Genomic DNA, 72,089 nt, shown 5'->3' with positions numbered 1-72,089 from the left:
TTCAAAAGACGAAACCATATATCCCTTTCGTCAGGGGAAATTTTCCTTGTATACTCGTGCATGTAATTTTGCGAATTAAAGGGGTCCGTTCTCGAGGTTTCTGATTAGGGTTCTTCAATTTTTCCGGGTTCACATCTGCCAAGTTAACCCGTTCGGTCTTAGCCGCATAAATCATTTTGAAATCTCTTGTAGGATTCAGGATCAGAGGCCGGATTTGGATGTTTTCCGATACTTTTATGAGTTTATCACCGCCGGTGATTGGTACACCTTTTGTCACACCCCCAAAATCCACCTGCGGAGTATCACCGCTTGGGAGCGTGACTGACCAGGATCAAGCCATCAATCATATTGAACATAGCATAATATAAATAAAGTAATTCGTAAAACCCCGTTCAATACAATTGACGTTTCAAAACAATCATAGTATCAGTAGCGGAAGCATAAGTAAATAACCCAAGTAAACCATAAGTTCAATTATTCGAAATGTTTAAACATAGCGTTCTTAACCCACTGCCCACAACGTCCCGCTCCTCCAGTGCAAGCTCCATAAGTACCTAAGGTCCTGCAAGGCATGCAGCAGATAATCAACAAACTAGTTGAGCGAGTTCACAGTTTATAGTTTAGTTCGAGTAATAGTGCGTTTGTTCAATTAAGTTTCGTATCGTATCAGTTCCATCGCGGCCTCACCGGCATGTGTGCGAAGATTATGTTCGTTAGTTCGCGACCATAGTCTTTACCGACCAGGGTGTGTGCGAAGGCAATTTATCAGTTCGTTCGCGACCATAGTCTTTACCGACCAGGGTGGGTGCGAAGGCAGTTGAGTAGTTCGTAAGCATCAACAGTTTAGTCGTTCGTTACAGTATCAAAGTATGCACGAGTAATCATCCAACCCATTCCCACCCTGGGAACCCATGCCTTGGCTGTGTGAACTCACCTTGGTTTGCTCGGTATGCTAAGTTATGCACTCACAAGTAATTAATCACGTCCTAGTGTATGCACGTATAACAAATCAGTTCATGTTCAAAATGATACGCATGCAATTAATTGTTCACATTGCAGTCAGTTTGCATATCAGCACGGCACGTAGTATTGCACGTTCATCACTAAGCATGGCATGTCAATTAAATCAACGTATGTTCCACTGATCAAACATTATTCAAAACCCTAGTATCCTTCGACTCATACTATCATCTTTCGAAAACAAGTGTCACAATGATCCTTCGGACCGAATGTCATGTTTCGGACCATGACATCTTTCGGTCCTAACTATCCTTCGGTCCAACTATCTGTCGGTCAACCAGTATCCTTCGGTCAACTATGGTTCGATCAGATTATGGTTCGGTCAAACTACCATGGTTCGGGCCATTGATATCTTTCGGTCATGGCAGTTACGTTTTATCCATTAACACAATTTCACTAATCAGTTATTGTCAACAGGATCAAACAAGCATAATCACAAGGTTTCACTCAAGAACCCTAATTTGATTAACAAGCATAACACTTTATCCTATACGATTCCGTTTTCAAGAACAGTGAACAATAACAATCCGTAGTGTATACATCACAACCAATCCACAAGCCTTATCATTAACCCTAATCACAACAGATCCAATTTGCATACAAATCCGATGAACATCCAAATCCTACCAATATGCACAACCGATTAACATACAACCCTAGTATCTTTCAAAACATCCATACTAACCGATCATAAAAACACATATTGCAAAACGATTAGGCAATTATAACATTCATATCCCATTAACATACATAATCGATTAGCATACAAGTCCGATCAACAACATATTGTAAGGCGATCGATAAATCATGAAAGCATATACATTAAACACTAACCGATATTGAAAACAGGGAATTGATCAGCAAGAAGTCTCCGTAAGTTTGTGGTTGCCGTCACAAGTAAAGATGCTCTAGGGTTTTTAGAAAAATAACTACTGATTTCATGCATTCCCATATATACGTATCACAGTAATGGGCCAAGCCCATTGGAAAGACTGGGCCGAAACATATCGAAGGATATGTTTCGTGCTCGAAGGATATGTTTCGGGGTCGAAGGTTATCCTTCGTGGTCCTTCGAATCCTTCGAACTACATGTCATCCTTCGAGGGCTAGGTTAAAGTTAATATTATAATAATAACAATTCTAATATTATTTTCTATCACCACAAATAGTAACATATAGGCAAACAACTCGTATAATTCAAGTCCACAATCCAACAACTAAACAGTCAAAGTCAAAGTCAACGCGCAATAAATGCGAAAGTGAAAGTCAAACACTCGAGTTGTCACATTATCCCCAACTTGAAAGAAATTTCGTCCCGAAATTTAGTACGCACTTACTGAGGAAGCTAGGTATCGTTCACTGGTTTTCCTGGGGTGTCACATCATCCCCCCGTTGGTTTGGAATTTCGTCCCGAAATTCAGTAGTAGTAGCTTCAGCCTCAGAAGTGGATGCATTGGTTTCGAATAACTGGGGGTACTTTTCTTTCATCTGGTCTTCGCGTTCCCATGTATACTCCGGGCCACGCTGGGAGTTCCAACGAACTCGAACAAGAGGGATTCTCTTGTGTTTGAGGACCTTAACATCCCGGTCCGTGATTTCAACTGGTTCCTCGACGAACTGCAACCGCTCGTCGATAGTGAGTTCCTTAAAAGGAACTATAAGGGTCTCATCTGATAGGCATTTCTTCAGATTGGACACGTGAAATACATTGTGAACTGCACCGAGTTCAGGAGGTAGGTTTAATCTGTAGGCTACTTTGCCAATCTTTTCTAAGATTTCGAACGGTCCGACGTACCGCGGATTGAGTTTGCCCCGTTTACCAAAACGTACCACACCCTTCCAGGGTGAAACTTTCAATAAAACCCGGTCCCCGACCTCAAATTCCAATGGCTTTCTACGCTTGTCCGCGTAGGCTTTCTGACGGTCGCGTGCTGCCGCCATGCGTTGTCGTATCTGTGCTATCTTTTCTGTGGCGTCCACAACAATATCTGGACCCGTAATCTGACTATCCCCCACCTCTGCCCAACAGAGAGGTGACCGGCATTTACGTCCGTACAATGCCTCGAATGGAGCGGCTTGAATGCTGGTATGGTAACTGTTATTATACGAGAACTCCACCAAAGGGAGGTGCTTTTCCCAGCCGTTGCCGAAATCGATGACACACGCTCGAAGCATGTCTTCTAGAGTTTGAATAGTTCGCTCAGACTGCCCATCCGTCTGAGGATGATATGCTGTGCTCATGTCTAATCGTGAGCCGAAAGATTTGTGCATCGCTTGCCAAAGTTCTGACGTGAATCGTGCATCGCGATCCGAAATAATAGAGATGGGCACTCCGTGCCTCGAAACAACTTCTTTCATGTAGATGTCTGCTAGGGTAGAAAACTTATCCTTTTCTTTGATAGCCAAGAAGTGAGCAGACTTTGTGAGCCGATCAACGACCACCCAGATAGTGTCATTCCCACGCTGGGATCTAGGTAGGCCAGTAACAAAATCCATGGAAATTTGCTCCCATTTCCATTGTGGTATTTCTGGTTGCTGAAGTAGGCCTGATGGTTTCTGGTACTCGATTTTAACCCTTGCACAAGTTAAACACTTGCCGACGTAAGTTGCGATAAGAGCTTTCATGTTTGGCCACCAATAAGTTGTTCTGATATCGTGGTACATCTTATCCGACCCTGGATGTACCGAGTAGCGAGACTTGTGCGCTTCATCCATCACAAGTTCGCGTAAACCGCCATAAAGTGGGACCCAAATACGCCCCGTTACATAGTAGGCGCCGTCTTCCTTTTGTTCCATTTGTTGCCTTGAACCGCGCAAGGCTTCAGCCTTGACGTTTTCGGGTTTTAGTGCTTCTATCTGAGCAGCTCGTATCTGTGCAGGAAGACTGGACTGAATGGTAAGCTGTAGCGCTCGCACGCGCTTAGGTAAAGTGTCTTTCCGACTGAGGGCATCAGCCACAACATTGGCCTTCCCTGGATGATACTTGATGGCGCATTCGTAGTCGTTCAGTAGTTCAACCCATCTTCGTTGACGCATATTCAAATCTTTTTGCTTAAGGATATGCTCGAGACTCCTGTGATCGGTGTAAATCGTGCACCTGGTACCGTACAGGTAGTGTCGCCATATCTTAAGCGCGAAAACAACAGCTCCCAGCTCTAAATCGTGCGTCGTGTAGTTCCGTTCATGAACCTTGAGTTGCCGAGAAGCGTAGGCTATCACTTTATCACGTTGCATCAATACACAACCAAGCCCCTGTATCGATGCGTCACAATAGACCACGAAGTCATCCGTGCCCTCTGGCAATGAAAGAATAGGTGCGCTGCAAAGCCTATCCTTTAAGTACTGGAAAGCGGTCTCTTGCGTATTACCCCATCTGTAAACGACACCTTTCTGTGTTAGCATAGTAAGTGGTTGCGCGATCTTGGAGAAGTCTTTAATAAATCGCCTGTAGTAACCCGCCAAACCCAAGAATTGGCGTATTTCCGTCGGTGTACGTGGTGCTGGCCAGTTTCTGATCGAATCAACCTTGGATGGATCGACATGAATCCCATCCTTGTTCACCACATGGCCTAAGAAGTGGACTTCACGAAGCCAGAAGTCGCATTTTGAAAACTTTGCGTACAGTTGCTCTTTTCGAAGAAGTTCCAAGATAATACGTAGATGCTGCTCATGCTCCTCCTGACTCTTGGAGTAAATCAAAATGTCGTCGATGAAAACGATGACGAACTTGTCGAGATACGGTTTGCACACCCTGTTCATGAGATCCATGAAGACTGCCGGTGCGTTTGTAAGCCCGAATGGCATGACCAGAAACTCGTAGTGACCGTAGCGAGTTCTGAAAGCAGTTTTGGAGACGTCCTCATCCCGGACTCTCAGCTGATGATACCCTGACCTCAAATCGATCTTGGAATAGTAACACGACCCTTGCAACTGGTCGAATAAGTCATCTATGCGTGGAAGAGGATAACGGTTCTTCACCGTCACCTTGTTGAGTTCACGGTAGTCGATACACATCCTGAACGTACCGTCTTTCTTCTTCACAAATAACACTGGAGCTCCCCAAGGCGAAGAGCTTGGACGAATAAAGCCCTTTTCCAAGAGCTCTTGTAGCTGCTTCGACAGTTCTTCCAGTTCGGTTGGAGCTAAACGATACGGTGCGCGGGCTATTGGTGCTGCTCCAGGAGCTAACTCAATCTGAAACTCGACTTGACGATGAGGAGGTAAACCAGGTAAATCTTCAGGAAACACTTGAGGAAAATCACGCACAACTGGTATATCCTCCAGCTTCTTTTCCTTAGCTGATGCGTCAGTGACAAGTGCCAGAATGGCAGTATGTCCCTTTCGTAAACATTTCTGCGCCTTTAAGTAAGAGATGATGCCAACCACAGCACCACTCTTGTCACCTTGTACTTCGAGAGGTTCCTGACTGGAGCGAGGAATACGAATAACTTTTTCTTTGCATAAGATCTCCGCATGATGTTGGGATAACCAATCCATACCGATGACGACGTCGAAACTACCCAAAACTATGGGTATGAGATCAATCGAGAAAGTCTGACCCGCTAGAACAATACTACAACCCTTGACTACCTGTGCGGCTTCTACACTTTTACCATTTGCTAGTTCTACGACGTGTTTGGTGTCTAGAGGTGTTGGTGTACGTTTTAATAATTTACTCATTTTCAATGACATATAACTTGTATCAGCACCCGAATCAAATAAGACAGTAACGTAAATATCGTCGAGAAGAAACTTACCCATAACCACATTGGGATCATTCACTGCATCTCCTCGACCCAACACAAAAGCACGACCACGAGCTTCATTGCCGTTGTTGTTGTTGTTTCCCCCATTGTTGTTGTTACCATTACCCTGATTGTTGTTATTCCCGTTGCCCTGGTTGTTGTTATTGCGATTCTGGTTCAACTGGGGACAATCGCGTTTGTAGTGACCTTCAGCCCCACACTGGAAACACCCCCGGTTTCCACGCTGTGGCTGCTGCTGCTGATTCTGTGGAGCTGGCGGTGGAAGTTGCTGGTTCTGATTCACTGGTCGCGCGCTTCTACAATCTTTGGCCTCATGGCCCATCTTGTGGCACCTTTGACATTGACTCCTGCGACATCTTCCACTGTGGTGTTTGTTGCACCTGTTACACCACGGGTGATTTCCCTTATAACCACTATGTCCCTGACTGCCCGATGACTGCTGACTCGGACTCTGGTAATCGTTGGTGCGACGTTGCTGAGTTTGGGATTGAACAGACGCTGATCCCCTGCTGGAATCCCCGTCCCACTTTCTTTTATTCTCGCTGGGTGTGGCAGAAGTAGCAGCTGTTGGAGTGACTGAAGTAACAGCTGTAGCAGTAGCGCCGACACGCTTTGGCAGTTTGCCCTGGTCTACTGCCTGATCTGTGATGCGATGAGCGAGGCGCTGAATTTCTTGGATGTTGTTGAGGTTAGCCGACGTAACGTGGCTCTGTATTTCTGGTGCCAAACCTTTGAGATACAACTCAATTCGCTTGTATGGAGGATCTACCATAGTTGGGCACAGCACAGCCAACTCATTCGATCTTTTGGTGTAAGCTTCGATTTCCGAACCAACCATTTTCAAGTTATACAACTCGTCCTCCAACTTGTGAATGTCTTCTCTAGTGCAGTATTCCCTCTTGATCAGTTCTTTGAATTCATTCCAGGGTGTGGCGTTAGCAGCTGCCAACCCTAAAATCTGCACTTGTGCGTTCCACCAAGTGAGCGCAATCCCTTCAAGTGTGCCAGTGGCGAACTTCACCCTGCGAGCCTCAGGGCATTCACACATTTCGAAAACCGACTCGAGCTTTTCAAACCAGTGGAGGAGTCCAACTGCTCCCTCCGTGCCACTGAACGAGCTAGGACGACAATCCATGAAATTCTTGAATGTGCACCCAGGTTGTTGCTGAGCGGGTTGACCTATTGTGTACGAATAGGGCAAAGTTAAGTACGAGAATTAATGTAGGATCTAAAGATCCTAGTGTTTATACTGCAGGGTACACTACCTGCTTGGGCGGCTGCAACTGCCGCAGCAACGAGAGCCTCTAGCTGGGCTTGAGTCATGGTAATTCGTGCGGCCATTGATCTTCACATCAAAGGCAACATAAGTGAGAAAGGTTCGCGAGTAGTGCGATGACAGAAGAGTGTAAGCACATAAGTATTCTCATGCAATGTCAAGTTGTGAGCAAGGTAATGTAAGCATACTACGAGCAAAGTTCTATGCAAATTCTAGCATGTAGGCAATAAACATAAACCTTATTACCTAGGAAGTTGAGTCTTGCACGTGGAGCGAAGCGTCGTTGTGGATCGTTGAGAGCACTGTTCTGGTTATAGTCTGGTTTTAATAAAACGTTTTCCCATATTAAAACCAAGTTCTCTATAACCAATGGCTCTGATACCAATCTGTCACACCCCCAAAATCCACCTGCGGAGTATCACCGCTTGGGAGCGTGACTGACCAGGATCAAGCCATCAATCATATTGAACATAGCATAATATAAATAAAGTAATTCGTAAAACCCCGTTCAATACAATTGACGTTTCAAAACAATCATAGTATCAGTAGCGGAAGCATAAGTAAATAACCCAAGTAAACCATAAGTTCAATTATTCGAAATGTTTAAACATAGCGTTCTTAACCCACTGCCCACAACGTCCCGCTCCTCCAGTGCAAGCTCCATAAGTACCTAAGGTCCTGCAAGGCATGCAGCAGATAATCAACAAACTAGTTGAGCGAGTTCACAGTTTATAGTTTAGTTCGAGTAATAGTGCGTTTGTTCAATTAAGTTTCGTATCGTATCAGTTCCATCGCGGCCTCACCGGCATGTGTGCGAAGATTATGTTCGTTAGTTCGCGACCATAGTCTTTACCGACCAGGGTGTGTGCGAAGGCAATTTATCAGTTCGTTCGCGACCATAGTCTTTACCGACCAGGGTGGGTGCGAAGGCAGTTGAGTAGTTCGTAAGCATCAACAGTTTAGTCGTTCGTTACAGTATCAAAGTATGCACGAGTAATCATCCAACCCATTCCCACCCTGGGAACCCATGCCTTGGCTGTGTGAACTCACCTTGGTTTGCTCGGTATGCTAAGTTATGCACTCACAAGTAATTAATCACGTCCTAGTGTATGCACGTATAACAAATCAGTTCATGTTCAAAATGATACGCATGCAATTAATTGTTCACATTGCAGTCAGTTTGCATATCAGCACGGCACGTAGTATTGCACGTTCATCACTAAGCATGGCATGTCAATTAAATCAACGTATGTTCCACTGATCAAACATTATTCAAAACCCTAGTATCCTTCGACTCATACTATCATCTTTCGAAAACAAGTGTCACAATGATCCTTCGGACCGAATGTCATGTTTCGGACCATGACATCTTTCGGTCCTAACTATCCTTCGGTCCAACTATCTGTCGGTCAACCAGTATCCTTCGGTCAACTATGGTTCGATCAGATTATGGTTCGGTCAAACTACCATGGTTCGGGCCATTGATATCTTTCGGTCATGGCAGTTACGTTTTATCCATTAACACAATTTCACTAATCAGTTATTGTCAACAGGATCAAACAAGCATAATCACAAGGTTTCACTCAAGAACCCTAATTTGATTAACAAGCATAACACTTTATCCTATACGATTCCGTTTTCAAGAACAGTGAACAATAACAATCCGTAGTGTATACATCACAACCAATCCACAAGCCTTATCATTAACCCTAATCACAACAGATCCAATTTGCATACAAATCCGATGAACATCCAAATCCTACCAATATGCACAACCGATTAACATACAACCCTAGTATCTTTCAAAACATCCATACTAACCGATCATAAAAACACATATTGCAAAACGATTAGGCAATTATAACATTCATATCCCATTAACATACATAATCGATTAGCATACAAGTCCGATCAACAACATATTGTAAGGCGATCGATAAATCATGAAAGCATATACATTAAACACTAACCGATATTGAAAACAGGGAATTGATCAGCAAGAAGTCTCCGTAAGTTTGTGGTTGCCGTCACAAGTAAAGATGCTCTAGGGTTTTTAGAAAAATAACTACTGATTTCATGCATTCCCATATATACGTATCACAGTAATGGGCCAAGCCCATTGGAAAGACTGGGCCGAAACATATCGAAGGATATGTTTCGTGCTCGAAGGATATGTTTCGGGGTCGAAGGTTATCCTTCGTGGTCCTTCGAATCCTTCGAACTACATGTCATCCTTCGAGGGCTAGGTTAAAGTTAATATTATAATAATAACAATTCTAATATTATTTTCTATCACCACAAATAGTAACATATAGGCAAACAACTCGTATAATTCAAGTCCACAATCCAACAACTAAACAGTCAAAGTCAAAGTCAACGCGCAATAAATGCGAAAGTGAAAGTCAAACACTCGAGTTGTCACACCTTTGCTCACTGGAAGGGTATTCCTTCTCCTTCCGGAGACGGACGGTCCGGCTTAAAAAATTGGAAAGATAATTTTTTCTGGCTGGACGACTGTTGTCTTCCGGTGGAGATGGTGTGGCGATTTAAAGATCAAACGATGTCTTTCGACCTGGGGGAAGACTTTGTTTTAATAAAGAATTGGCCCGTGCCCTAATCAAGCATAAGTCCCCTATCCGTCCCCTTCCCGAACATCTTCTTTTATGGGGATTGGTTTGTTTTTCCTGGAGCCAAGGGGATAGGGTGTAACACCCCAACCCAGATAGGGCTGACGTGTCACTTTCATAGATATCAAAAACCAAACACAATCCATTTAACGAAGAAAAGTTGAATTCGAAAGATAAACAAAGTCTTAAAACAAACCAAGAATCCTAAGGTCTTAGTTAATTTAAATACTGAAATAAAGAAAAGTCTTTTATTCTTGAATTGCATTAACTCTCATCATCACTGGTTCCCCAAGTTCCCCTGATTACTTGACAACAAAAAGACAACACAACAAAGAAAACTACGGCTGAGCCAAAGGTTGCTTAGTAACGGAGAAAACAACAGTACAAGTAAAGAACAGGCATACTAAAGGATGAAATCCAAATAGACTTTATTTCAGACCAGAAACCGAACTTCTACGAAAACAAAACTGATCAGAGTCCGAGGTATAACCCAATACTTGACTGGAACATAAACGAACACATATCGAAACATATCATGGCAAAATCAGAAACATGTCAAACAAATATAGATGTCGCACTATGTGACTACACATAAAAATAAATTAAGACACGTCAGACGGAAGCACCCACGAGCCTAATGATGCGTGTGTAGTGTAATATATTTTTAGAATATAATTAAGCCCTTTTTACACCTTTAGCCAAGTTTTAAATTTATAAAACACGATATTCACTAACACTAAACACACATATGGGCAAGTGCACCCATCGTGGACGTAGTATAGTGTTGGTAAGATACCGAGGTCGTCCAAGGACACAAGAGCTTTTAGTACCGGTTTATCCTCAACGTCTAATCAAATCAAAAAGTTAGAAAAATGTTTTTAAACTAAGAAAATAAAAACTAACTAAATGCTGAAAAATAAAAATAAAATAAAAACAGATAGACAAGATGAATCACTTGGATCCGACTTGTGTATTAGTATAACCTTTGATTATTTTCGCACTTTTGCACTTGTTTAAGAGATTATCTTAGTTATTGTAGTAGGCCCCTCTTTTGAAGGCGACGTTACCCTCAACCCAGTAGTTTGAGTCAACAAGGATACAATCCTAAAGGGTTGGATTATTGGAAGATAATGAATTAAGTTATTAATGCAAATTATGGTAGGCCCCGCTTTTGGCGGTGACGTTACCCTCGACTAAGTAGTCTGAGTCAGCAGGGATACAGTCCTAAATAGCCAGGTTATAGTATTAATAGTAGTTAACTTATGAGGGGGTCAAAGAGTTTGGATCCCCGCCATCCAATACCTATGGGCATTGAAGGAGATCCTACTAAATTTGACCCAGGTCCCTTGCAGGACCTCTAAACGCTGAACAAGGGCAAGACCCTTACCAAACCGTTCCCTTAACCCCCGACCAGGTAGCCAACATACCTCCATATAGACCGTGGAGATATGAATGGTGAAAATCTTTTATTTTATATAGACAGTAAAATAATGCGAAGACACCACGGACAAACGATAAGGAAAGATCACCTTCAACATAAGTAACTAGTTATTAAAGTCATTAATACAAAACCAAATAAAAAGTGCAAAAGATTAAAAATAAAAAGTATTATACTAAACACTTGTCTTCACCAAGTGATGTAAGAGACTTAGGTAAACATGGCCTTGATTGTCAAGAACTCTTACGATCAATCTTGGATCCCGAGACGACTCACACACTCTACGATGGACAATGGATGATGGTGGTGGATGATGGTGTTATGGTGGTGGTGGGTGGTGGATGAAGTGTGAGAGAGGTGGTGTGCCAAGGGATGAGTTGGAATGAAACCAAGCACTCCTATTTATAGGCTGAACAGAAGGCTGGGCACGGCCCCGTGTCCGCTGGACACGCCCCCGTGCCCGTCTGACACTCTCTCTCTTCATTATTGTAATTCGCAATTACAATTAATGCGCCTGCTGTACTTTCGCCACGCCCCCGTGCTCACTGGACACGGCCCCGTGGTGGGCAATAAAAGCTTCTACAGGTTTGTCTTTTCTGCTGCTTCTTGGGCACGGCCCCGTGCTGGCTGAGCACGGGGCGTGTTCAGGCTTCTGTTTTCTCTTCTTCGCTTGGGAGGATGTCGTTGAGGGTTTGGGCAGTCTACTTTTATTCCTTTTCTTGTATTTATGTTAGAATTAGCTGTCTTTTTGCTTCTTTTGTGAATTTGAGCTCATTTCATCCTGAAAATACAAAAGGAAGACAAAAACACTCTTTTTCCAACATTAGTACTTAAAAAGGGTTACTTTATGCCTTATTTGATGTAGTTTATATGTTGCATTTTACACACATCAAATACCCCCACACTTGAACTTTTGCTTGTCCTCAAGCAAAACTCTTTAAATGTGGCTTACACTCCCAAATGGAATGGGTAGAAGAGAAGGTTTTGGCTTGTCATAGAGTGTCGGGAATCCAAGATCTTTTTGGGTTTTATTTTTATTTATTTACAATCCTATTCGTTATGATTTATTTAGAACGTTTCATAGGATAAATTACTTATTTGGGCATAGCATGCTTTTTTTTAAAATTTCATTCATATACAAGTTCACATATCTCACGGGAGAAATCACTCAACACTCGGCCGAAGGTGTATTTTTAGTGAATCACTCGAGAGCGGCATGGAACTTACGCCTTCCATAGGCTTGCCAAGCAATCAATCCTCCTCCTTTTTAACTTTATACCTTTGTAAATATCAAGAGGACTTTTTGGGTGAAGGGTTAGGCTTGGGTTAAAGGTGGGTGGTTGGGTTAGTGGTTAGTAAAAGGGCGAAAAGCGTAAAAAGCGTCGGTTTCGTAACACATTTTGTTTTTAGTGACTTTTTATTTTGAAGTATTTCTCCAAACAAGCTTTTGTTTGCATAGCTTTGTTTGTTTTTAACTTCACCATCATTTTTTTTGTCACATAAAAGAACGAGCTTGCGAAAAACCGAGCTTGTTACTAAAATAAAGGGTGAAAAAAATATAAAAAAGGTTTTTGGTGGGTAAAAAGGGTTTAAGGTAAAGAACGAAAGGTTTAGGCTCAAAGGGGTTAACTAGGGGGATTTTGGGTAGGTGGTAAAAAAAATTGAAAAATAATGGTGTAGAAAGAAAAATGGTTAGTCCTAATGCCTCTATCATTTACTTACTTGGGTTTAAGTTGGTAAGGACCGGGAATGAATCGTCGTGGCAAGTTCTAGATTTGTAAGAACCAAGCGGCTATTCACACAAGAAACGAAAAATGAGCATTTAGTCTAAAGATGTAAATTTGTATGCTCTATAAAGGCTCAAAACTCACTTTTGTGGGAATGGGTTTTTAATGTGATCAAGTATATATAATCGAATTTTAACTAGACTTGATATGCCGTTTCATAATTTTCTTATGTTGGTTCTTGTTATCACGACGCTCTCGGTTGTAAATTTTATAAAAATATAACCTTATTAATCTTGGGATTCCTAACTTAAACTTCAGACAAGTAAAAAGAAAAAAAAAATGATTTTTTTTTTGAAAAAAATTTGGGGTGTTTAGCGGTTCCAATAGAGTTTTGTGTAAGGCTTGTTGTTAGGACTTGCAAAATTTCAAAGTGTTAGTTCCCCCCCCCCCCACTTAAATTACACATTGTCCTCAATGTGTCCCAAAAATAAATTTTTAGGTTGATTGGATGTGTAATGTGGTGTTAAAAAGCAAAGATTCATGTTTCTGGCAGTCTGGACACGGCCCCGTGGGGACCGGACACGGCCCCGTGTTCAGGTGCCAGTAACAGAAATTAAAGAAATGAGACAGAAGCCTGGACACGGGGGCGTGTCTGGTGAACACGGCCCGTGTCCAGTTACCTGAACTGGGCGTTTTTTCTGCAGGTGGTTCAGCACGGGGCCGTGTTGGTTGAGCACGGCCCGTGTTGAACCTTCTGTAATGGAGATTTGTGTCGGGTTGCTTCGTTTTTTGTGCATAGGGCCATTTTTCTCGTTCCCTTTTTCATCCATTACCACCACGAGTGTATTTTATTCCTGCAAATTAAAACTAAAAGATTAAACTAAACTAAGGATAGTTCCGCGGAATGCCTCCGTGGTGCGCCACGTTTATAAGGGTCCTTGGCTAGACCCAATGTGAGGTTATATATTTTCTGAGTGGGATGCGTGGCATCCCATGTTACACCGTCGGAGAGCAGCATCCAAGCTCGAATCAATAACCTTCATGTAGTTGACCGGGTCGTCGTCCTCTATTCTCTTCCCAACCCCGAATTTTACTTCATCATCCCCATACCTCAAGGTGAGTGTTCCGTCATTCATATCTACCACCGCTTGTGCGGTGGCAAGAAATGGTCTCCCTAGTATGAGGGGGACCTCGGTGTCTTCCTCCATATCGAGTATGACAAAGTCGGCTGGATAGATGAATCTGCTTACCTTTACCAAGACATTTTCAATGAAAACTTGTGGGAATTTGACGGATCGATCAGCGAGTTGTATGCTCATTTTTGTAGGACTCGTGGTTCCCAGGCCAAGTCTTTTAAACATTGATGAGGGCATGAGGTTAATGCTAGCCCCAAGGTCGGCTAGGGTATTACGAACGGGGGACTCCCCTATTGAGCAAGGAATCGTGAAGCTTTCGGGATCGATTTTCTTTTGGGGAAGTTTATTGAGTACGAGGGCAGAGCATTCTTCACCTAAATTGACTAATTGCAAATTTTCAATTTTCTTTTTATGAGTGAGGAAGTCCCTCATGAACTTAGAGTATTTGGGCATTTGGGTTAGGACCTTAATAAAAGGAATATTGACATGCAATTGCTTTAATAGACTTTCGAACTTCGCGAATTGCTCATTGGTCTTTTGACGAATTAACCTACCGGGGTACGGAACTCGAGGAGCTTTGGTAGGCTCTGGTGATGGAGGGGAGTTCTTTTCCTGCAGAGGTGTGGGTACCGTTTCTTCTGTTGGCGGCGGCGCTTCTACAGGCCCTACGGTGCGGTTTCGTAGCGTGATGAGATGAACTTGCGCTTTTGGGTTTGTTTCGGTATTGCTAGGTAATGCGCCTTGCGGTCTCTCGGCAAAATTTTGAGCTATTTGATTTAATTGTTTTTCTATGTTTTGAATACTAGCTTGTTGATTCCTAAAATTTGATTCTAATTGTAGAAATCTTTCCGAGTTTTTCTTTTCAGTGTCGGAGATGAGGCGAGATACAGTATCTTCAAGCCTTTCTCGTCCACTTTGTTGTTGAGTGAAATTTTGTGACTCATTTCTTGGTTGTTGAAAGTTTGTTCATTGGGTTTGTTGGTTACTATTATTGCCGGGTTCTCTCCAACCCAGGTTTGGGTGGTTTCGCCATCCTTGGTTGTAAGTTCCCGTTGGAGGACCCGACGGCCTAGGTCTATTATCAATGTAGTTTACCAATTCTTGTTGATCGTCCGTTTCTTTCATACAACTCCAATTTTCATGTGACCCACCACACCCTTCACAAGCCATAACCGAGACTGTTTTTGTCATTTCCAATTTTTTTATTTTTGAAGAAAGGGCCTCGATTTGGGCTTGTAAAGAAGTGCTTTCATCGACCTTATGGGCGCCCGGGGCAATAGATTTATTGCCTCGGGGGGTGTGCCATTGAAAATTGGTTTGAGCAATTTCCTCAATTTGGTTATATATTTCATGCGGGCGTCGATTACCTAAAAGTCCCCTGGAGCTAGAATCAAGTGTCTGCCTTGTATGTGGCAACAATCCATTATAGAAAGTGGATACTTGTTGCCATATCGCAAGGCCGTGATGTGGACACTTGCGTAATAACTCCTTGAACCTTTCCCAAGTTTCATATAAGGATTCCCCGTCCTCTTGTGAATATGTATTAATTTCAGTCATTAATTTAGCCGTTTTAGCGGGAGGGAAATACTTATATAGAAATTTTTGGGCTAGTTCATCCCAGTTGTTTACTGATCCAGCTGGGAGGGCGTTGAGCCAAGCTTTCGCTCGGTCTTTTAATGAGAAAGGAAACATTCGGAGGCGGATGGCGTCATTTGATGCTCCATTGACCCGAAAGGTATCACATATTTCTAAGAAATTAGCAATATGTAGATGGGGATCCTCGTCCGCAAGCCCATGGAAAGTTGCGGAGTTTTGGAGCATTTGTATCAAGTGCGGTCGAAGTTCGAAGTTATTTGCTTCGACATTCTGTGCATTAATAGCACCGCCTAGGTTACCTACGGTGGGTCGTAGGTAATCCATGAGGGTACGTTGGTCCGCCATTGGAGGTAGATCACCCGAAACTTTCTCTTGGTTTTTAGCTTTTAGTCTTTTTCTGAGAAAGCGTTCGGGTTCTTCTAGAGGTTCTTTTATATCCCTATTAGAACTGGAGCTCATACACTATGTAAGATTGGCGTCTGGTTCCAAGTCCTGCAATAAAACAGAAAAGAATGCTGGTCAGAAAGTTCACCACGGCCCCGTGTTCAGCGAACACGGCCCGTGGTCGGAGTTACAGTGATTGTTTTCCAGATCCCAGTTACTGGAAGTTGGACACGGCCCCGTGTTTGTAACGCCCCAAAATTATGCAAATTAATTATGTTACTTAAGATGTCTAGTCATGTATTATTTTACCTAGTTAAGTATGTATATGTTAGTAACTTGATTAGAAGGAAGGTTATATGACAAATAAAATATCTAAGTAAATAGGAGGACTAAACTTGTTAAAAGGTTGAAAGTTTAATAAATAAAAGAAAAAAATAAAAAACACACACCCTGGTGTGATGGCGTGGATCGATCAGAGCAAAGGGGGGAGAAGACAAACCCTAACTTCATGAAATTCTCAAGAATTGAAAGAGATTAGGAGCCCAAACTAATGCATGAACTCGAAACTTCAATCATCTAAGCTTGTACAACAAGCGGTAAGTCGAATTTTCTGTTTTGAATGAATTGTAGGAAGTGGGTTTACACCCAATCATGAAATTATGTGGAAATTATATGTAATAGAGGGTTAGGGTTTCATAATGGTTCGAAATCTTTGCTTGATTTCTGATTGATTGAATGATTTAAGTATATTACCCAATTGTTGTGAAGAAATCATAAACCCAATGTTTTGCATGTATGCTATGATCTTGAATAGAGATAGAAAAATTAGTTAAGATGGTGTAGGATGGAAGAAAGCTATGAACTTGATTGATTCTTGTTAGATTAGAAGGTGAATAAGAAGAGTTATGCTATAAATACTTGTACACTATGCTTAATTAACGGTACGCCCACCAAGTGTATGATGAAATGCCTAAGTGACGATTTTAGATGAATTATGTATAATGATGGATGGGAAAAAGTATAGAATGTAATAATGAAGAATTATAGTGAAACCCATTTGTGCTAGTTGTATGGTGGAATCTAATAATTTTATGTTAGTGAAATTTATGTGAAGTTGAAGTATGAATGTATGTTGGTTGAAGATGATTATGTGAATTGGTTGAATTCATGTATTAAGAGCTTGTACAATGTGTTTATAATGTTGTATGCACACCAAGCGTTTGATGAAATGCTTGAATCATTAGCTAATGCACACATACATTCACGCATGTGTAGTTTCAATGTGGTTCATGTTCTATGTAAGAATTTGTGAGAATTATTGTATCATATGGTCTTTAACAAGTTTATGATGCTTAGCATAAATTGTGAACATGAATTGATGATTTAAAGTCGAGATTTAGTTCATAATTCCAAAGATTTACAAAGCTGATTGGAAGTAATTATTGTTGCGCACCTGTTTTGAAAAATTCGTATAAAATCAACCGTAGCTCGGTTTAAGGCATATGATATATCGTTGAAAAGGTTGTTTCGCAATTACATTTCATATTTGGTCATAAGAGGCTGGTTATGAGATTTAGTGGGTCAAAACAGCTTGAAAAGTTAGTAAATTTGTTTTGACAGCAAGCTGTTTGGAAGCATTTCAGCTTCTGTGCTGATTTTGTAAAAATCATATAAAATCATAGGAATGTCCGATTGTTACGATCTTTATATGCTTAGAAAGATCTCTGAGTGTAGATCATATCATATTTGAACATGAAGAACTGAATCAGAAGATAAATGGGTTAAAATGTGCCGTGAACAGCTGCTGCGCAGAAAGTTGCTGCACAAATTTTAGTATAAACAATTAGTAAAAATAGTTGTATTGTTATGCACACTTGTATGAATCATGAACTACTGATTTTAATAAATTATTAGTAAGTTATTTGATTGTTTTAAGTGTCTAAAACACTTACCAACTAGTTTATGCATATAATTGCACCAACGGGTCGAAACGGGTTGTTGATAGAAAATAGTAGAATGGTATGAAATGTTTAACATATGAAGCAAGTTGCCTAACTTAGAAAAGGTTATCATTCTAAGTATGGAATTTTGAAAGAATAACGAACATGATGTAAATACATAATTATGCATGCTAGAAGCTCATGTATGACTGTTGTGATGATGGAATGATAAATTGTTAGATTGATTAGCATTATAGTATTATGATACATGTTGAACTCGTTAAGCGATTGACACGTGAATAGAAGTGTGATTAGTGATGCGTATGATTATGTATACTAACTATTGAATGGATGTAATGGAATGAGATAATAGGAACGTGTCAAGGAGAGGTCAAGCATAGGAGGATAACGGGTCAAGATAAGGCAAGATGACAAATACACTTATTGGAGTACTCGAGGTAAGTGAATTTCGATTCACTTTTTAGTAGGTTTAATAGATTTTAATACTTATGTTTACGAAACATCATGAAAGAACATGTAATAATCAGAAGTACAAAGCCAATAATGCCTCATTATTGAAGAAGGTTGTATTTAAGCCGAAAGTAAATTGGTGGGTTTAAACGGGTCGAATTTTATGTGCATATGTTGTGTAATGAAATGAAATTCGTTATGGTTAAGACCTTGGGTAAGAATTTTAGTCATTATGTAAGGGGAACATTTCCCGGACCATTAGGTACAAGTTTTATATGATTCGGTTGTCGGTCAATGAATGAACGGATTGTTTCGTTTTAGTGTAGGAAATTTTATAAGTATATGTGTATAGGAATCCAAAGGCCACGTGGGTTGAATCGTAGATTGTCTATACTATGTAAAGTTTTGAATGTGACATTCCGGCATAAACCTACATGTAAAAGAAGCTTGTGTATATATTCGTGATTAATTGATTGTGCGAAGGAAGGAACATTGGCATGGATGAAGGTACGCACATATATATATAAGTGTATATATATATATATATGTATGTATGTATGATAATAAGTACGTAGGTGTGAATGTATGTGTGAATGAATGTTCAATGCTTAAGACATATGCATGAACGTATCAAAGGGTTCGAGTATTTATGGATACTAATGATGTGCGTTGAGTTGGAATGTAATGTAGGTATGGGGTCGTTGGCTTCATGAAGAAATGGAGCTGGATTTGGATAAGAGTATTTAAGAAAGCGCTTGGACAATTCCACGACTACTTTATAGAATGCTCTACGAAATTTTATTATATAGTTTAATGTTGAATGGTATGTTAATAACTAATGGTTTGGTTGTACGTGGTGTCCACAGGTATCGCTTGGGTTTTCTCTACTTTTATTGAAGTGAAGCGGACTTAGTTCGAGTTGAGAGCAAGGATTGTACGGGGTAGAATGGTCACATAGTGTAACTCATATAGGTTTTGAAGTATTAATGTTATAAAACGTTATAAATCCGTTTTAATGAATATATGGCATTTCGCATTTGAACTTTCATGTGTTTGATATGTCTATTAAAGAACGAAATTTTTGGGCTCTTGTTTTCCGCTGCGTCGTATTTTAAGTTATTACGCGTTAGTCTTACAGGGAATTGTTCTTATTACGAACGGGTCATGCCCGAATTTTGTTAAATAATAGTATGATAATATTACATTTTGGAATGTGTAATTTGGGCGTAACAAGTTGGTATCAGAGCCCTGGTTTGAGAGAATTAAGTACGAGAGTATAAGTACTTGAACTCAAACCTGTGTGCTCTTGTGATAAGGAACCCGTACAATCCATGACTCGATCAAGATCTAAAGGTAGAAATGGAACGAAAATGTGTAAGTATGTATTAGATTATGTATTTGAAAGAAACTAATAGTGTGTTATGTGCAAGGTAAGCTTAAGATCTTGAAGAGGATGATCCGTGAATACAGAATGGGATGAACGCTAAGGCGGGCAAAGGTGCAAATAGGCAAATTAACCCCAGGTACACATTACTAATATGTATAAGTACCGATGTCAAAAGAAAAAGGAAGGGGTCTCCTTGGGAGGGAAATTATTAAACGAAAGACAATGATGTGGTCTTGGGGAAGTTTTAGAAATGTGCACGAAACTGAAACCCATTTCTCGGGCATAAGGCGATGATTACACGAAGGCACGAAACTAGTGTGTGAATTGCGCACCTGGCCAGTACGCAAGAAGCATATGACGTTCGTGAGACCGTGGCAATTATTGCAGGTATGTCCGGTAGAACTGGGTAGCAGGTGGGCGCTATGTTGTAGCGAATCCGAAATAGCAAATCCATTGCGGATTTGGTTATGCTAACGAAGGTTATGAAAAGTTATGCGAGTCGACCGGTTCTAGCGAACAAGTCGAATAAGAATAAGCTACCATCCGTTTTGAACGGGTGATTTTGAATGCTCTAATGAATGCTAGAAGCTTAATCCGTTATACGGATTGAAAGAAGAAGTTATGATTAAATGTGAAAAACCCAATTATTTGGGTAGTGGAAAATGTGTATGCTTAACTCTCGTTGAGAGTGTTTATGCCAAACCCAATTATTTGGGTAGTGGAATGTGTATGCTTAACTCTCCTTGAGAGTGTTTATGCCGAAACCCAATTATTTGGGTAGTCGAATGTGTATGCTTAACTCTCTTTGAGAGTGTTTATGCCAAACCCAATTACTTGGGTAGTCGAATGTGTAAGAAAGAAGAAAGCTCATATGTGGATGGAACTAAAATGAAGTGATTATGATTCGACAACTGAGATGACTAACTTTAAAATCTTGTTGCCGAAGGTAGGTAAAACTTTAAGTTTTTTTTGCTAGAGCACATGTAAGAAAGAAAAGGTACGAATGATATGTTTGAAGCCGATAGTGTGTAAGTTAAGATTTTTCCTTAAGGCGGATGTGGGATTTTAAGTTCATATGATAGAATGTGAATTTACAAGCGTGTAGGAAGAAACGGGAGGTTAAACGAGTAAACGGTTCAAAAGACACGCGCGTTTTAGTGCGTTCGGACGACGAAACGGATCTGCAGTAAAGGGACTTTTCTAGAGGCCGTCGCCGACGGGTTCCCACCCCGTCGCCGACGGGCTCCCAAAAGTGTGAAAGAGGCCGACGGCCTAACCGACTGGTTACGGGTTAAATTGGACGACGGGCATTTTAAGAGGCCGTCGCCGACGGGTGCCCACCCCGTCGCCGACGGGCTGTCTAGCCCACTTCTCCGTTTTGCTTAATTTTGCATTTCCAAATGATCCGTAACGCATTCCGATGATTCGTAAAGTTTCTTATGAGCATATAGGGATGTACATAAGTAGATAAGCGTGTAAGTATGTTTATATGTAACCGTATATGTACGTAGAACTTATGCAAGTAGGTATGCGCGAAAGTATGTAAGTTTATAGTGTGGGAACAAGTACTAGTTATGTATGTATAAATGTGTATGTATAGATATCGGTTTATGTAGGTACGCAAGTATTTATATAAGAGCACAAGCATCATGCGAATGAATATGAAAATGTGTACGTATGTATGCATGATGATATGTATGAGCGTATGCATGTATGCGAAAAATATAGGAAATGTGTGTACGTATGTAGATGTATAAATATATGAGTATGTAAGTACATATATGATGTATGAGTAGAATGAAATAAATCGATTTATTTCGATTAGTAAATGTATGAATGTAATATGCTTAAATAGGAAATTAGAAACAAGCCGTAGACTTAAGTTTGTATGAATAATAATTGTATACAATTGGAACAGATTCAATGAATGAAATGCAAGGGATGATATGTGCTAGAAACTAGCAATATGAAATGAAGGACACTAATAAGAGCTCTGGAGCAGAATCTAACATAAGTATAGTTATGAAAGTAACTTACTTATTATAAGGGCATAGGAACGATGTGTACGATTACGTACATACATGAATTAAACATTTGCCAAGATCCCAAATGCGTTTAGGTTGTAGTAAGTATAGTGGATGAACAACTTGAAAGAGGTAAGAGTAGAATGGTCTAGTTTGAATGAGAAAGGTTTCGGGGACGAAACCTCTTTTAAGGGGGGTAGACTTGTAACGCCCCAAAATTATGCAAATTAATTATGTTACTTAAGATGTCTAGTCATGTATTATTTTACCTAGTTAAGTATGTATATGTTAGTAACTTGATTAGAAGGAAGGTTATATGACAAATAAAATATCTAAGTAAATAGGAGGACTAAACTTGTTAAAAGGTTGAAAGTTTAATAAATAAAAGAAAAAAATAAAAAACACACACCCTGGTGTGATGGCGTGGATCGATCAGAGCAAAGGGGGGAGAAGACAAACCCTAACTTCATGAAATTCTCAAGAATTGAAAGAGATTAGGAGCCCAAACTAATGCATGAACTCGAAACTTCAATCATCTAAGCTTGTACAACAAGCGGTAAGTCGAATTTTCTGTTTTGAATGAATTGTAGGAAGTGGGTTTACACCCAATCATGAAATTATGTGGAAATTATATGTAATAGAGGGTTAGGGTTTCATAATGGTTCGAAATCTTTGCTTGATTTCTGATTGATTGAATGATTTAAGTATATTACCCAATTGTTGTGAAGAAATCATAAACCCAATGTTTTGCATGTATGCTATGATCTTGAATAGAGATAGAAAAATTAGTTAAGATGGTGTAGGATGGAAGAAAGCTATGAACTTGATTGATTCTTGTTAGATTAGAAGGTGAATAAGAAGAGTTATGCTATAAATACTTGTACACTATGCTTAATTAACGGTACGCCCACCAAGTGTATGATGAAATGCCTAAGTGACGATTTTAGATGAATTATGTATAATGATGGATGGGAAAAAGTATAGAATGTAATAATGAAGAATTATAGTGAAACCCATTTGTGCTAGTTGTATGGTGGAATCTAATAATTTTATGTTAGTGAAATTTATGTGAAGTTGAAGTATGAATGTATGTTGGTTGAAGATGATTATGTGAATTGGTTGAATTCATGTATTAAGAGCTTGTACAATGTGTTTATAATGTTGTATGCACACCAAGCGTTTGATGAAATGCTTGAATCATTAGCTAATGCACACATACATTCACGCATGTGTAGTTTCAATGTGGTTCATGTTCTATGTAAGAATTTGTGAGAATTATTGTATCATATGGTCTTTAACAAGTTTATGATGCTTAGCATAAATTGTGAACATGAATTGATGATTTAAAGTCGAGATTTAGTTCATAATTCCAAAGATTTACAAAGCTGATTGGAAGTAATTATTGTTGCGCACCTGTTTTGAAAAATTCGTATAAAATCAACCGTAGCTCGGTTTAAGGCATATGATATATCGTTGAAAAGGTTGTTTCGCATATTACATTTCATATTTGGTCATAAGAGGCTGGTTATGAGATTTAGTGGGTCAAAACAGCATAAAAAGTTAGTAAATTCGTTTTGACAGCAAGCTGTTTGGAAGCATTTCAGCTTCTGTGCTGATTTTGTAAAAATCATATAAAATCATAGGAATGTCCGATTGTTACGATCTTTATATGCTTAGAAAGATCTCTGAGTGTAGATCATATCATATTTGAACATGAAGAACTGAATCAGAAGATAAATGGGTTAAAATGTGCCGTGAACAGCTGCTGCGCAGAAAGTTGCTGCACAAATTTTAGTATAAACAATTAGTAAAAATAGTTGTATTGTTATGCACACTTGTATGAATCATGAACTACTGATTTTAATAAATTATTAGTAAGTTATTTGATTGTTTTAAGTGTCTAAAACACTTACCAACTAGTTTATGCATATAATTGCACCAACGGGTCGAAACGGGTTGTTGATAGAAAATAGTAGAATGGTATGAAATGTTTAACATATGAAGCAAGTTGCCTAACTTAGAAAAGGTTATCATTCTAAGTATGGAATTTTGAAAGAATAACGAACATGATGTAAATACATAATTATGCATGCTAGAAGCTCATGTATGACTGTTGTGATGATGGAATGATAAATTGTTAGATTGATTAGCATTATAGTATTATGATACATGTTGAACTCGTTAAGCGATTGACACGTGAATAGAAGTGTGATTAGTGATGCGTATGATTATGTATACTAACTATTGAATGGATGTAATGGAATGAGATAATAGGAACGTGTGACAACTCGAACTTTAAGCTTGCTTGATGTAACGTTTGTGCACGATATGTGATTTTATAAACCCGAATGATTAATTGATTTCATGATATATGTTATGTTATATGCATTATGTGTGTATGTATGTCGTATGTATGTGAACCGGCCACACAAAGCCCTTGGGGCCACTCCTTGTTCTCGGGTCCATTAGACAACCGAGTGGGCTCGGCCCACTCCCCATTCGCAACACAAAACCGGAACAAGGGGCTTGTTTCACCATTTTTGCAAATCACAAACACACACACACAAACCCTAGAAGCTTTGCTCTCTCTCGGCTTGCTTGGAACCCGACGGCACACACACACACACTTTGAAGCTTGTGAAACGAATCGATCCTCTACCTTCATCCGGTTAGTGATGATGTTATGTTTTTTGGATTATTTGTGATATTATGTGATTGCTATCATTCTGTTAGGTGATGTAACTAAGGTGTATGCTTGTAATATTGATTGGTTGTTGATGTTGGATGCGAGTACTTATAATAGTGATGTTTGTTAATCGGATAACATGTACGGTTACGTTTTATGCTCGACTTATTGTTTGATTCGAACCGGTTAGGTGCATGGTTATAGGCTGTCATGAAATTGATTAATCAAAACGTTTCTGCATGATTCGGTTTAGGCTGTTTGATGATCCGATTGATTGTTATCTAGGCTGTTTTGTTTAAGCATATGAACATGTTTGAAGATTGCTATGAAACTGCTATTTTCGGTGTTTGATCTGATTTCGAAACTGCCTTAGATGTTTGCTAGAATCACGGATAAGTCAATGCAGGAATTATGGAAATCAGTTACATACGCGGTTTCGACACCTGGTTGCGAGTCGGGACCATAGTTGCGAGTCAGAATCCCACTCGTAACCAAGCCAGCACAAGTCGAGACTACGGTTGCGAGTCCCGTTGCGACTCGTAACCAGCACATGATCAGTCGTAACCAGACCATGATGAACCGAGATCTCCATTGCGACTCGCAACCAGCTGTTGCGACTCGTAATCTCCGGTTGCGACTCGAGATCTCCGTTGCGACTCGAGACCATCGTTTACACGCACACTGTTGGGCCTTCACTGTCACGGGCCCAATCTATTGAGCCCAACGATTTGAACTGTGGACTGTTTATTAATGGACTTGAATGTGTTTGCTATTTGGGCCGATTGAGAATCTGGACTGTTTTGTTATTGGGCTGCTTATGTCTTTGGGCCGGGTATTGTTGGACTTAGACAATTGGATCACGCATGCTATGTCTTATCTGCTTACGTGCGTACATGTTTGCCATGACTATACGTGATTACTATATACGTGCTATATACGAACCTGACTCGTATAATAACCATGGTAGGACGTGAGTGACCATTTACTTGCTACTTGTACTCTCTGTGTATCTGCCGAGCAAACCAAGGTGAGTTCACACAGCCAAGGCATGGGATTCCCGGGTTGGGAATTGGGTTGGATATGATGGATATGGAATGATTACTCGTACTTACGCATACACCAGACTATAGACCATTCGTCCTCAGGTTAGTCAGGACACGTTACGTAAAGCCTACGTAACCCAGTATACTTGCCTTATGTCTCCCGGGTCGGGAGGACACGTTACGTAAAGCCTACGTAACCCAATACCATCTACTGGCTTCCAGGTCGGAAGGCCACGCTGCGTAAAGCCTACGTGGCCCCCACGCGTACCACTGTCCTCGGGGAAGGGCACGTCACGTAAAGCCTACGTGACCCTGTACGTATTCCTGTTCTCGGTAAAGAAGAACACATGGTCGGATGTTAGTCTAGTAAGTACCGTTAATGAGAAGCCCTCATTAACCAGGATGAACATGGGAAGCCCCCACCTTTATTACACACTAGTATGGGAAGCCCCCACTAGCTATACTTATGCATTACACTATGAACTTACTTTCTGTGAACTCGCTCAACTAGTTTGTTGATTATTTGCTGCATGCCTTGCAGGACCTTAGGTATACTTGGAGCTTGCACAGGGAAGAGCAGGTCGTTGTGGGCAGATGGATCGTAATGATGTTGAACTCATAACTTGTAAAACTATTTGGATTTACTTTACTATGCTTCCGCTACTTAAAACAGTGTTTGGTTTTTGAAATATCAATCATGTCATGGTGACTTATATTAACTACTTCTATTATTAATTGCTATGGTTTGATATGATTGATGGCTTGATCCTGGTCAGTCACGCTCCCGAGCGGTGGTATTCCGCGGGTGGATTTTGGGGGTGTGACAGATTGGTATCAGAGCCATTGGTTATAGAGAACTTGGTTTTAATATGGGTAAACGTTTTTATTAAAACCGGACTATAACCAGAACAGTGCTCTCAACGATCCACAACGACGCTTCGCTCCACGTGCAAGGCTCGACATCTTAGGTAATAAGGTTTATGTTTATTGCCTGTTTGCTAGAACTGCTTAGAACCTTGCTCGCATTACGCTTAGATACACATGCTTTGATTACATGAGAACACCTATATGCCTACGCTTTTCTGTCATCGCCCTACTCGCGAACCATTCTTACGTATGCTACTTGTTACTATGAAGATCATGTCTGGACGAATCAACATGACACAAGCCCAGCTAGAGGCTCTTGTTCAAGCTCAAGTTGCTGCGGCAGTTGCAGCAGCTCAAGCAGGTAGTATATCCTGCAGTATAGGCACACACTAGGATCTTTAGATCCTACATTAACGCTCGTATTTAACTCTCGTCCTATTCGTACACATTAGGTCAACACGCGCAGCAGCCTGTCTGCACGTTCAAGAACTTCATGGACTGTCGTCCGAACTCTTTCAGCGGCACAGAAGGAGCAGTGGGACTCCTCCACTGGTTCGAGAAGCTAGAATCAGTATTCGAAATGTGCGAGTGCCCTGAGGCTCGCAAGGTCAAGTTTGCTACCGGTACTTTGGAAGGGATAGCATTGACTTGGTGGAACGCACAAGTGCAGATCTTAGGGTTGGCAGCTGCTAACGCCACCCCATGGAACGACTTTAAGGAACTCATCAAGCGTGAGTATTGCACGCGGGAAGACATACACAAGCTGGAAGATGAGCTTTATAACTTGAAAATGGTTGGATCGGAAATCGAAGCGTATACCAAACGGTCCAATGAGCTGGCCGTTCTGTGTCCAACTATGGTGGACCCTCCATACAAGCGCATTGAGTTGTATCTCAAGGGATTGGCGCTAGAAATTCAGAGCCACGTGACGTCGGCTAACCTCGAAAACATCCAGGAAATCCAGCGCCTTGCTCACCGTATCACCGATCAGGCAGTTGATCAGAATAAACTGCCCAAGCGTGTTAACGCTACTGCTAACGTCACCACCTCAGTTACTCCTGCTACATCTGGTGACAGTAAAAGAAAATGGGATGGAGATTCTAGTAAAGGTTCAGCGACCGTTCAGCCACAAGCTCAGCAACAGAAAATCGACCACTATCAGAGTCCCAGTCAGCAATCCTCTGGTGGTCACAGACAGAGGAGATATCAGGGTAGTCAACCCAGGTGCCACAACTGCAACAGGCATCACCACGGCCCATGTAACAAGGGTCGCTGTCAAAGGTGTCTTAAGATGGGGCACGAGGCCAAAGACTGCAGGAGCCCTCGTCCTGCGAATCAGAATCAGCAGCCTCAGCAACCAGCTCCACAAAACCAGCAGCAGCAGCAGCAGCCACAGCGTGGGAACCGAGGATGTTTCCAGTGTGGGGCTGAAGGTCACTTCAAACGCGATTGCCCTCAGTTGAACCAGAATCGCAACAACAATAACCAGGGCAATGGGAATAACAACGGCGGGAACAACAACAATAACGGCAATGAAGCTCGTGGTCGTGCATTCGTGCTAGGTCGAGGCGACGCAGTGAACGATCCCAACGTTGTTATGGGTAAGTTTCTCCTCGACAATATTTACGTTACTGTTTTATTTGATTCGGGTGCGGATACAAGCTATATGTCTGTGAAAATGTGTCAACTGCTAAAACGTGCACCAACACTTTTACCCACCAAACATGTAGTCGAGTTAGCTAACGGTAAAAGTCTAGAAGCCACGCACGTAGTTCAAGGTTGTAATCTTATCTTAGCTGGTCAAGCCTTCTCTATTGATCTCATTCCCATAGTTTTGGGTAGCTTCGACGTCGTGATTGGGATGGATTGGTTGTCCCAACACCAGGCAGAAATCTTATGCAGCGAAAAGGTTATTCGCATTCCTCGTTCGGGTCAGGAACCTCTAGAAGTTCAAGGCGACAAGAGTGGTGCTGTGGTTGGCGTCATCTCTTTCTTGAAGGCTCAGAAGTGCTTACGAAAAGGTCACGCAGCCATTCTGGCTCTCGTTACAGACGCATCAGCAAAGGAAAAGAAATTGGAGGATATTCCAATTGTACGCGATTACCCTCAGGTGTTTCCTGAAGACTTACCTGGCTTACCGCCTCATCGTCAGGTCGAATTTCAGATCGAGCTCGCTCCAGGAGCAGCACCCATAGCTCGCGCACCATATCGTCTAGCTCCATCGGAATTGGAGGAATTGTCAAAGCAACTGCAGGAACTCTTGGAAAAGGGTTTCATTCGTCCAAGCTCTTCGCCTTGGGGAGCTCCAGTACTTTTCGTGAAGAAGAAAGACGGTACGTTCAGGATGTGCATCGACTACCGTGAACTCAACAAGGTGACGGTGAAGAACCGTTATCCTCTTCCACGCATAGACGACTTATTCGACCAATTGCAAGGGTCGTGTTACTACTCGAAGATAGACTTGAGGTCTGGGTACCATCAGTTGAGAGTCCGGGATGGGGACGTCTCCAAGACAGCCTTCAGAACTCGTTACGGTCACTACGAGTTTCTCGTCATGCCATTCGGGTTAACGAACGCGCCTGCGGTATTTATGGATCTTATGAACAGGGTGTGCAAACCCTATCTCGACAAGTTCGTCATTGTGTTCATCGACGACATCCTGATTTACTCCAAGAGTCAGGAGGAGCACGAGCAGCATCTTCGCCTTATTTTGGAACTCCTTCGGAAGGAACAGTTGTACGCCAAGCTTTCTAAATGCGACTTCTGGCTTCGTGAAGTCCACTTCTTAGGCCACGTGGTAAACAAGGATGGGATCCATGTCGATCCATCCAAGGTAGATTCGATCAGGAACTGGCCTGCACCGCGTACGCCAACGGAAATACGCCAATTCTTGGGTCTGGCAGGTTACTACAGACGGTTTATTAGAGACTTCTCGAAGATTGCTCAGCCGCTTACGCTACTGACACAGAAGGGTGTTACCTATCGCTGGGGAGAGCCCCAGGAGACTGCTTTTCAGCACCTAAAGGATAGACTTTGCAGTGCACCTATCCTCTCATTGCCAGAGGGCACAGATGACTTCGTGGTTTATTGTGATGCATCCATTCGGGGACTTGGATGTGTGTTAATGCAGCGCGACAAGGTTATCGCTTACGCCTCTCGTCAACTCAAGATTCATGAACGCAACTACACGACGCACGATTTAGAGCTGGGAGCTGTTGTTTTCGCGCTTAAGATATGGCGACACTACCTGTACGGTACCAGGTGCACGATTTACACCGATCACAGGAGTCTCGAGCATATCCTTAAGCAGAAGGATTTGAACATGCGTCAACGGCGATGGGTCGAATTACTAAACGATTATGAATGCGCTATCAAGTATCATCCAGGCAAAGCCAATGTTGTGGCTGATGCCCTCAGTCGAAAGGACACTTTACCGAAGCGCGTGCGAGCACTACAGCTTACGATTCAGTCTAGCCTTCCTGCTCAGGTACGAGCTGCTCAGATAGAAGCACTGAAGCCCGAAAACGTCAAGGCTGAAGCCTTACGCGGCTCACGGCAGCAAATGGAACAGAAGGCAGACGGCGCCTACTATGTAACGGGCCGGATTTGGGTCCCACTCTATGGCGGTCTACGCGAACTTGTGATGGATGAAGCACACAAGTCTCGCTATTCGGTACATCCAGGGTCGGATAAAATGTACCACGATATCAGCACTACCTATTGGTGGCCTAGTATGAAGGCCCACATTGCTACGTATGTTGGAAAATGCTTGACATGTGCAAGAGTCAAGGTCGAATATCAGAAACCAGCTGGTCTACTTCAGCAGCCTAAGATACCTCAGTGGAAATGGGAAGAAATTTCCATGGATTTCGTTACAGGCCTACCTAGATCCCAGCGTGGGAACGATACGATATGGGTCATAGTTGATCGACTCACTGAGTCTGCACACTTCCTGCCGATTAAGGAAACGGACAAGTTCTCCACACTTGCAGACGTCTATCTTAAAGAAGTTGTCTCGAGGCACGGGGTGCCCACGTCCATCATTTCGGATCGCGACGCACGATTCACGTCAGAACTTTGGCAAGCAATGCATAAATCCTTTGGCTCACGACTAGACATGAGCACAGCATACCACCCTCAGACGGATGGACAGTCTGAGCGTACGATTCAAACTCTTGAAGACATGCTTCGGGCATGCGTCATCGATTTCGGCAACGGCTGGGAAAAGCACCTCCCTTTGGTGGAGTTTTCTTACAATAACAGTTATCACACCAGCATTCAAGCCGCTCCATTCGAGGCATTGTACGGGCGTAAATGCCGGTCACCTCTCTGTTGGGCAGAGGTGGGAGATAGTCAGATCACGGGTCCAGAGATTGTTGTGGACGCCACAGAAAAGATTGCACAAATACGACAACGCATGGCGGCAGCACGAGACCGTCAGAAAGCCTACGCAGATAAGCGTAGAAAGCCATTGGAATTTGAGGTCGGGGACCGGGTTTTATTGAAAGTCTCACCCTGGAAGGGTGTAGTTCGTTTTGGCAAACGGGGTAAACTGAATCCGCGATACGTCGGACCATTCGAAATCATAGAAAAGATTGGCAAGGTAGCCTACAAGTTGAAATTACCAGCTGAACTCGGGGCAGTTCACAATGTCTTTCATGTATCGAACCTAAAGAAGTGCCTATCAGATGAAAATCTTATCATTCCTTTTAAGGAACTCACTATCGACGAGCGGTTGCAGTTCGTCGAGGAACCAGTCGAAATCACGGACCGGGATGTGAAGGTCCTCAAACACAAGAGAATCCCTCTTGTTCGAGTTCGTTGGAACTCCAAACGTGGTCCAGAGTACACCTGGGAACGCGAAAACAGGATGACAGAAAAGTACCCCCAGTTATTCGGGAACCAGGCAACCACTACTGAGGCTGAAGCTACTACTTCGGAATTTCGGGACGAAATTCCAGATCAACGGGGGGAGGATGTGACACCCCAGGAAAACCAGTGAACAGTACAGTTTACCTAGCTTCCTCAGTGAGTGCATACCAAATTTCGGGACGAAATTTCCAATTAGTTGGGGATAATGTGACAACTCGAACTTTAAGCTTGCTTGATGTAACGTTTGTGCACGATATGTGATTTTATAAACCCGAATGATTAATTGATTTCATGATATATGTTATGTTATATGCATTATGTGTGTATGTATGTCGTATGTATGTGAACCGGCCACACAAAGCCCTTGGGGCCACTCCTTGTTCTCGGGTCCATTAGACAACCGAGTGGGCTCGGCCCACTCCCCATTCGCAACACAAAACCGGAACAAGGGGCTTGTTTCACCATTTTTGCAAATCACAAACACACACACACAAACCCTAGAAGCTTTGCTCTCTCTCGGCTTGCTTGGAACCCGACGGCACACACACACACACTTTGAAGCTTGTGAAACGAATCGATCCTCTACCTTCATCCGGTTAGTGATGATGTTATGTTTTTTGGATTATTTGTGATATTATGTGATTGCTATCATTCTGTTAGGTGATGTAACTAAGGTGTATGCTTGTAATATTGATTGGTTGTTGATGTTGGATGCGAGTACTTATAATAGTGATGTTTGTTAATCGGATAACATGTACGGTTACGTTTTATGCTCGACTTATTGTTTGATTCGAACCGGTTAGGTGCATGGTTATAGGCTGTCATGAAATTGATTAATCAAAACGTTTCTGCATGATTCGGTTTAGGCTGTTTGATGATCCGATTGATTGTTATCTAGGCTGTTTTGTTTAAGCATATGAACATGTTTGAAGATTGCTATGAAACTGCTATTTTCGGTGTTTGATCTGATTTCGAAACTGCCTTAGATGTTTGCTAGAATCACGGATAAGTCAATGCAGGAATTATGGAAATCAGTTACATACGCGGTTTCGACACCTGGTTGCGAGTCGGGACCATAGTTGCGAGTCAGAATCCCACTCGTAACCAAGCCAGCACAAGTCGAGACTACGGTTGCGAGTCCCGTTGCGACTCGTAACCAGCACATGATCAGTCGTAACCAGACCATGATGAACCGAGATCTCCATTGCGACTCGCAACCAGCTGTTGCGACTCGTAATCTCCGGTTGCGACTCGAGATCTCCGTTGCGACTCGAGACCATCGTTTACACGCACACTGTTGGGCCTTCACTGTCACGGGCCCAATCTATTGAGCCCAACGATTTGAACTGTGGACTGTTTATTAATGGACTTGAATGTGTTTGCTATTTGGGCCGATTGAGAATCTGGACTGTTTTGTTATTGGGCTGCTTATGTCTTTGGGCCGGGTATTGTTGGACTTAGACAATTGGATCACGCATGCTATGTCTTATCTGCTTACGTGCGTACATGTTTGCCATGACTATACGTGATTACTATATACGTGCTATATACGAACCTGACTCGTATAATAACCATGGTAGGACGTGAGTGACCATTTACTTGCTACTTGTACTCTCTGTGTATCTGCCGAGCAAACCAAGGTGAGTTCACACAGCCAAGGCATGGGATTCCCGGGTTGGGAATTGGGTTGGATATGATGGATATGGAATGATTACTCGTACTTACGCATACACCAGACTATAGACCATTCGTCCTCAGGTTAGTCAGGACACGTTACGTAAAGCCTACGTAACCCAGTATACTTGCCTTATGTCTCCCGGGTCGGGAGGACACGTTACGTAAAGCCTACGTAACCCAATACCATCTACTGGCTTCCAGGTCGGAAGGCCACGCTGCGTAAAGCCTACGTGGCCCCCACGCGTACCACTGTCCTCGGGGAAGGGCACGTCACGTAAAGCCTACGTGACCCTGTACGTATTCCTGTTCTCGGTAAAGAAGAACACATGGTCGGATGTTAGTCTAGTAAGTACCGTTAATGAGAAGCCCTCATTAACCAGGATGAACATGGGAAGCCCCCACCTTTATTACACACTAGTATGGGAAGCCCCCACTAGCTATACTTATGCATTACACTATGAACTTACTTTCTGTGAACTCGCTCAACTAGTTTGTTGATTATTTGCTGCATGCCTTGCAGGACCTTAGGTATACTTGGAGCTTGCACAGGGAAGAGCAGGTCGTTGTGGGCAGATGGATCGTAATGATGTTGAACTCATAACTTGTAAAACTATTTGGATTTACTTTACTATGCTTCCGCTACTTAAAACAGTGTTTGGTTTTTGAAATATCAATCATGTCATGGTGACTTATATTAACTACTTCTATTATTAATTGCTATGGTTTGATATGATTGATGGCTTGATCCTGGTCAGTCACGCTCCCGAGCGGTGGTATTCCGCGGGTGGATTTTGGGGGTGTGACAGAACGTGTCAAGGAGAGGTCAAGCATAGGAGGATAACGGGTCAAGATAAGGCAAGATGACAAATACACTTATTGGAGTACTCGAGGTAAGTGAATTTCGATTCACTTTTTAGTAAGTTTAATAGATTTTAATACTTATGTTTACGAAACATCATGAAAGAACATGTAATAATCAGAAGTACAAAGCCAATAATGCCTCATTATTGAAGAAGGTTGTATTTAAGCCGAAAGTAAATTGGTGGGTTTAAACGGGTCGAATTTTATGTGCATATGTTGCGTAATGAAATGAAATTCGTTATGGTTAAGACCTTGGGTAAGAATTTTAGTCATTATGTAAGGGGAACATTTCCCGGACCATTAGGTACAAGTTTTATATGATTCGGTTGTCGGTCAATGAATGAACGGATTGTTTCGTTTTAGTGTAGGAAATTTTATAAGTATATGTGTATAGGAATCCAAAGGCCACGTGGGTTGAATCGTAGATTGTCTATACTATGTAAAGTTTTGAATGTGACATTCCGGCATAAACCTACATGTAAAAGAAGCTTGTGTATATATTCGTGATTAATTGATTGTGCGAAGGAAGGAACATTGGCATGAATGAAGGTACGCACATATATATATAAGTGTATATATATATATATGTATGTATGTATGTATGATAATAAGTACGTAGGTGTGAATGTATGTGTGAATGAATGTTCAATGCTTAAGACATATGCATGAACGTATCAAAGGGTTCGAGTATTTATGGATACTAATGATGTGCGTTGAGTTGGAATGTAATGTAGGTATGGGGTCGTTGGCTTCATGAAGAAATGGAGCTGGATTTGGATAAGAGTATTTAAGAAAGCGCTTGGACAATTCCACGACTACTTTATAGAATGCTCTACGAAATTTTATTATATAGTTTAATGTTGAATGGTATGTTAATAACTAATGGTTTGGTTGTACGTGGTGTCCACAGGTATCGCTTGGGTTTTCTCTACTTTTATTGAAGTGAAGCGGACTTAGTTCGAGTTGAGAGCAAGGATTGTACGGGGTAGAATGGTCACATAGTGTAACTCATATAGGTTTTGAAGTATTAATGTTATAAAACGTTATAAATCCGTTTTAATGAATATATGGCATTTCGCATTTGAACTTTCATGTGTTTGATATGTCTATTAAAGAACGAAATTTTTGGGCTCTTGTTTTCCGCTGCGTCGTATTTTAAGTTATTACGCGTTAGTCTTACAGGGAATTGTTCTTATTACGAACGGGTCATGCCCGAATTTTGTTAAATAATAGTATGATAATATTACATTTTGGAATGTGTAATTTGGGCGTAACAGTGTTGCACCAACACGGCCCCGTGGTCAACCTTCTGTAACTTGGAAAACTAAAAACTGCCAGTAACGATGCTGGGCACGGCCCGTGTCCGACCAGGCACGGCCCGTGCTGAGCTCTGCAGAAGCTGAAAAACTAAGAAAATCCTAAAAGATTAAAAAGAAAAATAAAAATATGATTAGGCCGTTGATTCCTAACTTTCTTAAAATCCTTGTGTCCCCGGCAGCGGCGCCAAAAACTTGATGCGTGTGTAGTGTAATATATTTTTAGAATATAATTAAGCCATTTTTACACCTTTAGCCAAGTTTTAAATTTATAAAACACGATATTCACTAACACTAAACACACATATGGGCAAGTGCACCCATTGTGGACGTAGTATAGTGTTGGTAAGATACCGAGGTCGTCCAAGGACACAAGAGCTTTTAGTACCGGTTTATCCTCAACGTCTAATCAAATCAAAAAGTTAGAAAAATGTTTTTAAACTAAGAAAATAAAAACTAACTAAATGCTGAAAAATAAAAATAAAATAAAAACAGATAGACAAGATGAATCACTTGGATCCGACTTGTGTATTAGTATAACCTTTGATTATTTTCGCACTTTTGCACTTGTTTAAGAGATTATCTTAGTTATTGTAGTAGGCCCCTCTTTTGAAGGCGACGTTACCCTCAACCCAGTAGTTTGAGTCAGCAAGGATACAATCCTAAAGGGTTGGATTATTGGAAGATAATGAATTAAGTTATTAATGCAAATTATGGTAGGCCCCGCTTTTGGCGGTGACGTTACCCTCGACTAAGTAGTCTGAGTCAGCAGGGATACAGTCCTAAATAGCCGGGTTATAGTATTAATAGTAGTTAACTTATGAGGGGGTCAAAGAGTTTGGATCCCCGCCATCCAATACCTATGGGTATTGAAGGAGATCCTACTAAATTTGACCCAGGTCCCTTGCAGGACCTCTAAACGCTGAACAAGGGCAAGACTCTTACCAAACCGTTCCCTTAACCCCCGACCAGGTAGCCAACATACCTCCATATAGACCGTGGAGATATGAATGGTGAAAATCTTTTATTTTATATAGACCGTAAAATAATGCCAAGACACCACGGACAAACGATAAGGAAAGATCACCTTCAACATAAGTAACTAGTTATTAATGTCATTAATACAAAACCAAATAAAAAGTGCAAAAGATTAAAAATAAAAAGTATTATAGTAAACACTTGTCTTCACCAAGTGATGTAAGAGACTTAGGCAAACATGGCCTTGATTGTCAAGAACTCTTACGATCAATCTTGGATCCCGAGACGACTCACACACTCTACGATGGACAATGGATGATGGTGGTGGATGACAGTGTTATGGTGGTGGTGGGTGGTGGATGAAGTGTGAGAGAGGTGGTGTGCCAAGGGATGAGTTGGAATGAAACCAAGCACTCCTATTTATAGGCTGAACAGAAGGCTGGGCACGGCCACGTGTCCGCTGGACACGCCCCCGTGCCCGTCTGACACTCTCTCTCTTCATTAATTGTAATTCGCAATTACAATTAATGCGCCTGCTGTACTTTCGCCACGCCCCCGTGCTCACTGGACACGGCCCCGTGGTGGGCAATAGAAGCTTCTACAGGTTTGTCTTTTCTGCTGCTTCTTGGGCACGGCCCCGTGCTGGCTGAGCACGGGGCGTGTTCAGGCTTCTTTTTTCTCTTCTTCGCTTGGGAGGATGCCGTTGAGGGTTCGGGCAGTCTACTTTTATTCCTTTTCTTGTATTTATGTTAGAATTAGCTGTCTTTTTGCTTCTTTTGTGAATTTGAGCTCATTTCATCCTGAAAATACAAAAGGAAGACAAAAACACTCTTTTTCCAACATTAGTACTTAAAAAGGGTTAGTTTTATGCCTTATTTGATGTAGTTTATATGTTGCATTTTACACACATCACTAAACAACCAAACAGGTACACAGCTAGCTAGTCCATGCACCTATGAGACGGTAAGTGCGATGTGCACCCATTGTTCCATCTCCACAAACCAAACCAAACCAAACCAAACCAAACCAAACCAAACCAAACCAAACCAAACCAAACCAAACCAAACCAAACCAAACCGAACCAAACCAAACCAAACCAAACCAAACCAAACATGTTCGGGTGACAGAGTACAAAAACTAAAGCCATTTACAGGCAACTGAACACAATGCTAACGAGAACATGCGACAATGATTACAATTACTACGGTGTATTGCATGCTACTACGAAATAAATGTGAACAGAAACGGAAACAGACAAAAGTCCGTACTGCAAAGTAACGGATATGATAAAAAAATAATAAATAAATACTCTGATGAGAAGACCAAAGAATCCATACCAACGGGTAATGAAAAATAAAAGTGTACTAAAATTTAAAAGAAAACAAAATCCGTACCATAAACGAATAACGAGAAACCATGATAAATCCAAAGCTTGAATCCTACGCCGTAAAATCCTGAATACGTGCTACAAGATCGTGAGGCAACGGGTCCGACTATGCTAATGAAAGTCAATCAGTGTCGTGGTGGCTCGGAGTTGTCGGGTTGTCTGCGGTATGCAAACTGTAGCGACGAAAGTTTCCTGTTCTTGGCGGCGAGTCGTGACTTAAACCGGAGTTGTATGGTGGCGAGATTCCCATAGGCAATGGCGCTTTACGACTGTGGCTAATACAAATCAAAGTATGGAAGTGGTTACGGTGGTATCTGGCTGGTGTGTGGTAGTGACTATGGGTGGTTGTGTGGCCTGAACAACGGCGACGAGTAGTCGAGCCAAGATGATCACTGCGGGGTGGTGGTGTATCTTAATCCGAAAAGATCCCATCGAATGCCAAAAGGGGTCAAAGGTTTTAAAAAAAATAGCATACGTCCATCAATTCCACAAACTTCGCCAGTTTGTTTCATTTAAAAAGGAAATGAATTGATTTTCAGTTATGTGGTTTACCAAACTCAATTACATCTAGATTCATATTATTATTATTATTATTATTATTATTATTATTATTATTATTATTATATCTCTATCTCGTTTATTTTATAAAACACAAAAGTCAACCAATATCTCTAATATAATCCCATTTAATATATTCATGATTAAATGTATTAATATCAAAAACAATGTGGGAAATAATAAGTACAAATATACACTTGCTAAAGAATACACTATTACCATACATAATTCTCTATTAGTATGGATCCACGTTGCCTAAATTTATTTATTGATTTGAAAGAATGTACACCAAATTGATACAAGTTACTCAATCATGCAACCATTAGACGTTGTATTCTTATTCTTGACCATTAAACTTAACTACAAAAATACATCTCAAATTTTCAAGTGTATATACAGTTAAAAAATGATCCAGGTCAATATTAGTAAATTAGTCATGTTTTATTATCCGGAACTAATAACTAATATAATATTAAGCTTTTAATAAGATTTTTTTTCCTCATATATATTCCCCAACGTAAATCATAACTCTCTTTGATGACATATGTGTATATTTACATATATACAATAATTATTACCAGTCATATGTATATTAATTCAATGTAGATAAAACTTATATATCAAATTTTAAAAAAATGTATTTGTCCCAACTCATTCATTTACCGCATTAAAATGTATCAATTATGATCTATATGATTAATGTTATTATGATATAATTTGAGATATTACAATTCTTCTCCTCTAAAAAAAATTTTGTTTTCGAAATTGTTAACTAGAATACCTCACAAAACATGAATCCAGATCACGAAGTATTACAACCGTATGATTCTAGGATTAAAACTTCATACTTTTAATGTAAATGTGAGAAAAATAATATTTTATTAAAATTCAAACTCAAACAGACTTGTTTTCGATAGTTACAAATTGTGTACATCAAGATATAAATAGGTTTGTATAAAACATGTATAATTATAATAGGATAAAATACATTTAATTAATTAATGATGCAATTAACCAAATCACTAATAGCTTATTTTTAATTAACAATTTATATTCAAAATATATAATATTGTTATTTTTCATTATTTTACTACTCAATATTTAAATTCTAAGGATGTTCCAACACTACACCTTTTAAAATAATTTTGTCCTTGGAATTAATGTTATACCCGAAACAACATGTTACGATAACAAATCCTATTAATTCAAAGTTCAAAATAAAATTTAGATTATTCAAAAGGTCGTATTGTTCAATATTCTATACATAAGTTCTAACTCATTCAATTCAATTGTCACTAACAAAAGTTTATCTCTTAGTAGTGTGCATCGAAAGCTAGTGTATTATTTAATACTATAGTGGTAACCTCACTGATAGTAATACTAACCCCTTTTTCTATATTCTATAAATGCTGGAAGATGAGTAAGTGTCTTTCGTCTATTAAATTAAGGCATCTAAGGCATACGGAACTGACTTCCGATTTCATAAATGTGTATCAAAACTATTTAAATAATATGACGTTACCGACAAGACAAGGTAAATGTGGACCGAATCAAATTAGTTTAAAATACAACCAAAACTAACTCAACCATATCAGAATTCAGAGTACTAGAATGTAAACGAATTCAGATGTTCACCAATCTACATAATAGGAAACCAAAAGCGCACGTATGTACTTGTAATTCACAATTACGTTCATGACCGTAATTGTCAATCACCTTACATCAATGCCCTAATTGTCCTCCCATCATGCATTTCGATGACTTATCCAAATTGTAAGGTAGGCAAAGAGATAATAAAGGAATGATAAATAGTCATATGTTAAGTCTCTAAGAAAGAAGGAGATGGTAACTAAAGTAGATGTATTGATTTCATGACGATACGTCTTACCGATATGGAAAAGAAAACTCTTAAAGGACGTGCGGTAGCAAGGTCCACATGACACATACTCATGTCCGTTCGATGACAATCACTTCAATCGTGTTGTCTACTATGTTTCGAGTTATTCATGAATTCCATAAAGAAACCACAATGACGAGGGAATAATGTATCCCATACAATTGAGATGTAGAATATAGAAGTAGTAATTAACGACAAATAACCTCTAAAGGAAAGATTGAAGATAACAAAGTGATGATTACGAAGATCGGTCAAAAGTCGAATACCTAACCCAACGTCTACCCATTAACTCACAGGTTTAGTTTTTTTTTTTGTTTAAGTTTTCTACAGGAAAGAGCCTTAGCTCTGATACCATAACTGTAACACCCCAAGCCAGATAGGGCTGACGTGTCACTTTCATAGATATCAAAAACCAAACACAATCCATTTAACGAAGAAAAGTTGAATTCGAAAGATAAACAAAGTCTTAAAACAAACCAAGAATCCTAAGGTCTTAGTTAATTTAAATACTGAAATAAAGAAAACTCCTTTATTCTTGAATTGCATTAACTCTCATCATCACTGGTTCCCCAAGTTCTCCTGATTACCTGACAACAAAAAGACAACACAACAAAGAAAACTACGGCTGAGCCAATGGTTGCTCAGTAACGGAGAAAACAACAGTACAAGTAAAGAACAGGCATACTAAAGGATAAAATCCAAATAGACTTTATTTCAGACCAGAAACCAAACTTCTACCAAAACAAAACTGATCAGAGTCCAAGGTATAACCCAATACTTGACTGGAACATAAACGAACACATATCGAAACATATCATGGCAAAATCAGAAACATGTCAAACAAATATAGATGTCGCACTACGTGACTACAGTTAAAAATAAATCAAGACACGTCAGACGGAAGCACCCACGAGCCTAAACAACCAAACAGGTACACAACTAGCTAGTCCATGCACCTATGAGACGGTAAGTGCGATGTGCACCCATTGTTCCATCTCCACAAACCAAACCAAACCAAACCGAACCGAACCAAACCAAACCAAACATGCTCGGGTGACAGAGTACAAAAACTAAAGCCATTTACAGGCAACTGAACACAATGCTAACGAGAACATGCGACAATGATTACAATTACTACGGTGTATTGCATGCTACTACGAACTTATCAAATAATAAATGTGAACAGAAACAGAAACAGACAAAAGTCCGTACTGCAAAGTAACGGATATGATAAAAAAAATAATAAATAAATACTTTGATGAGAAGACCAAAGAATCCGTACCAACGGGTAATGAAAAATAAAAGTATACTACAATTTAAAAGAAAACAGAATCCGTACCTTAAACGAATAACAAGAAACCATGATAAATCCAAAACTTGAATCCTACACCGTAAAATCCTGAATACGTGCTACAAGATCGTGAGGCAACGGGTCCGACTATGCTAATGAAAGTCAATCGGTGTCGTGGTGGCTCGGAGTTGTCGGGTTGTCTGCGGTATGCAAACTGTAGCGACGAAAGTTTCCTGTTCTTGGCGGCGAGTCGTGACTTAATCCGGGGTTGTATGGTGGCGAGGTTCCCAAAGGCAATGGCGCTTTACGACTGTGGCTAATACAAATCAAAGTATGGAAGTGGTTACGGTGGTATCTGGCTGGTGTGTGTTAGCGACTATGGGTAGTTGTGTGGCCTGAACAACGGCGACGAGTAGTCGAGCCAAGATGATCACTGCGGGGTGGTGGTGTATTTTAATCCAAAAAGATCCCATCGAATGCCAAAAGGGGTCAAAGGTTTTAAAAAAAATAGCATACGTCCATCAATTCCACAAACTTCGCCAGTTTGTTTCATTTAAAAAGGAAATGAATTGATTTTCGGTTATGTGGTTTACCAAACTCAATTACATCTAGATTCATATTATTATTATTATTATTATTATTATTATTATTATTATTATTATTATTATTATTATTATTATTATATCTCTATCTCGTTTATTTTATAAAACACAAAAGTCAACCAATATCTCTAATATAATCCCATTTAATATATTCATGATTAAATATATTAATATCAAAAACAATGAGGGAAATAATAAGTACAAATATACACTTGCTAAAGAATACACTATTACCATACATAATTCTCTATTAGTATGGATCCACGTTGCCTAAATTTATTTATTGATTTGAAAGAATGTACCAAATTGATACAAGTTACTCAATCATGCAACCATTAGACCGTGTATTCTTATTCTTGACCCTTAAACTTAACTACAAAAATACATCTCAAATTTTCAAGTGTATATACAGTTAAAAAATGATCCAGGTCAATATTAGTAAATTAGTCAAGTTTTATTATCCGGAACTAATAACTAATATAATATTAAGCTTTTAATAAGATTTTTTTCCTCATATATATTCCCCAACGTAAATCATAACTCTCTTTGATGACATATGTGTATATATACATATATACAATAATTATTACCAGTCATATGTATATTAATTCAATGTAGATAAAACTTATATACCAAATTTTAAAAAAATGTATTTGACCCAACTCATTCATTTACCGCATTAAAATGTATCAATTATGATCTATATGATTAATGTTATTATGATATAATTTGAGATATTACATAGGGATTGGCTGGTTATCCGCACAAAGCGTGAACGTAAGTTTCCGGCCCTTTACCTTCCCTTCGGCATTTTTTCTTTTATTATTTTCTGACTTGCTTTTTCTTCTGAAATGTAGGAGCCGAAATGTCTCTCAGGGACGCATTGAAGGTTCCAAACTTCAACGTTCTGGACTTTGACTTGGACGAACAGGCTGAAGGCGAAGTTCCTTTTATGCGGCAAGTGGCTTCGGCAGCTCAGGAGATTCGTTCTCTGACTGGTCAAGGTACTTCTGAACCATCTGCTGCTGATGCTACTTCTTCTGTGCCAAAACCTACAAAAGGTGTTGCTGGGTCATCCGGATCTCAAGCTAGGAAGGAGTCCATTCTGGATGATGTAGATAGTGATCCGGAGGTACGAAGTTTGGACGAAGCCTTGCAGTATCAACCTTCTTCTGGTTCCCTAAAAAGCAACGGTGTTACTTCTAATGTTGAGTCAAAGGGTTTTATCCGTAAGAGAAAGAATGAGGCTCTTCAAATCCGTTCATCCGATCCTCTTCCCATGCCGAAGGTGAAGGAAAACAAGAAAAGTTCCTCTCATTCCAGTGGTAATGTCATTACTGAGCTTGATGAACATCTTTCCGGTGGTAAATCATCACGGGAGGAGGCTGCACTGGCCTGTTCCGCCCCGACTCCAGCTTTTTCCAAAGGGTATCTTCCAATAAATGAATCCGACAATATGGAGATAGAGGATCAGGTTGTTACAAGCAAAGGGAATGAAAAAGCTCAGAGTGAACCGAAGATGGTGACCTTTTCAGGTACAATTTTGGACTCATCTTTGGGTCCGGACTGTTTTATTGATGATGAGGGAGATCAAGTAACTTCTCTTCCTCCATCTTGGTTCGGACCTGAGTTGATGTCCTTTTTTCTATATGCAGATGTATTCGCGGATGATATGGAGATAGATCCGGCAACGGCCGATGAAAAGTTTGTACCGGAGTGGGATATCCGGAATAAGGACTCGGTGATGGATGAACTTGTTGCTAGAACGTTTCTTTTCAATATTAGCACCCCTCTGGATCATGCCCGAAGCTGGAAGATGAAAAATCAAGATCTTGGTGCGGCGGTGCTATCTAATCAAGCTCAATCTAACGTTTATGTGACAGAATTATACCGCCGATGGGTTGAAGCGGAGTCAGTGAGGGAAAATCTGGAGAAGGAAACTCTTTCCCTGAAACACAAAATAAAAAGAACACTGGATGCTGAGAAGAAGCTCTCCCAAGTCTCTCAAGACCTTCAGGCTCAGAAGGAGAAAGTTAAATCTCTAACTACTCAGAATCAATCCTCTCAGGCTGCTGCTGCCTCTGCTGCGGAAGAACGGGACAAAATTTCAGCGGAGTTGCGGAATTTTGCTGAGTCTTCCAAGAAAAAGGATGAGGAGCACAAGGAGGTCTTATCCAAGATGGAAGAGTCTATTTCAAATGCTCGTTCAGCTTATGAGAAGATGATGGCAGGTTTGTACTTTACTTAATTTAATTTTTCACATCTTTTATATTTTTCTAACACATTCGTCAGAGCGGGATGCCCTCAAAACAGGGGAGGCTGATTTAAAGGCTCGTATTGAGGAGATGAAGGGGCATCACAAAGCCGAGATCAAAGAGCTTGTAACACCTCGTAAATTTATGTCCAATAATGTATCGACACGTGTCATAAGTCTTAAACGTGTAAAAGATCACTTATGAAGGACTTAAGTTGACAAACATGTTTGTGAATAAAAGGGTTCAAAGTGTCAACAATGGATAAATATACTTCACAATAGCCCTGCACGATGTTTATACCCTTAAACGAATAAATCATGGATCATACGAAGCTAAATGTGAAAGAAAGTGAGAGATTACAAACTACAGAGGTTAAATGTGTCAACATGTTAAAATATACCTCTGAATGACCTTTAGCAAACCCGAAGCTTTGTAACAATAAATTATGCTCACTAGAATGTGTGATAAAAATTTCACAAGGTTTCGATAAAGTATGAGAAAGTTATGACAATATTCGTATACGAGGGGTTAAAAGCGCCAACGTTGAAATTTATGACTTTTCGGGTGGTCACAAAGTTAACCAAGGACTTGACTTGCCTATGTTTAAACATGTCATGGAGCCCTTAAAAGTAAGGTTAGAGGGCCAAAAATGCAAGAACAAGACTTAAAACCACGTTAGAAAGGACCAGGGGCTGAAATGCAATTAAATGAAACTTGTTTGGCTGGTTATGGGAGGCCAGACGGCCCGCGTAAGAATCCCTTAGGGGCTACGCGGCCCGCGTGAGCAGCACAGCTACAGAAAAAGACCTCAGCTGCCAGTTCAGGTCTGTAACCGACTTAAAACCTTGTTTTCTTATACCAGGGACTCTCCCACTGGTATTTCATGCACTAGGGACAGTTGGGACCATCTTGTAACACTTGTAGACTTGCATGGCAAGATCTAATGGCACCAATTTTGCTATATAAGCTCCCTCTTTGTGCAACATTTTGATCACATTCACTCGTAACTTCAAAAACTCACTTCTGGAGTATTTTGGAGCTCAAGCACCTTCCCACAAGTCACTAGTCGTACTTAGGACTATTGTAAGTGTCCTTAACCTTCTTTTATTCAGTTTAGCTTAGTTAATTAGCTTAAAGTCAAACCGTCGTAATTAAGGTTTGACTTAGTCATTAATCTTAATTTGTCCAGTCCAATTTCAAATTGAAAGTACATATGAGTTGGTAATTATGTGGGCAATAAACCCTCAAAAGGGCACCATCTGATTTCCATTCTAACTAGGTCAATTGTTGGGTCAAAGTTAATCCTAAAAAGTCAACAGAAAGCTTATTTTCACATTAATGCATAATTAGCAATGTAGAATTCATGCAACCTGTTTTATCATTAATATAACTTGGTAGTGAATGTAAGAACATGTCTAAACATGTTCACCCCGACAATTTTCAGTTTAAGCTCGGTTCGGAACTGAAAATCGCAAAAGAAGACTTTTGCTTTTACTTTCAGTTTTGACCCATTTGAGCATAGTTTAGAAATGCCTTAGAGCTCATTTAGGACTAGGTTTCATGTTAGTATAACCCTCTGTGATTATACAACTTGATTCATTAGTTATCCGATTCACATGCATGTTTCCGTTAATTGCTTAAATGTTGACTATTATGCCCATATGACCTTAAAACGTGAATTTTGAAAATGTAAAAGAGTAGAAACCTTAGGTACTGATTTATAAACTTGTACCTAAAATTTGACATCGGTTTGAGGTCTAGATTAAGAGTTATGCTCATTAGCGTAAGTAGAAAGCTTTTTAGTAATTAAATGGCGTAATTAACTTATAGCCTATCTAAACCCAAATTTTGATACCAAACCTTATAGCCACTGATGTAAAATAATATTTTGAAATTTTTGGAGATTTTTATTTATTTTTTGGCTGAACATAACCTAGAGTTCTAAGCTTAATTCGGTAGTTGTCGGTTTTACTCTTTTAGGCTATAAAATGAGTTTTACCAAACCTTTTTCTACTGATCTAATATGATAAATAGAATATTTTAAGCCTTCTGGAATAATAAAAATATTAGCCTTTCTTATAAAACCCAGAAATCGCTTAAAATCGCCTTTTTACGCGTTTTAAGCGCATAGTATGTATTAAAACCATATTAGATATGTAAGACTTGATACCTACTGATATTTTAAGTAAACGTTTATATTCTAACAGTAAGTAAGAGTTTTTGAAGTCAGATTCCAGATTTGACCTTTAAAACTTAGGTGAAATTACCAAAATGCCCTTTCGGTGCATAGTATGGTTAGAAATGATAAATTTCACACATAGGTTATACCCTACTGATATAACTTAGTAAATTAAGTATTTTTACTGATTTCATCAGACCCGAAACTCAGATTTATATTTAAACTCTTTTATAACCTTTTAAATGACCAAAATGACCTTACAAGGCATAATTTGAGTTTAAAATCATTTGGGGCATAATAGAAGATATCTTACTGATGTCACAACATATTTAAAGCATATTAACTTAGGAAACCTGTATATGACTCGTATGGTTACCCGTTACGCAATTTGCGCATTCGGTTCGGTTTATGTAACTAGTTTACATAAATTGACCGAAACGGGTCAAACCTTATCATTTTTGTCTCAAAATCCAGAATGTGTTTAGTTTACCCATATTATACAAGTCTCCAAACTTGTCGGGTCTAAACCACATTCTATTCCGGTCTTCGCTTAATCGTGCGTTTGAACCGCATCTTCCTTTAAAACTAACCGGTCTAAGTTTAGGCTTAATTAAAGACCCGTTAGGAATCTAATAGGTTATTAAAAACCTTCGTTCTAGATTAGGAGCAACAGTAAAAGCTACGTGCACTTGCTTGTTGTGATTATTACTTGCAAAGGTAAATACTTTTAACTTATTTTCCCTTATACGGGCTTGGGGTACGGTATATAAAATACCGCCTGGTCGGGCATTCGACTTTAATCGTTTGGTGGTTATATATTATCGAGATGACCCGTTTAAAAATTTGGTTTTGTTTGCTTAACACCTTTGGGGGGTTAATGACCATGTCCCGGATATCCTTGGCATCATTCATAGAATGGCCACGACCTTAGCACACGGGTGTAGGCGTACACCCGTCAGTGCATTTAAAATTTATAAGGTATAACCGCCGGTTGCGAGAATAACTCGTCGTGGGACTATACCATGTGGTGTGTCTATTAATCTTTAACCCGGCATGAACCGGGCAACTGAACGCATAACAACCATGTAATTATTTTACAAGTTTATATATAAATAAATATCCCAAGTTATAAAATGTTTTTGTGCCTTGTTCATTCAAATCAATTTTCTAAACCTTTTCAAAATGAGTCAGTTAATGTCACACCCCGACCACGTAGAACATACAAAACGTGGCGGAAACGTCGGGGAGTGTTGTAACAGAATCAATTGTTTCAAATCCATGGCAATTGAAGTTTCGTTTTATTAATCAAACATGAATGTTTACATTGTTTAAACAAGAACCAAAGAGTACATAACATAAATTAACTAGTTCTTGTCTCGTTTTAAGTCACTAAGGCACAGGTCCACCTAAGTATGTCTTGACAAATCCTATGCATCATCTCCTGAAAACACATGTGAAAATAGGTACGTCAGCATAAAAATGCCCGTGAGATACATTGGTTTTGTGAAAACGGAATTCATGACTTATGTTTGAGAAAATGTTTAGTCATGAACCTTGTAATTTGCTTTGTCTTGTAAATCATTTGAAAAACGATAAAATTAGATGATATGTATAACTAAGAGAACACTGTATGGTTAAACGGATAACCATGTAAAATGAGTTTGTATAAGATAAGTCGTTTGTAAATCAAGGTCTCGTGAAAAGTGTGTTATTTGTATAAAATGTTATATGTCTCAAATTGAAATGATTCAAATAACGCTACGATATGTAATACCATACAAACACTTATATATAGGAAGTACCAGCGGCGTATCCACCATGCTTGTATCATATTACACATGCCTCGTTACTTAGATCACTTGCTCAAACCAAACCATCAAGACGAAATGTTTAACAACGGTAGAAATGTTTATGTATAGTCAAATGTCTATTGTCAAATGTAAATCATGTCAACAGATATAACTGGTTCACACGGTTCAATGGTTACAAACGGTTCATATAATCAAAGGGTTAAGACGGTTCACATAGTCAAATGGTTACAACGGTTCGAAATGTAGTATAATGTGTTCATATGCTGGATGAGCATATGCAACAGAAATGCAATGTAGAATAATGTACTAAGTATGCACACAATGGGCGTACGTAGCATGAAATGTATTGTAAAGTGATGTACTAAGTATGCACACAATGGGCGTACATAGCATGAAATGTATTGTAAAGTGATGTACTAAGTATGCACACAATGGGCATACATAGCATAAAATGTATTGAAATCATGTACTATAAATGTACTAATGAACATAACAAGTATATGACGTGGAAACAGGAAAGCACGAAAGTAACAAGTAGGCACATGTGTTTCACCCCAAAACAGTTTGGAAAACAGTAAAAGAGGGGTCTATGTACTCACCTGGGATTGCTTTGAAGTTCTTGTGTAGTAATCACACAATGCTAGAGATCACGGAATATCAAACGGCACCTAATAGGTAGCTATATTAATATACCGGATCTAAATCGGAGGATCGGATAGTATGCGGGTTCGTAAACTAAACGAGTATGGAGACTCGTGTAATATGGTTTAACAAAGCCTACATACTAAAATGAAACCTAACCTAAGTGCTTACGACCCATTACGACCCGTTTAGGTAGCTTATGCTACTTTAACGCGTCGTTCGCGTAAAACGCGTTTGGAACGCCTAACGTCGTGACCATAAGGTATAACCTCGGAAGGTTACAGCTATGGTCTCCTAATGTGTTTGGTCGGATCCCCATGATTGACCAAATGGGTCGGGTTCGAAAGTATAAGCTATTGTTTAGATCGCTTACCTTACGACCCTATATAAGCACTAAACTAAAAGTGACGAGCTAAGCATGTTAGAACATGCTTAACTAAGTTTAGAAAACAGGTTTGGCATCAAAACAAATGGTTTTGATGCTCACGAGTAGTTTGGTTACAAAATACGCAAGAATGCGCATTTTGGCCGAAACTACGACTCGTCACTGAGCCTAGATAACGTGGTAATCAGTAAGTATAGTTGCCATGGACTATAACCATCGTGATCACGCTCACGTTATGAAGTTCCAATGAACTTCGTGTTGGCCATAGGCTGGTCAACGCAGAAAGTCAAACAAATCGTTGACTTTCGGACTCGAAAAGCGAATAAAGAACGAAAGAACACTTACGAAGGGTCCCCGAAAGCTAATCTCGATCCAGGAGCTCAGGTGTGAAGCAAAGGCCTCAACTTAGAGCTTTAGATCAGATTTTGTGAGATTTTAACCAAAAGGGGGGGGGGGGTATTTATAGGAAAAGTAAAGCCGTTAGGATCGTTTCTTGAATATCATGCCACGATCTTATGCGTACACTTGTCACAAAGTTGTGGTGGCTCAAAATGACCCTAACTCTACAGATTGTGAAAGGGCATTGCCCTTTGGAGTGTTTGAACGGCCAAGTTCAGCCAAGAAAACATGTTTCTGCATCTGTAGGGGCCACGCGGCCCGCGTCAGCATATGCACAAAACTCAGGCGGGCCGCCTGGGCATGTCAGATCTGCACAATTTTTCAGAAATGGCAGTTTTGGTCCCTGTTGCATGTTTAAGCCATTTCCGACACTTCTAAGGCCAGTAAAGCCAACTTTAATGCCCTAAAATGATGCCTAAACGTTGTGGACATGAAACATACTCGAAAATATGTCGGGTGTTGGTTCGTTTGGCCGTACGAATATGATGTTTGGTTAATTACGACGGAATGCGCATAAGCGCGAAAAACGATCCAAATGACGCGACGAATGGATTTTTCTCATGTCAAACACTAAGGCATAATATAAGGATGCTTACATAAATTTTTGGACGTCCGAATGTATTCAGAACGTAAGTTATGCTCGAAAGTGCAAACTTATGCACTTTTTGACACTTTTAGTCCCTGAATGATCCAAAAGTTTATTTTAGCACACCGAATACCTCAAAGCCTATTTCTAAGCTATGGAGAGGATATTTATGGCATGTTTAACTTATGGACATGTTCTGGAATGTCTGTTTTAGTACGAATTGGCATACTTTCGCAGTTTGTCAAGTTTAGTCCCTGTAAGCGAATTAACTTGTTTTCGCCATACCAAAGCCTTCAAAACTTATTTCTAGGTTATGTAAAGGTTATTTAAGGTATGTTAAGTATATGATGGTGTTCCGGAGTATTTGTCGCATTTAAACTGAGTACGTTTACGCACCAGTTTGCGTATAATTCTCAAGAAAGCGATATAAAGTTTGAAATTGAACAAGAATTGATATGTGCAAAAGATACACATATTTATACAAGATCCCAAGTAAGAAATACAATATTTCATCGGCTTGGTATTTGTTTGATGGTCGCGGTGACACAAGTGTCACAGTCTCCCCTACTTTAGGAAATTTCGTCCCGAAATTTATTCGTAGGAGTCTATTTGTGACTCTTCCAAATAACCATCAGCGATATGCAAAGAAATATCCTGTCATTTCCTTAACGGTCATTCTTCAGAAACGAAAATGAACAGACGGAGTCATTTTCCTCAACGAGTATTCTTCAGAAATGGGAATGACAGAATAAGCAAACGAATGTTCATTTCCCCCACGGACAAATCCTCAGAAACAAAAATGAACTAACGGAGTTATTTTCAACGGTTGCTTCATCAGAGTTGGAAATGAGAGATTACACAACGGATATTCATTTCCTCAACGGATAAATCGTCAGGAACGCAAATGAACTAACGGAGTCATTTTCAACGGTTGCTTCATCAGAGTTGGAAATGAAGGATTACACAACGGATATTCATTTCCCCAACGGATAAATCGTTAGAAATGAAAATGAACTAACGGAGTCATTTTCAACGGTTGCTTCATCAGAGTTGGAAATGAAGGATTACACAACGGATATTCATTTCCTCAACGGGTAAATCTTCAGAAACGAAAATGAACTAACGGAGTCATTTTCAACGGTTGCTTCCTCAGAGTTGGAAATGAAGGATTACACAACAGATATTTATTTCCTCAACGGGTAAATCTTCAGAAACGAAAATGAACTAACGGAGTCATTTTCAACGGTTGCTTCATCAGAGTTGGAAATGAATAGGGTTAACTCTAGACACATGACAGAACTTGCTGTGATTTCTGTGCACTAAATTCCATAATTATGTATGCATCCATAATTACGTAATCTCTTGCACAGTCCGCACAGTTTGTTTTGTAATGTTTTGGGGAAGGATATCAAACTTGTGATGAGGGTGACTAGACTTCCATCGGGTTCTTTTAATTAGATCGACATGGGATCTTCTTAGTTAGGCCACTAAGGAGTCCTTTCAGCTATATCATCACATGATATCCCTAACCAGATTTTTGGATCAATCTGTTTAACTAGACCACTCAAGGGGTCTAATTATGAAGTAGTACTTTATAATCCATGGGACTTAACTATAACATAGAAGTCCATTGAGGATTTTAACTAATACCTTTGGGTATCCTACTATGAATCTCTTGTATAAGGATATGTAAGATTCTACGAGGATTTGGATAACATAATTTGGATCACACAACAACACATAAGGGAACACATAAGCACAAAGTCACATAATTGTTTAACGTGATTATAATTTGTTATTAGCTTGTTATCGATTGAATATGGATATGGAAACCAGTAGATGGACTTCAATGTTCCCTGGGATCTATCTAAAAAGATAGGAAGATCTCCCAAAATTCGATTTTTGATTACAAGGAATCACCACATTCGAATTAAGGCATACAACAATTAAGGACTTACGGGAAATCCTTCGGTACCCTATTAAGGATTTATAGTGGTACTTTAGGTATTCGTCACGTGCTGCAACTTGCGCCTTGTACTTCGTTTTTCTTAGAAGAAACGGGTACTTAGGATTTCGTGGAAGACGCAAGAGATCATAGAATGGGAGAATTTTGGGGGTAGTTTGTTCTTCAAGGAATACGGTTCCTTGATTGTCGGTATTGTAAGGGATATGTCGTTTATACATGCAACCACAGAAATACATTGTAATGTAAATAAAAGATTTATTTATAAACAACGATAACAACTGTTTCTTGGATCTTGACAACCAAAGAAAATAATACATAAGACGTGATTATTTCTAAACGATGTTGTCTTCTAGTCAGTCAGATGCTTATCCCTGTGCTGGATTTGCATTAGCAAGCCTTGGGCAATTTCTTCGGAAATGACCCATATCGCCACAGTTGAAACAAGAGCCTGGTAGAAAACGACCTTGAGTAGGATTGTTGCCAGCTTGGTTTGGCGCAGCTGCAGCTGGACAGACTCTTGCTGTGTGGCCTATAAGTCCACAAGTTTGGCATTTGCGGCACTGTACATTGGCGTGATGATGGAGGCTACATTGGTTGCACAAGGGTGCGGTTCCATTGTATGGTTTTCTAGCAGGGGGCTGAGCTGGTTGGTTGGTTGGGGAAGGCTTGACCATTGTGAGCGACCACGGCGAAGTTCTGAGAAGCCTTCCTCTTCTTTGACTTCTTAGGGGATTCAGTATGTTCATCCATGGTCTTTGATTCCACGACTGGGTTCGATTCCCCGACCGGTTTCTTGTCACCTTTTCGGAAAAGTTTACCTTTCCTGATCTTTGATTCAGTCAGGGTTGCAGATAGCTCAATGGTCTGTCTAACTGTAGTAGGGTTGCTACCAGTCACAATGTCTTGTATTGAGTCAGGGAGGCCATCAATGTACTTTTCGATTGCCTTATCCAAAGGAATAACCATATCCGGGCACAACAAACTAAACTCCTCATAACGATCCGTGTAGGCTCGATGCTCACCGCTAACTTGCTTAAGATCGTCGAACTCCGTTTCCAAGGCCCTGATCTCGTGACGAGGACATAATTCCTTCATCATCAGAGCTCGAAGCTCTTGCCATGTTTGAGCCAGTGCCACATCGGCACCCCTATCTCTCATCACACCATTCCACCATGTCAAAGCTTGTTTCTCAAAGACGCTAGATGCGAATTCTACCTTTCGCTCGTTTGGACATTGAACATGTCTGAAGGTGTTCTCTAAACTCTCGAACCATTGCAGAAGTGCAGTCGCTCCTTGAGACCCAGAAAACTTTGATGGCTTAGCTGAGTTGAACGTCTTCAAGTTGCAGGGGGCATTATTGTTGTTGTTGGCTTGGTTCCATTGGGCAAAGAGGTTTGGGAATTGAGCAGCCATTTGCTGCGCAATGATCTCTGCCAGTTCGGCAGTTGCTATCTGGTTTTCGCGTCGAGGAGGCATTCTAAAAGAGAAACAAGAAGGAAAACAAATGAAATGGCATCGGGTAAGAATAGGATGTTACAATTACCGACCATAGTCATGGTTGATGGTCATTTGTTTGAACCACGAAGCCAACAAACAACACCAAGGCTGAATCAAAGCAAATAGATCCTCATAGTGTATCGCGAAGACATGCTCGCCTATAAGTGGACACTCACCCCAAGAGTTCCCAGGTAAGAGTGACTGGTCCGATTATGTGGATTTGTACGAACACTCTAGCCTTAGACAGAAAACCCAGAGTACAGGCATTCACTCTTCCAGTTTGCACGTGTTCACACTATTTAGGACCCAAATCTTTGACGGGAGTTTTGAAAATTCAAAGGGGTTCAAAACCTTATAACAGAGGGTTCAAAACCTAGTAATCAATCATCCTAGAACAGATGATTAGTTTTCAAAGCGGTTTTGAAATTTATGTTCTTGTTGTGGTCGTCGCCTAAGGATAGGTGACGGTATTGTTTTATGACTAAACGCAAGTAAACTCGCATTAGGGTCCTAGGAAGGTTATAGACTAGGTCAAAGCATTACTAATAACCTAATTCCCTATAACCATTGGCTCTGATACCAACTTTTCTGTCACACCCCGACCACGTAGAACATACAAAACGTGGCGGAAACGTCGGGGAGTGTTGTAACAGAATCAATTGTTTCAAATCCATGGCAATTGAAGTTTCATTTTATTAATCAAACATGAATGTTTACATTGTTAAACAAGAACCAAAGAGTACATAACATAAATTAACTAGTTCTTGTCTCGTTTTAAGTCACTAAGGCACAGGTCCGCCTAAGTATGTCTTGACAAATCCTATGCATCATCTCCTGAAAACACATGTGAAAATAGGTACGTCAGCATAAAAATGCCTGTGAGGTACATTGGTTTTGTGAAAACGGAATTCATGACTTATGTTTGAGAAAATGTTTAGTCATGAACCTTGTAATTTGCTTTGTCTTGTAAATCATTTGAAAAACGATAAAATCAGATGATATGTATAAATAAGAGAACACTGTATGGTTAAACGGATAACCATGTAAAATGAGTTTGTATAAGATAAGTCGTTTGTAAATCAATGTCTCGTGAAAAGTGTGTTATTTGTATAAAATGTTATATGTCTCAAATTGAAATGATTCAAATAACGCTACGATATGTAATACCATACAAACACTTATATATAGGAAGTACCAGCGGCGTATCCACCATGCTTGTATCATATTACACATGCCTCGTTACTTAGATCACTTGCTCAGACCAAACCATCAAGACGAAATGTTTAACAACGGTAGAAATGTTTATGTATAGTCAAATGTCTATTGTCAAATGTAAATCATGTCAACAGATACAACTGGGTCACACGGTTCAATGGTTACAAACGGTTCATATAATCAAAGGGTCAGACGGTTCACATAGTCAAATGGTTACAACGGTTCGAAATGTAGTATAATGTGTTCATATGCTGGATGAGCATATGCAACAGAAATGCAATGTAGAATAATGTACTAAGTATGCACACAATGGGCGTACGTAGCATGAAATGTATTGTAAAGTGATGTACTAAGTATGCACACAATGGGCGTACATAGCATGAAATGTATTGTAAAGTGATGTACTAAGTATGCACACAATGGGCATACATAGCGTAAAATGTATTGAAATCATGTACTATAAATGTACAAATGAACATAGGAAGTATATGATGTGAAAACAGGAAAGCACGAAAGTAACAAGTAGGCACATGTGTTTCACCCCAAAACAGTTTGGAAAACAGTAAAAGAGGGGTCTATGTACTTACCTGGGATTGCTTTGAAGTTCTTGTGTAGTAATCACACAATGCTAGAGATCACGGAATATCAAACGGCACCTAATAGGTAGCTATATTAATATACCGGATCTAAATCGGAGGATCGGAGAGTATGCGGGTTCGTAAACTAAACGAGTATGGAGACTCTGTAATATGGTTTAACAAAGCCTACATACTAAAATGAAACCTAACCTAAGTGCTAACGACCCATTACGACCCGTTTAGGTAGCTTATGCTACTTTAACGCGTCGTTCGCGTAAAACGCGTTTGGAACGCCTAACGTCGTGACCATAAGGTATAACCTCAGAAGGTTACAGCTATGGTCTCCTAATGTGTTTGGTCGGATCCCCATGATCGACCAAATGGGTCGGGTTCGAAAGTATAAGCGATTGTTTAGATCGCTTACCTTACGACCCTATATAAGCACTAAACTAAAAGTGACGAGCTAAGCATGTTAGAACATGCTTAACTAAGTTTAGAAAACAGGTTTGGCATCAAAACAAATGGTTTTGATGCTCACGAGTAGTTTGGTTACAAAATACGCAAGAATGCGCATTTTGCCCGAAACTACGACTCGTCACTGAGCCTAGATAACGAGGTAATCAGTAGGTATAGTCACCATGGACTATAACCATCGTGATCACGCTCACGTTATGAAGTTCCAATGAACTTCGTGTTGACCATAGGCTGGTCAACACAGAAAGTCAAACAAAACGTTGACTTTCGGACTCGAAAAGTGAATAAAGAACGAAAGAACACTTACGAAGAGTCCCCGAAAGCTAATCTCGATCCAGGAGCTCAGGTATGAAGCAAAGGCCTCAACTTAGAGCTTTAGATCAGATTTTGTGAGATTTTAACCAAAGGGGGGTATTTATAGGAAAAGTAAAGCCGTTAGGATCGTTTCTTGAATATCGTGCCACGATCTTATGCGTACACTTGTCGCAAAGTTGTGGTGGCTCAAAATGACCCTAACTCTACAGATTGTGAAAGGGCATTGCCCTTTGGAGTGTTTGAAAGGCCAAGTTCAGCCAAGAAAACATGTTTCTGCATCTGTAGGGGCCACGTGGCCCGCTTCAGCATATGCACAAAACTCAGGCGGGCCGCCTGGGCATGTCAGATCTGCACAATTTTTCAGAAATGGCAGTTTTGGTCCCTGTTGCATGTTTAAGCCATTTCCGACACTTCTAAGGCCCGTAAAGCCAACTTTAAGGCCCTAAAATGATGCCTAAACGTTGTGGACATGAAACATGCTCGAAAATATGTCGGGTGTTGGTTCGTTTGGCCGTACGAATACGATGTTTGGTTAATTACGACCGAATGCGCATAAGCGTGAAAAACGATCCAAATGACGCGACGAATGGATTTTTCTCATGTCAAACACTAAGGCATAATATAAGGATGCTTACATAAATTTTTGGATGTCCGAATGTATTCAGAACGTAAGTTATGCGGGAAAGTGCAAACTTATGCACTTTTGACACTTTTAGTCCCTGAATGATCCAAAAGTTTATTTTAGCACACCGAATACCTCAAAGCCTATTTCTAAGCTTTGGAGAGGATATTTATGGCATGTTTAACTTATGGACATGTTCCGGAATGTCTGTTTTAGTACGAATTGGCATACTTTCGCAGTTTGTCAAGTTTAGTCCCTGTAAGCGAATTAACTTGTTTTCGCCATACCAAAGCCTTCAAAACTTATTTCTAAGTTATGTAAAGGTTATTTAAGGTATGTTAAGTATATGATGGTGTTCCGGAGTATTTTTCGCATTAAAACTGAGTACGTTTACGCACCAGTTTGCATATAATTCTCCAGAAAGCGATATAAAGTTTGAAATTGAACAAGAATTGATATGTGCAAAAGATACACATATTTATACAAGATCCCAAGTAAGAAATACAATATTTCATCGGCTTGGTATTTGTTTGATGGTCGCGGTGACACAGGTGTCACAGTTAAATTCTATTTACCAGTGTAAACTGACGTATTTTCCCAAAAAGGCTAAGTGCTGGTACTACTCATAATAGGCTGGCCTGTCCTTAGCATCAATAAGAGTCTCGCAAGCTTGGATGCATTTAAGTCTGTTGAACTATGTTTTCTTTTCTTGATCCACCTGTGGATATCATTCAACCATGTTGTGATACTCAATATTACACTTTTATTCGGTTGAAATAAAAATCTATCTTTTGCTTCCGCTGTGCATTTAAATTTGTGTTGTTTGACTATGATGATATCAACTACGTCACGATACTCCCCACCGGGCCCACCGGTAATACGTGGAAATATCGGGGTGTGACAGGTTGGTATCAGAGCCAACACTGAGTGAATTAAACACTAGCCTTTTGTGTTTAATCTCAGTTACACAAATTGCACATTCCTCGATCCTTGAGTCTAAACAAATAACATAGGACAAACTCTGTTTGTTTTATTTTGTCTTTTATATATATATTTCTTGTTGTTATCTTTATTTATGTTGACAGGTTTAAAGATGCCGCCACGATTGTTAAGAGGTAGAGGCAAAGCTCCAGTGACGGGCCATGATCGCGAGGCCCGACCTTCCCACCGGCGCACGCCATCCATCACCATGAGCACCAGTCCCCAAGAACCTTGGAGGACTTACATTGAACTAGGGAGGCGATCTGTCTCTCTCAGCTCATCACCATCCTACCTTCACTCCTTTGGGCTTCAGTCTGAAAAGGAGCCCAACAACCCGCAACCTTCATTCATACCTCTCCAGCGGTCCAATTCGCACCATTCTTTTGGCGACCCCACTCCTGTTTTCAAGAGCCGGTTCAACCCGGCTAACTACGTTCAAGAACCAGTAGGTTTTAACCCATTGGGACCAGAGGACCATTTCTCCGGTGACAATATCATGGATATGGACGAGGACACTGACCCTACAGAGCCACCGTTTGGAACCCCGAACCACCCCATCGAAATCTCTGATGGGTCTACCTTTCATGGATCACCTTACCGTGGTCCTGACAGCTACCAGGCGAGATTCGCCCAGTATGAATGGTATTTTACACCTTCGTACCACTCCTCGCCCCACCAGCAGCAGCAGCAGGATCCTTCCGAGGATTCTCGATTCGCGGCAGTTACTCCGCCACCACCACCATTAGTTGAGCAACCGCTTCCGGAGCCACCGAGGCGGAGGAGATCAAACGCACGGATGTCCGTGCGAGGAGGAGTCCGCATCAGCACTCCTCAATCATCAAGTGGCAGCCACTACCCGCCACTCCATGAAGACCCGCAGATGGGTGGGCCTTCAAACCCCGTCTTGGAAGTAGACTCTGCGCCTGTCGCGCCACCGTTGGGTTTCGATAACCCAATCCCTGCATACGCCGGTTCAGCGGCGTACAACCCCTTTGAGCACCCGGCCCACACAAACTACAACTATGCAGATGTGGATCCTTATCAGGCAGCATGGGACTATAACGCTCTTCACCCTGAAGGGCCCTATGGAGGTCCTTGGACCACTGGTTACCCAACTTATGGGTACCAGCGTCCGCCACCTCCTCAACCTCTGCATCACCAGCCATCACAGCCACAATTAATACCACTGGAGCAACAACAAGAGGTTCTCGAAAGGTTGAACCAAGTTGAGCGGGAGGTTCAGAGAGACCGCAGGGAACGTCAAGGCTTCTTTAAAGGTTTGGCAGGCCTAATCAAGGGGAAGTCCAAGAGAAGGGATTATTGAAGATCCTTGGTCTTTATTTATGTTGTAATCAGTCCCTGCGTGGACTTTTGTTTCTGTATTCTGCCCCTGCGTGGACGTGTCTTTCTGTTTAGCCCCTGCGTGGGCATGTTATTTCAGTAGAAGTCCCGTTTAGGGCAAAATTGTACTTGTTTAAATTTTTAATGGAATGGTTAGTTTAAATTTTCATTTTTATTAATATGCATAAACATAAAATGTGAAATAAATAAAAATAACATTCCTTTTTAAAAGACCTATCATTATAATTAAGTGATAAAATCTAAAAAGAACAAAAAAAACTTAGCCCATGTGTCATTTTAAGCCAAGGCTAGGATGGTAGTTCTCAAATTAGATTCAGGTCCATATTAATATCTCAATTTAGGATTTTCTGCATTAAATATTAAAAAGAATCTTAAGAGTAAAACCTAGCCACATGTCGTTCTAGATATGGCCAAGATGGTAAAACCTAATTAAAAGATTCAAATCCTTGTTAACATCTGTAATATGTTAACACTCCTGACAAAATGTGATTCGATAAAATCGCATAAGTCATCCTTGTATTAGAAATTCTAAATTCTTTTATTATTTAACATCCAATAGGGATGTAATGCCTACGGGCTCTACTCATTGTCATATAAGACAAAAGACAGTAGTGGTCTTCGACCTCTGTTAAGAAGAGGTAATAAAATATAATTAAACCCTCAATACCATGACCCTATAAGATCATAAAAAAAATTAAAACTGTCCATGTGACTTGACCTTTTATGTCATTAAAATAATTTGATTATAACTAGGGATTATAATGAAAATTCCTGAATATATATATGCCTATCAAATTAATCAAAATGGCTTCTAAACACCATGATTAATAGATCATCTAGAATGATAAAACTGCTATAGACCTCTGAATAAATTAGAATCATTATTTTATGTAGTTATCAAGCTACATGGCGGGGTCTGACGAGGTCAACAGTCACCCCAGAGATAATCATGACGCCTCCAGGGTCAACGTAGTAGGAGTAGAGCTACAAGCATTGATAGACAATGCTGTTACAAGAGCTTTGGATAGGCAATTCCAAGAATCCAGTGGTACCCATGTAAGGACCCAATCTGTACCACACTCTAAACCACCCTCTAGAACTCACAATGCTCATAACAATAACTCCCATCACTCATCAAACCAAAGGAGTGTCCTATCTCAAAGAATAGTGCTGAATCAAGAACCCCGTGATAAGGGTTGCTCCTATAAATATTTTGTTTCATGCAAACCCAAGGATTTCACTGGGGAGAAAGGAGCTATAGACTGCATGACCTGGTTGAATGAGATGGACACTGTGGTGGATATCAGTGGATGCGCTGATAAGGATGTGGTGAAGTTTGTATCTCAGTCATTCAAGGGTGAGGCATTAGCTTGGTGGAGGTCTTTGATCCAAGCTACAGGGAAAATCCCATTGTACAATATGTCTTGGGAACAGTTTGTGTCATTGATCAAAGAGAACTACTGTCCTCAGCACGAGGTTGAGAAGATTGAAGCTGATTTCCTGTATCTGGTTATAAAAAACCTAGATTGTCAGGCCTACCTCACAAGCTTCAACACCATGTCAAGGTTAGATCCTTATCTTGTAACACCGGAACCCAAGAGGATAGCTCGTTTCATTGGGGGTTTAGCCCCAGAGATCAAGTTGAGTGTGAAGGCCTCTCGACCAGCTACTTTCCGGTCTGCATCTGATATAGCACTTTCTCTCACTCTGGACGCGGTCAGGCAGTGATCGCTGAGAAACACAGATGCTGAAAAGAGGAAACATGAGGATAACAACTCAAGGCGCTTAGACAAGAAGCACAAGGGAAATAATGACCACAAAAAGGGTTCTGGAAATAAGAAGGAGGGTCAACAGTCGGGTGATAAACCCAAGTGCAAAGTCTGTAAGAAGCACCATTTTGGGAGGTGCAGGTATGAGTCGAAATCCCAGTCACAACCGAAAGCATGTGGGATTTGCAAATCTTCTAAGCACAAGACCTTGGACTGGAAGAAGATCAAGGATGCTACGTGCTATAACTGCAATGAAAAGGGGCACATTAAGTCCAACTGCCCGAAGTTTGCAAGGAAAGCTGAGGAAGGGAAAAAGACCAATGCTAGGGTCTTCCAGATGAACGCACAGGAGGCGATCCAAAACGACAATGTGATAACAGGTACCTTCCTTATTAATGATGTTTATGCAAGAGTGTTGTTTGATTCTTGAGCAGATAAATCATTTGTAGATGATAAGTTTTGTAAGTTGTTAAACCTACCTGTTAGAACCCTAAGCATAAAATATAAGGTTGAATTAGCCGATGGCACCATAGAAACCGCATCAACCGTGTTAGAAGGATGTTTCATATCCATTAGGAACCACTCTTTTCCTTTGTCCTTACTTCCTTCGAAGTTAGCCGGCTTCGATATAGTAATAGGCATGGATTGGCTATCCCATAATCAAGCTCAGATTGTGTGCAACAAGAAGCAAGTAGTAGTCAAGACTCCGTCTGGTGAGCCACCTACCATTCAGGGAGATACACAATATGGACTGCCTAAGCAAGTGTCTATGCTTAAGGCATCAAGATGTATGAAAAAGGGATGTGTCATCTATATGGCACAAGTGACCATTGACGAGCCGAAGCCGAAGATTGAAGACATCCCCGTCATTTCTGAGTACCCTGAAGTTTTCCCTGAAGAACTACCTGGTTTGCCACCAGATATGCAAGTAGAATTCAGAATCGACATCATTCCAAGAGCTGCACCTGTTGCAAGGGCACCTTACAGGTTGGCACCAACAGAGATGAAAGAGCCGAGGACTCAACTGGATGATTTGTTGGCAAAAGGTTTTATACGAGCTAGTTCATCTCCTTGGGGAGCACCAATCCTATTTGTGAAGAAAAAGGATGGATCGATGCGTCTATGCATCGATTATCACGAGCTTAATAAGGTCACTATCAAGAATAGATATCCTTTACCCAGGATCGATGATTTGTTCGATCAACTGCAAGGAGCAAGTTATTTCTCCAAGATCGACTTGAGGTCAGGCTACCATCAGTTGAAGGTTAGAGATGAAGATGTGTACAAGACTGCGTTTAGGACTCGTTATGGTCATTACGAGTTCCTAGTGATGCCTTTTGGGCTCACTAATGCCCCAGCAGCATTCATGGATCTCATGAATCGTGTCTTCAAGCCATACTTGGACAAATTTGTTATCGTATTCATTGACGACATTCTGATTTATTCGAAGAATCAAGCTGACCATGAGAAGCACCTTCGTTGCGTTCTTAAACTGCTTCAACAGGAAAAGCTCTATGCTAAATTTTCAAAGTGTGAATTTTGGCTTCGTGAAGTCCAATTTCTTGGACATGTTGTCAGTGAGCGTGGTATCCAAGTAGATCCCGCTAAGGTTGAAGCTGTCACCAACTGGCAAGAGCCGAAGACGCCTACGGAGATTCGCAACTTTCTAGGACTAGCAGGATATTATAGGCGATTTATTGAAAACTTCTCAAGAATTTTAGCACCCCTGACTCTTCTCACCCGCAAGAATAGTGTGACAACTCGAAATTCCAAGACTTCTATTTCACATTTATTGCACGTTCTTGTATTATTTAGTCGATTGATTTCACAATTAGTTGTTATGGAATTTGTATATGTTTTGATACAATGAAGTGTGTTGTGTGATTGTGCATGATTATGTGTTAATTGTGATAAACTTGTCAAATGCATAAACTTGGTGGTGGAACTGTGAAACTATTTGAGATGGTGTACTATTGTAAAATATATTAGTTAAGGGTGTAGAGGGCCATTAGTGAACTTAAACTATACTTAACCCCAAATAAACCTCTCACAAGAATCCAAGCACGTACTTTCATTTCTTTGGCTCTATAGCAATCATCACCATCAACATTGACAAGCTAATCATCACTTTTGATTCCACATTTCTCTAAGATCATCATAAGGTAAATGATTATTGTTTGTTAATTTCTTGATTCTATCGAATGATTATTAATTATAGATTTCTTGATTATGTGTTCATGGAAAACCCTAGTTTCTCATGTGATATTCTGTGATTTGATCTTGAATAGTTGAGATTATGACATGATTAGATACATGCTGGATAGATTATTATTGTGATAATTGTTGTTGATGATTAGCATTTGATGATTGGTTAGGTTCTGCCGTCATTGCGTATGAAGTTAGGGTTTTTAGAATGATGAAACATGGAAAACGTAACTGCTTTAATCTTTACGATTCATATGATTAATGTTGCCCAGAGTTTGTGAAAACATATGTCTGAGTTTATAATAACATGATGTCTAGTCCGAGCTTTATGCAAACTATATAGTCTGAGTTATTGAATGGATATATGACCGAGTTATAATATATGTGAATGACCCGAGTTTATGTTATGATTAAGGATCCGATGTTTGTAGAGTCTGCATGTCCGAGTTTGTTAATGAAGCGCTGTGTCTGAGATTGTAAATGAAACACCAGGACCGAGTTTATAACAAAACACAAGGTCCGAGTTTATAACCAAACACAAGTGGACCGAGTTTAATGCTAGACATGGTCCGACTTTCAACCTTCATACCCCCCCCCCCGAGTTTAAGGCCATAAGGCCTTTGGTCCGAGTTTAATGCCATAAGGCTTTGGTCCGATTGTTTTAGCATGGCTCAAGGGTGTCCGACTTTGTGAGGGGGAGGTCCTTTGGTCCGAGTTTTAACTCCCCAAATCCCCTAGGTCCGACTTTTTAAGTGTGTAACCTTGTATCCTACCTTTTTAATGTTCAAATAACTCTATGAATGTACATATGCAACCCTATCAGGTTGGGAACTCTGTTTTGTATGATGGTTCTGGTTTAACTCTGTTAAGCATGAAACCCTAATGGGTTGTGAATGTGTTAACTTGCTAACTCTGCTAATTTGTCACTTTCGTTACGTATGTTAACTCTGTCAAGTACAAGATGAACAACCATGATAGTGCAGACTATAATTGACACATACGTGAAACATGAACTGCACGACTTGGTTTATCTGCTTACGTGATACATGATAATGGCTTAAGTACATGTTATGACATAGATTGTATGCGTATTAACACGAACATGAACTGATTTATTACACGTGCACACAATAGGACTTGACTGATTACTTGTGAGTGCAAAAACCTAGCATACCGAGCAAACCAAGGTGAGTTCACACCCTTACTAAGGCATGGGATTCCCAAGGGCTTAGGAATGGGATTAAAGGAATGATATTGACTAGATTCGTGTACACACTGTTACTAGACTACCATACCACTGTCCTCGGTTGTGCAGGACACATACTTATGCTATTCACTGTCCTCGGTTGTGCAGGACACATACTTACAACCTACGTATACTTATACTTACTACTATCCTCGGTTGTGAAGGATACCTATACTTATTACTATCCTCGGATGTGAAGGATACTTATACTTACTACTATCCTCGGTTGTGAAGGATACCTATACTTATTACTATCCTCGGATGTGAAGGATACTTATACTTACTACTATCCTCGGTTGTGAAGGATACTTATGGTTACGAGTAGTCTAGTGGTTATACAACATGGGATGCCCCCACAAATAGAACGTACTAACGGCCCAGTAGAGCCACCTGTTACAAACGAACTTACTATTACGCATTTACTTCTGTGAACTCGCTCAACTAGTTGTTGATCCTCTGTTACATGCCTTGCAGGTCGTTAGGTATAAGGAGCTTGCACATGGAGGAGCAGGTCGTTGTGGGCTTGGATCGTGATTATCCTGTTAAACACTTTTGATTATTTGATACTTATTTACGATGGGTTTTTATTAATACGCTTCCGCTACGCAATGATATTTTACTTATGTTTTGGAAACACCCTTCATATGGAATTGGTTTGGTTTATGTTGCAATCACTTTTACTTTATACAATGTTCTATATGATTGGTGGCTTGATCCTGGTCATGTCACGCTCCCAAGCGGTGGTACTCCGCGTGTGGATTTTGGGGGTGTGACAGATTGGTATCAGAGCCATTGGTTATAGAGAACTTGGTTTTAATATGGGGAAAACGTTTTTATTAAAACCAGACTATAACCAGAACAGTGCTCTCAACGATCCACAACGACGCTTCGCTCCACGTGCAAGACTCAACATTCTAGGTAATAAGGTTTATGTTTATTGCCTACATGCAAGAATTGCATAGAACTTTGCTCGTAGTATGCTTACATTACTTTGCTCACTACTTGTTATTGCTTGAGAACACCTATGTGCCTACACTTTTCTGTCATCGCACTACTCGCGAACCATTCATACTTATGCTACCTTTACTGTTCGATCATGTCTGGACGTGTTGACATGACTCAAGCCAGTTGACGGCTCTCATTAACGAACAAGTCGCTGCGGCGCTTACAGCCGCACCAGCAGGAGGTATAACCTGCTATTCCAAACCTATCCTAGGACGTTAGATCCTACTCTCGTGACCCAACTCTCGCGCTTAACCGTGACCTATCTCTCTCGCGCAACGGGTCAGAACGCACATTAACCTGTCTGCACATTCTAGAACATCATGGACTGTCGTCCAAGCACATACAGTGCACATTCAAGAACTTCATGTGTGAACACCCTGAGGCTCGCAGGGTCAAGTACGCCACTGGTACTTTGGAAGGGATCGCGCTAACCTGGTGGAACGCGCAAGTACAGATACTAGGGTGGGCAGCTGCTAACACCACCCCCTGGAACGAATTTAAAGAACGCATTAAAAGGGAATACTGCACGCGTGATGACATCCACAAGTTGGAAGTGGAGCTTTACCATTTGAAAATGACGGGGTCAGGAATTGATGCTTATACGAAGCGGTCGAACGAACTGGCCATCTTGTGTCCAACCATGGTGGACCCTCCAAGCAAGCGTATCGAATTGTACCTCAAGGGTCTAGCCCTAGAGATTCAGAGCCATGCTACATCGGCTAACCTCGACAATATCCAAGACATTCAGCGTCTTGCTCATCGCCTCACGGATCGGGCAGTGGAACAGAACAGGCTGCCTAGTTGTATTAGCGCTATTACTACCGCTATCACTTCTGCTACTCCCGCTACTCCTAGTGACAACAAGCGGAAATGGGATGAGTTTTCCAGCAAGGGTTCAGCTACCGTTCGGTCTCAAGCACAGCAGCAGCGCAAGAATAGTGATCACCAGAGCCGAGTCAGCCAACTTCTGGTGGTCAGGGGCAGGGTGGATATCGGGGAATTCACCCAATTTGAAACTAATGCAACAGACACCACGGTGGTTAGTGCAACGAGGGACGTTGCCATAGGTGCCTCAAGATGGGCCATGAAGCTAAGGATTCAGGAGCCCACGGCTTGCAAATCGGAATCGCCAGCAGCAACAGCAAGCAGAAATCCTATGCAAAGAAAAGATTGTTCGCATTCCTCATTCTGGTCAAGAACCTCTCGAAGTTCAAGGCGACAAGAGTGGTGCTGTGGTTGGCATCACCTCTTTCTTGAAGGCTCAGAAATGTTTACGGAAGGGCCACACCGCAATTTTGGCTCTCGTTACTGACGCATCAGCGAAAGAAAAGAAGTTGAAAGACCATCCAGTTGTACGCGACTTTCCTCAGGTGTTTCCTAAAGATTTACCTAGTCTACCGCCTCATCGTCAGGTCGAATTTCAAATCGAGCTCGCTCCAGGAGCAGCACCCATAGCTCGAGCACCGTATCGCTTAGCTCCACCAGAATCGGAAGAACTATCGACGCAGCTGCAAGAAATCTTGGATAAGGGGATTTATCCGACCTATCTCTTCTCCTTGGGGAGCTACAAGAACTCTTGGATACCAATTATCTGTGAAAAAAAAGGATGGCACCTTCAGGATGTGAAATTGATTACCGTGAACTGAACAAGGTCACAGTGAAGAACCGTTATCCTCTTCCACGCACTGACGACTTATTCGACCAGTTGCAAGGGTCGAGTTACTACTCCAAGGTTGATCTAAGGTCTGGTTATCATTAGCTGAGAGTCCGGGGTGAGGACGTCTCCAAGACAGCATTCAGAACTCGCTGCAGCCATTACGAGTTCCTAGCCATGCCTTTTGGGCTTACAAACGCGCCTGCAGTTTTTATGGATCTTATGAACAGGGTGTGCAAACCCTATCTTGACAAGTTCGTCATTGTCTTCATCGACGACATCCTGATCTACTCCAAGAGTCAGGAGGAACACGAGCAACACTTATGTCTTATCTTGGAACTCCTTCGAAAGGAGCAATTGTACGCAAAGTTTTCCAAATGCGACTTCTGGCTTCGTGAAGTCCACTTCTTAGGCCATGTGGTGAACAGGGATGGGATTCATGTCAATCCATCCAAGGTAGATTCGATCAGGAACTGGCCTGCACCGCGTACACCAACGGAAATACGCCAATTGTTGGGTTTGGCGGGTTACTACAGACGGTTTATCAAAGATTTCTCAAAGATTGCTCAGCCACTTACACTGCTGACACAGAAAGGTGTTACCTACCGCTGGGGAGATTCCCAGGAAACCGCTTTTCAGTACTTAAAGGATAGGCTTTGCAGCGCACCTATTCTCTCATTGCCAGAGGGCACAGATGACTTCGTGGTTTATTGTGACGCATCGATACAGGGGCTTGGTTGTGTATTGATGCAGCGGGATAAAGTTATTGCTTACGCCTCTCGTCAACTCAAGGTTCATGAACGTAACTACACGACGCACGATTTAGAGCTGGGAGCTGTTGTTTTCGCGCTTAAGATATGGCGACACTACCTGTACGGTACCAAGTGCACGATTTACACCGATCACAGGAGTCTCGAGCATATTCTTAAGCAAAAGGATTTGAATATGCGTCAACGGAGATGGGTTGAACTTCTGAACGACTATGAATGCGCCATCAAGTATCATCCAGGCAAGGCCAATGTTGTGGCCGACGCCCTCAGTCGGAAAGACACTCTACCTAAGCGCGTGCGAGCGCTACAGCTTACTATTCAGTCCAGTCTTCCTGCACAGATACGAGCTGCTCAGATAGAAGCACTGAAACCAGAAAACATCATGGCTGAAGCCTTACGCGGTTCAAGACAGCGAATGGAACAAAAGGAAGACGACGCCTACTATGTAACGGGGCGTATTTGGGTCCCACTTTATGGCGGTTTACGCGAACTTGTGATGGATGAAGCGCACAAGTCTCGCTACTCGGTACATCCAGGGTCGGATAAGATGTACCACGATATCAAAACAACTTATTGGTGGCCAAACATGAAAGCTCTTATTGGTGGCCAAACAACTTATTGGTGGCCAGACATCTACTTGAAAGAAGTTGTTTCGAGGCGCGGAGTACCAACCTCTATCATTTCGGATCGGGATACACGATTCACGTCAGAGCTATGGCAAGCGATGCACAAAGCGTTTGGCTCTCGGTTAGACATGAGCACGGCGTATCATCCTCAGACGGATGGGCAGTCTGAGCGAACGATCCAGACTCTTGAAGACATGCTTCGGGCATGTGTTATTGATTTCGGCAACGGCTGGGAAAAGCATCTCCCTTTGGTGGAGTTCTCGTATAATAACAGTTATCACACCAGCATACAAGCCGCTCCATTCGAGGCATTGTACGGACGTAAATGCCGGTCACCTCTCTGTTGGGCAGAGGGGGGGGATAGTCAGATTACGGGTCCAGAGATTGTAGTGGACGCCACGGAAAAGATTGCACAAATACGACAACGCATGGCGGCAGCACGCGACCGCCAGAAAGCCTACGCGGACAAGCGTAGCAAGCCTTTGGAATTTCAGGTCGGGGACCGGGTTTTATTAAAAGTCTCACCCTGGAAGGGTGTGGTTCGTTTTGGTAAACGAGGCAAACTCAATCCACGGTATGTTGGACCGTTCGAAATCACTGAAAGAATAGGCCCAGTAGCCTACAGACTGAACCTACCAGCTGAACTCGGTGCAGTTCACAATGTATTTCACGTGTCGAATCTGAAGAAGTGCCTGTCAGATGAGACCCTCATAGTTCCTTTTAAGGAACTCACTATCGATGAGCGGTTGCAGTTCGTCGAGGAACCAGTTGAAATCACGGACCGGGATGTTAAGGTCCTCAAACACAAGAGAATCCCTCTTGTTCGAGTTCGTTGGAACTCCCGACGTGGCCCAGAGTACACCTGGGAACGCGAAGACCAGATGAAAGAAAAGTACCCCCAGTTATTTGAAAACCGCGCAACCACTGCTGAGACTGAAGCTACTACTGCGGAATTTCGGGATGAAATTCCAAATCAACGGGGGGATGATGTGACACCCCAGGAAAACCAGTGAACACTACGTCTTACCTAGCTTCCTCAGTGAGTGCGTACCAAATTTCGGGACGAAATTTCTTTTAAGTTGGGGATAATGTGACAACTCGAAATTCCAAGACTTCTATTTCGCATTTATTGCACGTTCTTGTATTATTTAGTCGATTGATTTCACAATTAGTTGTTATGGAATTTGTATATGTTTTGATACAATGAAGTGTGTTGTGTGATTGTGCATGATTATGTGTTAATTGTGATAAACTTGTCAAATGCATAAACTTGGTGATGGAACTGTGAAACTATTTGAGATGGTGTACTATTGTAAAATATATTAGTTAAGGGTGTAGAGGGCCATTAGTGAACTTAAACTATACTTAACCCCAAATCATTCACTAAACCTCTCACAAGAATCCAAGCACGTACTTTCATTTCTTTGGCTCTATAGCAATCATCACCATCAACATTGACAAGCTAATCATCACTTTTGATTCCACATTTCTCTAAGATCATCACAAGGTAAATGATTATTGTTTGTTAATTTCTTGATTCTATCGAATGATTATTGATTATAGATTTCTTGATTATGTGTTCATGGAAAACCCTAGTTTCTCATGTGATATTCTGTGATTTGATCTTGAATAGTTGAGATTATGACATGATTAGATACATGCTGGATAGATTATTATTGTGATAATTGTTGTTGATGATTAGCATTTGATGATTGGTTAGGTTCTGCCGTCATTGCGTATGAAGTTAGGGTTTTTAGAATGATGAAACATGGAAAACGTAACTGCTTTAATCTTTACGATTCATATGATTAATGTTGCCCAGAGTTTGTGAAAACATATGTCTGAGTTTATAATAACATGATGTCTAGTCCGAGCTTTATGCAAACTATATAGTCTGAGTTATTGAACGGATATATGACCGAGTTATAATATATGTGAATGACCCGAGTTTATGTTATGATTAAGGATCCGATGTTTGTAGAGTCTGCATGTCCGAGTTTGTTAATGAAGCGCTATGTCTGAGATTGTAAATGAAACACCAGGACCGAGTTTATAACAAAACACAAGGTCCGAGTTTATAACAAAACACAAGGTCCGAGTTTATAACCAAACACAAGTGGACCGAGTTTAATGCTAGACATGGTCCGACTTTCAACCTTCATACCCCCCCCCCCCCGGAGTTTAACTTTATGTCCGAGTTTAAGGCCATAAGGCCTTTGGTCCGAGTTTAATGCCATAAGGCTTTGGTCCGATTGTTTTAGCATGGCTCAAGGGTGTCCGACTTTGTGAGGGGGAGGTCCTTTGGTCCGAGTTTTAACTCCCCAAATCCCCTAGGTCCGACTTTTTAAGTGTGTAACCTTGTATCCTACCTTTTTAATGTTCAAATAACTCTGTGAATGTACATATGCAACCCTATCAGGTTGGGAACTCTGTTTTGTATGATGGTTCTGGTTTAACTCTGTTAAGCATGATGTGACAACTCGTACTTTAGACTTACTGTGATGTAACGTTACGTGCTTATGTAAACCGGATTTTTATAATTATGTGACTACGTGTGCTAATATGTGCTATTTGATTTAATGAGAGTGCATATGTTATGTGAATCAAATAATAACCCAACCGCATACAAGCCCATTCGGTTTTACACCCGACTCGAAACCATGTGGGGTTTCGGCCCACATCTCCCGCACATGTATATATACACACACATATCATAGGGTTTTAGGTTTTTACAACTCTTGCAACCAAAAATCACACACACCGAACACCTCTCTCTCTCGGCCTTGCTTGGAACCCGACGTGGTGAACCGGATCGATCTTCTACATTCATCCGGTTAGTGATTGGTACTTGTTTGTATGATGTACACTGTGAATCGGATATGTGTTGTTCTTGTACATAGTATTGCATGATGTTAAGTTAAAACCGAATTGATATTGCTATGCCTTATATGCGAGTTAATATTGTTGTTTGTGGTTGATATTCTTACAATTTTGTTTGCTTAAACGATTCTTGAATGCATGATCGTGTCTAATCGGGTATGATGTTGTTGTGATAATCGGCTGTTAAGTGGAGATTTAGATTTATGTTGCTTGTTAAGAGTAATTATATCACATGAATCCGATCGTAGATGTTCTTGATATGTTATGAACGAACATGAATCGGTTGATTTCTGGATTTGATTTCGGTGTTTGATCCGGTTGGTGAAACTGCTAAACTTGTTTGCTGAATTTACGGGATATTAGTTGAATTGAATTTGGAAACTGATAATTGATTTGCATTAACACGTATTGCATGAAATCAGGGAAAACCAGTTACACACACGGTTGCGACTCGGTATCACCGACTGCGAGTCGGAACCCCACTCGAGACCACAACAGCACAAGCCGAGACCACGATTCCGAGTCCTGTTGCGACTCGTAACCGGACCATGATGAGCCGAAATCACCATTGCGACTCGCAACCTCCTGTTGCGACTCGTAATCAGCTGTTGTGACTCGCAAACCCCTGTTGCGACTCGAGATCGCCGGTTGCGACTCGAGACCAGCCTTATTACGACTCGAGAACACCTCAGTTACGAGTCTGGTTGCGACTCAAGTTTTCCTCGTTGCGACTCGTAACGGGCCAACCGTTACTGGACTTTTACTGTTCAGGCCCAACTGAATTGGGCCGGATACTTGGCTAATTGTTTACTGTTATACCGAGCTGTTATTGAAATACGT

General features: G+C 40.7%; 2 long non-coding RNA genes and 1 other non-coding gene across 3 annotated transcripts; all 3 read left to right on the top strand.

Annotated features, from left to right (window-relative positions):
• Positions 1–15,446: 15,446 nt before the first annotated feature.
• LOC118484416 lies at positions 15,447–15,553 on the top strand. The gene has a single exon (XR_004873527.1). It is a non-coding gene; the product is annotated as a small nucleolar RNA R71 (small nucleolar RNA).
• Positions 15,554–16,222: 669 nt separating this feature from the next.
• On the top strand, positions 16,223–19,423 carry LOC110889383. Its single transcript, XR_002563562.2, has 2 exons — positions 16,223–16,566; positions 18,284–19,423. It is a non-coding gene; the product is annotated as an uncharacterized LOC110889383 (long non-coding RNA).
• Positions 19,424–33,728: 14,305 nt separating this feature from the next.
• LOC110889382 lies at positions 33,729–34,884 on the top strand. The gene is made up of 2 exons (XR_002563561.2): positions 33,729–33,827; positions 34,533–34,884. It is a non-coding gene; the product is annotated as an uncharacterized LOC110889382 (long non-coding RNA).
• The last annotated feature ends 37,205 nt before the right edge of the window (positions 34,885–72,089 follow it).

This window comes from Helianthus annuus, chromosome 11 (assembly GCF_002127325.2).
Source record: "Helianthus annuus cultivar XRQ/B chromosome 11, HanXRQr2.0-SUNRISE, whole genome shotgun sequence".
Lineage (NCBI taxonomy): Eukaryota > Viridiplantae > Streptophyta > Magnoliopsida > Asterales > Asteraceae > Helianthus > Helianthus annuus.
This window is presented reverse-complemented; position numbering and strand designations above follow the sequence as displayed.